The sequence below is a fragment of the Mesoplodon bidens genome (genome assembly GCF_964165515.1).
Source record: "Mesoplodon bidens genome assembly, chromosome: X".
Classification (NCBI taxonomy): Eukaryota; Metazoa; Chordata; class Mammalia; order Artiodactyla; family Ziphiidae; genus Mesoplodon; species Mesoplodon bidens.
The window spans coordinates 16,489,559-16,561,647 of record NC_138163.1 but is presented as its reverse complement, the minus strand read 5'-3'; positions in this window follow the sequence as shown (position 1 = coordinate 16,561,647).

Genomic DNA, 72,089 nt, shown 5'->3' with positions numbered 1-72,089 from the left:
TGGCTCCGAAGCTGCCCCCGTCCGCCACCTGTAGTCTCCGCCAGTGAAGGGGCTTCTAGTGTGTGGAAACCTTTCCTCCTTCAGGCTCCCTCCCACTGGTGCAGGTCCCATTCCTATTCTTTTGTCTCTACTTTTTCTTTTTTTCTTTTGCCCTACGCAGCTACGTGGGGAGTTTCTTGCCTTTTGGGAGGTCTGAGGTCTTCTGCCAGCGTTCAGTGGGTGTTCTATAGGAGCAGTTCCACGTGTAGATGTATTTCTGATGCTTCTGTGGGGAGGAAGGTGATCTCCACGTCTTACTCTTCCGACGTCTTGAAGTTCCCTCCAGTCTATTTTAGAACGTTTTCAACACCTCAAAAAGAAACCCTCGTATCTTGTAGCTGTGAATCCCCTATGCTCCCAACAACTTCTGCCTCAGCCTTAAGCAATTATTGATCTATTTTGTAGCTATAGATTTGCCTGTTCTGAGCATTTCATATGAATAGAATCACATAATATGTGGTCTTTTGTGACTGACTTCTTTCACTTAGCATAATGTTTTTAAGGTTCAGCCATATTGTAGCATATATTAGTTCTTCATTCCTTTTGATGTCTGAATAGTATTCTGTTGTATGGATTTGCCACATTTTGTTTGTCTACTGGTCAGTTGATGGGCATTTGGGTTGTTTCCATCTTTGGGTATTATGAATATTGCTGCTATGAATATTTATGTACAAGTTTTTGTATGGACATATATTTGCATTTATCTTGGGAATATACCTACAAGTGGGTCATACAGTAACACTGTTTCACCCTCTGAGAAACTACCAAACTTTTCCAAAGCAGGTATACCATTTTACATTCTCACTAACAGTGTATGATGGTTCTGATTTCTCTAAATCCCCACCAACAGTTATGATTATCTGACTTTTGGATTCTAGCCATCCGCATGGGTATGAAATGGTATCTTTCTGTGGTGTTCATTTGTGTTTTCCTGATGAATAATGATGTCAAGCGTCTCTAATGTGCTTGCTGGCCATTTGTATATCTTCCTTGCAGAAATGTCTATTTAGATCTTCTGCCCATTTTAAAAGTTGGGTTATTTACCTTCTTATCACAGGCATGTAAGAGTTCTTTATATATTCTGAATAAAAATCCCTTATCAGATACACGATTTACAAATATTTTCTCCCATTCTGTAGGTTGTTGTGCTATATTCTGTACATGAATTATTTGAGTTGATCTTTGCAACAGCTGTATGAGATATTATCCTTCTATTTTTTTTTTAGAGATCAGAAAACAGGCTCAGAGTGGTTAAGTACCTATCCTAACTCACAATGCTAGCATGGGATGGTTCCAGGATTTGCACTTAGATATCTATTGGAATTTCAGTTAAAGTCCTCCATCCTCTTGCCTTGATGCTCATATACACAGTTTGCATTTGATGAAAGAAATTGAATCTTAGGATTGTATTGCCCTGTCTATTCTTCACTTGTAGACATTCCAGTGGATAAACACTGAAAATGAAAACACTTTGGTAATACTCCTCAAATTGATCCTCTGGGGACCATGCTGATTCCCAGCAGGAAGGTGTAGCCACAGGGCTCCTGAGGTTGGTTGAATTGATGTTCTGAGTCTGGATTTATAAGCATGGGGAATTGTTCTTTTAAAAGACAATGACAAAGAGAACCCTTCTAATGTGAGCCAGATGCAGCCATGATTTTGAATAAATGTTTGCTGGCAACCATACTTAGGTGGGAACATCTGCCCACTGATGAGCTCCCTGGAGTTTTAGCAGGTGAATTTACGTAGGAAATACAACTCCAAGTACTTCCTCCTGAGGAGAGATGTTAGGCAAAAAGAAGCTTAATTTCCTTTCTTCCATTTTTTGTCCACCTGCCATTTAGGAAGCCTAAGTAAATACATTCCTGTCTTGGGAAAATACCACTTCCACTTGGCCTTCCATCTTCCCCAGCTTTGGCTTTGCATGTGCCCAGTAAGTGTTGGTGCTTGCATCTGGGCCACATCTGTGCAGGCACCTTGGGTTGTCCAAGAATAGTGCATGGCTCCATAAGCCTATAGTAGCAACCCTCTGACATTAGAATTTGCTGTTGATATTTTTCATACACACTCACACTCTTGAGCAAACACACTAGTTTCCTTTCAAGCCTACCCTCTTAGATGTCCTTACTAGTCTATCTTTGAAATGCTGGATCATCATACAGGATACATGATATTTAGAGGAAACAGGTTTCAGTGGTGTTTCTGGATTCTTCTTAGTTCTAGGTCAGCCTAGATTAAGCAATCTGTAGTCTGGAGGGCTTTACTCACCTCCCAATCTGCCGTGCAGTCACAAGGTCCATCTTGTCTTATCACTTTTACTTAAGTCACCACCCTGCAGACTATCCATCATTAACTAGACCCTTATTCACGTATTGCTCTGCACTTGACGGAATTGGACCCAACCCTCTCCCCAACTTCATGAGCGCTTCTTTCCTGCCCTCTGTAACTCATAGTCTATCATTAAGAAACTCCCCAGTAGCTTCAAGTTGTTCTCTCCGTGTTCCCTTAATCTCTGTTTTATGACTGGAATATGGCTGTGCCTTGAGGAAATCACTTCCCCTGCAGTCCTCTTGAGCAAACGTTAGTTTTCCTCACATACCCCAAGGAGTCGACTCACTGTCACTTTCAAACCATTTCTGCTCCTTTCTCTTTCAAAATTCAGAGCTCATTTGTAGTTCTTGCTATTAGATAATATCATGTGCTACGCCATCTATTTCTTTACCTTCATTCATTAGACACTTTCCTGAGTCTTCTTCTCCACTTTTAGTACTGCCACCATCTTGGCAACTTCAACATCTGTCATCTATGTGGATATTCATCCAGCACTTTTGGCTTTGCAAACCTTTCATGCCCTCAATTCCAATGGTATTTTTCTTCCATCATACTTAAGCCACTCACTCTAATGCTCATGCACTAGACATTGACATTCTCAAAAATTACAGCAACTCGACTTCCGGGTAAGATGGCGGAAGAGTAAGACACGGAGATCACCTTCCTCCCCACGGATACACCAGAAATACAGCTACACGTGGAACATCTCCTACAGAACTCCTACTGAATGCTGGCAGAAGACCCCAGACCTCCCAAAAGGCAAGAAACTCCCCACATACCTGGGTAGGGCAAAGCGGAGAGATTCCCGCACAGAGGATCGGTGCCGAGCGGCACTCTCCCGCCCGAGAGGCTTGTCTGCTCTCCCGCCAGGGCGGGCGGCGCTGGAAGCTGAGTCTCGGGCTTCGGTCAGAGCGCAGGGAAAGGACTGGGGCTGGCGGCGAGAACTCAGCCTGAAGTGGGCTAATGTGCCACAGCTAGTCGGCAGGGAGTCCGGGAAAACTCTGGAGCTGCCGTAGAGGCAAGAGACTTTTTCTTCCCTCTTGGTTTCCTGGTGCACGAGGAGAGGGGATTAAGAGCGCTGCTTAAAGGGGCTCCACAGACGGGCGTGAGTCACGACTGAAACCGCGGAGCCCAGTGACAGGCGTGGGACGCTGGGGCTGCTGCTGCCGCCGCCAAGAAGCCTGTGTGCGAGTGCAGGTCACTGTCCACACCGCCCTTCCGGGAGCCTGTGCAGCCCGCCACTGCCGGGGTCCCGGGATCCAGGGTCGCCTTCCCTGGGAGAACGCACGGCACGCCTCGGGCTGGTGCAACGTCACGCCGACCTCTGCCGCTGCAGGCTTGCCCCGCACTCCGTGCCCCTCCCTCCCGCCCGGCCTGAGTGAGCCAGTGTCCCCGAAGAGGCTGCTCCTTTAACCCTGTCCTGTCTGAGCGAAGAACAGATGCCCTCCGGTGACCTACACGCAGAGGCGGGGCCAAATCCAAAGCTGAGACCCAGGAGCTGTGAGAACAAAGAAGAGAAAGGGAAACCTCTCCCAGCAGCATCAGAAGCAGCGGATTAAAGCTCCACAATCAACTTGATGTACCCTGCATCTGTGGAATACATGAATAGACAACAAATCATCCCAAATTGAGGAGCCAGGAGTTAGTGCTGTGCCTCTGAGCTGGGAGAACCAACTTCAGGACACTGGTCCACAAGAGACCTCCCAGCTCCACATAATATCAAACGGCGAAAATCTTCCAGAGATCTCCATCTCAACACCAGCACCCAGCTTCACTCAACGACCAGTAAGCTACAGTGCTGGACACCCTATGCCAAACAACTAGCAAGACAGAAACACAACGCCACCCATTAGCAGAGAGGTGGCCTAAAATCATAAAAAGTCCGCAGACACCCCAAAACACACCACCAGACGTGGACTTGCCCACCAGAAAGACAAGATCCAGCCTCATTCACCAGAACACAGGCACTAGTACCTTCCACCAGGAAGCCTACACAACCCACTAAACCAACCTTAGCCACTGGGGACAGACACCAAAAACAATGGGAACTACGAACCTGCAGCCTGCAAAAAGGAGACCCCAAACACAGTAACATAAGCAAAATGAGAAGACAGAAAAACACACAGCAGGAGAAGGAACAAGATAAAAACCCACCAGACCTAACAAATGAAGACGTAATAGGCAGTCTACCTGAAAAAGAATTCAGAATAATGATGGTAAAGATGATCCAAGATTCTATTTCCCAGATCCAAAATCTTGGAAATAGAATAGACAAAATGCAAGAAACAGTTAACAAGGACCTAGAAGAACTAAAGATGAATCAAGCATCGATTAAAAACACAATACATGAAATAAAAAATACTCTAAATGGGATCAATAGCAGAATAACTGAAGCAGAAGAACGGATAAGTGAGGTGGAAGATAAAATAGTGGAAATAACTGCTGCAGAGCAAAATAAAGAAAAAAGAATGAAAAGAACAGAGGACAGTCTCAGAGACTTCTGGGACAACATTAAACGCACCAACATTCGAATTATAGGGGTTCCAGAAGAAGAAGAGAAAAAGAAAGGGACTGAGAAAATATTTGAAGAGATTATAGTTGAAAACTTCCCTAATATGGGAAAGGAAATAGTTAATCAAGTCCAGGAAGCACCGAGAGTCCCATACAGAATAAATCCAAGGAGAAATACGCCAAGACACATATTAATCAAACTGTCAAAAATTAAACACAAAGAAATCATATTAAAAGCAGCAAGGCAAAAACAACAAATAACACACAAGGGAATCCCCATCAGGATAACAGCTGATCTATCAGCAGAAACTCTACAAGCCAGAAGGGAGTGGCAGGACATAATTAAAGTGATGAAGGAGAAAAACCTGCAACCAAGATTACTCTACCCAGCAAGGATCTCATTCAGATTTGAAGGAGAAATTAAAACGTTTACAGACAAGCAAAAGCTGAGAGAGTTCAGCACCACCAAACCAGCTTTACAACAAAAGCTAAAGGAACTTCTCTAGGCAAGAAACACAACAGAAGGGAAAGACCTACAATAACGAACCCAAAACAATTAAGAAAATGGGAATAGGAACATACATATCGATAATTACCTTAAATGTAAATGGACTAAATGCTCCCACCAAAAGACACAGATTGGCTGAATGGATACAGAAACAAGACCCATATATATGCTGTCTACAAGAGACCCACTTCAGACCTAGAGACACATACAGACTGAAAGTAAGGGGATGGAAAAAGATATTCCATGCAAATGGAAACCAAAAGAAAGCTGGAGTAGCAATTCTCATATCAGACAAAATAGACTTTAAAATAAAGACTACTAGAAGAGACAAAGAAGGACACTACATAATGATCAAGGGATCGATCCAAGAAGAAGATATAACAATTGTAAATATTTATGCACCCAACATAGGAGCACCTCAATACATAAGGCAAATACTAACAGCCATAAAAGGAGAAATCGACAGTAACACAATCATAGTAGGGGACTTTAACACCCCACTTTCACCAATGGACAGATCTTCCAAAATGAAAATAAATAAGGAAACACAAGCTTTAAATGATACATTAAACAAGATGGACTTAATTGATATTTATAGGACATTCCATCCAAAAACAACAGAATACACATTTTTCTCAAGTGCTCATGGAACATTCTCCAGGATAGATCATATCTTGGGTCACAAATCAAGCCTTGGTAAATTTAAGAAAATTGAAATTGTATCAAGTGTCTTTTCTCACCACAATGCTATGAGACTAGATATCAATTACAGGAAAAGAGCTGTAAAAAGTACAAACACATGGAGGCTAAACAATACACTACTTAATAACGAAGTGATCACTGAAGAAATCAAAGAGGAAATTAAAAAATACCTAGAAACAAATGACAATGGAGACACGACGACCCAAAACCTATGGGATGCAGCAAAAGCAGTTCTAAGAGGGAAGTTTATAGCAATACAATCCCACCTTAAGAAACAGGAAACATCTCGAATAAACAACCTAACCTTGCACCTAAAGCAATTAGAGAAAGAAGAACTAAAACACCCCAAAGTTAGCAGAAGGAAAGAAATCATAAAAATCAGATCATAAATAAATGAAAAAGAAATGAAGGAAACGATAGCAAAGATCAATAAAACTAAAAGCTGGTTCTTTGAGAAGATAAACAAAATTGATAAACCATTAGCCAGGCTCATCAAGAAAAGAAGGGAGAAGACTCAAATCAATAGAATTAGAAATGAAAAAGGAGAAGTAACAACTGACACTGCAGAAATACAAAAGATCATGAGAGATTACTACAAGCAACTCTATGCCCATAAAATGGACAACCTGGAAGAGATGGACAATTTCTTAGAAATGCACAACCTGCCAAGACTGACTCAGGAAGAAATAGAAAATATGAATAGACCAATCACAAGCACTGAAATAGAAACTGTGATTAAAAATCTTCCATCAAACAAAAGCCCAGGACCAGATGGCTTCACAGGCGAATTCTATCAAACATTTAGAGAAGAGCTAACACCCATCCTTCTCAAACTCTTCCAAACAATATCAGAGGAAGGAACACTCCCAAACTCATTCTACAAGGCTACCATCACCTTGATACCAAAACCAGGCAAGGATGTCAGAAAGAAAGAAAACTACAGGCCAATATCACTGATGAACATAGATGCAAAAATCCTCAACAAAATACTAGCAAACAGAATCCAACAGCACATTAAAAGGATCATACACCATGATCAAGTGGGGTTTATTCCAGGAATGCAAGGATTCTTCAATATACGCAAATCAATCAATGTGATACACCATATTAACAAGTTGAAGGAGAAAAACCATATGATCATCTCAATAGATGCAGAGAAAGCTTTCGACAAAATTCAACACCCATTTATGATAAAAACCCTGCAGAAAGTAGGCATAGAGGGAACTTTCCTCAACATCATAAAGGCCATATATGACAAACCCACAGCCAACATTGTCCTCAATGGTGAAAAACTGAAACCATTTCCACTAAGATCAGGAACAAGACAAGGCTGCCCACTCTCACCACTCTTATTCAACATAGTTTTGGAAGTTTTAGCCACAGCAATCAGAGAAGAAAAGGAAATAAAAGGAATCCAAATTGGAAAAAAAGAAGTAAAGCTGTCACTGTTTGCAGATGACATGATACTATACATAGAGAATCCTAAAGATGCTACTGAAAAACTACTAGAACTAATCAATGAATTTGGTAAAGTAGCAGGATACAAAATTAATGTACAGAAATCTCTGGCATTCCTGTACACTAATGATGAAAAATCTGAAAATGAAATCAAGAAAACACTCCCATTTACCATTGCAACAAAAGGAATAAAATATCTAGGAATAAACCTACCTAAGGAGACAAAAGACCTGTATGCAGAAAATTATAAGACACTGATGAAAGAAATTAAAGATGATACAAATAGATGGAGAGATATACCATGCTCCTGGATTGGAAGAATCAATATTGTGAAAATGACTCTACTACCCAAAGCAATCTACAGATTCAATGCAATCCCTATCAAACTACCACTGGCATTTTTCACAGAACTAGAACAAAAAATTTCAAAATTTGTTTGGAAAAACAAAAGACCCCGAATAGCCAAAGAAATCTTGAGAACGAAAAACGGAGTTGGAGGAATCAGGCTCCCTGACTTTAGACTATACTACAAAGCTACAGTAATCAAGACAGTGTGGTACTGGCATAAAAACAGAAAGATAGATCAGTGGATCAGGATAGAAAGCCCAGAGATAAACCCACGCACATATGGCCAACTTATCTTTGATAAAGGAGGCAGGAATGTACAGTGGAGAAAGGACAGCCTCTTCAATAAGTGGTGCTGGGAAAACTGGACAGGGACATGTAAAAGTTTGAGATTAGATCATTCCCTAACACCATACACAAAAATAAGCTCAAAATGGATTAAAGACTTAAATGTAAGGCCAGAAACTATCAAACTCTTAGAGGAAAACATAGGTAGAACACTCTATGACATAAATCACAGCAAGAACCTTTTGGACCCACCTCCTAGAGAAATGGAAATAAAAACAAAGATAAACAAATGGGACCTAATGAAACTTCAAAGCTTTTGCACAGCAAAGGAAACCATAAACAAGACCAAAAGACAACCCTCAGAATGGGAGAAAATATTTGCAAATGAAGCAACTGACAAAGGATTAATCTCCAAAATTTATAAAGAGCTCATGCAGCTCAATAGCAAAAAAACAAACAACCCAATCCAAAAATGGGCAGAAGACTTAAATAGGCATTTCTCCAAAGAAGATATACAGACTGCCAACAAACAAATGAAAGAATGCTCAACATCATTAATCATTAGAGAAATGCAAATCAAAACTACAATGAGATATCATCTCACACCAGTCAGAATGGCCATCATCAAGAAATCTAGAAACAATAAATGCTGGAGAGGGTGTGGAGAAAAGGGAACACTTGCACTGCTGGTGGGAATGTGAATTGGTACAGCCACTATGGAGAACAGTATGGAGGTTCCTTAAAAAACTAAAAATAGAACTACCATATGACCCAGCAATCCCACTACTAGGCATATACCCTGAGAAAACCATAATTCCAAAAGAGACATGTACCAAAATGTTCATTGCAGCTCTATTCACAATAGCCTGGAGCTGGAAACAACCTAAGTGTCCATCATCGGATGAATGGATAAAGAAGATGTGGCACATATATACAATGGAATATTACTCAGCCATAAAAAGAAACGAAACTGAGCTATTTGTAATGAGGTGGATAGACCTAGAGTCTGTCATACAGAGTGAGGTAAGTCAGAAAGAGAAAGACAAATACCGTATGCTAACACATATATACGGAATTTAAAAAAAAAAAAGTCATTAAAGACCTAGGGGCAAAACGGGAATAAAGACACAGACCTACTTGAGAATGGACTTGAGGATATGGGGAGGGGGAAGGGTAAGCTGTGACAAAGCGAAAGAGAGGCATGGACATATATACACTACCAAATGTAAGGTAGATAGATAGTGGGAAGCAGCCACAGAGCACAGGGAGATCAGTTCGGTGCTTTGTGACCCCGTGGAGGGGTGGGATGGGGAGGGTGGGAGGGAGGGAGATGCATGAGGGAAGGGATGTGGGAACAGATGTATATGTATGACTGATTCACTTTGTTATAAAGCAGAAACTAATTAAAAAATTAAAAAAAATTACAGCAACTCTGAAATCCTGATTTTATAACATACATCTCTTGGGCTACAACTGATTATCCTTCCTAGCAAAATACCTCCATCACATGCAGGTATACACACCTATACACACCCAACTCTAAAAATTCTTCAATTTTGAACTCCAATCTGTGAATTCTACTACTTTTCAGCATCAGCCACATTTCTCTTTTCGCATTTCCTCATTGCTTACCAATTTATCATTAGTATCACTTACTTTCATCAACCTTCATGTCCCTACTCACTTTCCCACCCTAGTATTTCCCTGGCAAAACCACAACCCTTGTTAAATTTAGCTATCTACCTGCTTTGTTCCTATATACGAGTGATGGATGTTGCTGTAGAAATTTACAAGGCAAAGCTAACTGATCTCACCTTAAATTCTTGACCACATATCTTAAATGATCAATCATTCCATATTATACACCCATTTCCATTATACAAAATGAATCTCCAATACTTTATCTTCCCCTCAATTTCTCAAAACCCTACCCTCACTCTTGTTATTTTATGCCCTTATCTCATCCTTCACTGAGAAAACTGAAGAGTCAAGAGAAAATTCTTTTATATCTTCCCCACCAAATCTACCATCTTACCTGCATTTGTAATCATACCATAATCGTTTCCTTCTCCACCGTAGAATCTATAAATATTACTCATTCTCATGGAAAGCCAAGATTTCCACATTTGCTACCGATCCCATCTACTAGTGCTCTGAATACCCCTCTTGCTTTCTCAATATTTTTTCTTCTGCAATAATCCCTTTGGATTTTTATGTCGTCAGTTTCATTCAGTCATTTATATTGGCTAGATGCATTCTAGAATCTACCCTCTTAAAAATACACTGTCTTAATACCAAATCCCCCTCCAGGTATAGTCTCATATTTCTCCTCCCCTTAGCACCAAAACTCGCAAAAGAAATTGTCTATCCGCCCCTCACTTTCTGATCTCACATTTTCTCCTTAATACACATCCAGGTTTATATTAAAATATTTTCCACTCTTTCAATTTCCTTCTTATCAAATTTACCAATGACCTCTCTACTAACAAGTTCAATCGTCATTTGTCTGTCCCTATATTACCTGTAAAAGTAGTTAATAAAGTTGTCCATTTTTTACTTCTTGAAACGTTATCTGCCCTTTGCTTTTGTGTTGCTCAATTCACCTGTTTTTTTTTGTTGTTGTTGTTGCTGTTGTTCCCTCCTTTTCAACTCTTTTCATTATATACCTAGGAGTAGAGTTACTGGGTAATATGGCAAGTGTATGTTTAACTTGTTGAGTAACTGCCAAAATGTTTTCCACAGAACCTGTATCATTTTATGTTCCCACCAGACGTGTATGAGTGTTTCAATTTCTCTACATCCTTGTCAATACCTGTTATTTTCTTTTTAAAAATGTTATAGCCTTCCTAGTGGGTATGAAGTGGCATCTCATCGTGGTTTTGATTTGCATTTTCCTCACGACTAATGGTATTGAGCATATTTTCATATGTTTGTTGGCTATTTGTATATCTTCATTAGCACAATGTCTATTTAAGTCCTTTACCTGATTTTCAGTTGGGTTGTTTGTATTTTTGTTGTTGAGTTATAAGAGTTCTTTCTGTATTCTGGATACGACACTTTTATTAAATATATGATTTGCCAAGATCTCTCTTTGGTGTGCCTTTTTCCTTTCTTCATCGTATTTTTTTGTAGAAGAAAACATTTTAAAATTTTGATATAGTCCAATTTACTCTTTCTTTGTTGCTTGTGCTTTTTGTGTCATATCTAGGAAACCATTGCTTAACCAAGTTCTATATGCTTTTGATCCCCATAACTGACCAAAAAAGTTGAAACTCATTCATTCAACAGAAATATTCATGGCCACCTACTATGTGACAGGCTCTACTGTAAATACTGGGGAGAGTGATGAACAAGATGGTGGAGACAGAGATTGCTAGCTTATCTCCAACATTTAAGTTCTCCTCTTCTACCAGGTAGACTACATTTCTCATTTTCTCTTGTAGTTAGATGTGGCTATGTGAGATTTTCCAAGGAAATGTGAGCAGGAGTAATGCATACCCCTTTTGAGCCTGGCCCATAAATATTCCCATGTGCCCTCCTATATGCTCTTTTCTGCTTCTGCAATTGGAATGGAGATGTCCTGGCAGAAATGACAGAAACCACTCTTTTGCCACTTATCTCAATAGGGTTGTGACGAGGATTAAATATGTATATGGGTATTTAGCATAATTCCTACATAGAGTTAGTAGTCAATAAATGTTAGTTTCGGTAATTATTATTACAGTCTTTGGGTGCTACAGTAGTCACCCAGGATGGGAAACATGTTAGAAACCCCTCATAATTCAGCAGATAGTACAATGAAGTCTGCTCTTTTGTGACCAGTGTGTCAGACCTCCTGAGGCTAGCAGTCTTTTCTCTTTCTACACAGTTTCTCTGTGATGAACCAAGATAATTCTAAGCCACCTTAAATAATATTTAAAGGACCATATTTTGGGAAATACGAATCTAGTGAAACGTAGTTTAACTGAAAACAATATAAGTGTGGATATAATGGTTATGAGCATTCTAAACTGTGCTAAACACCTTGCATTTACACAACATTATTCTATAAAAGAGCCCTACCACTGCCTCTTCCCCTGCTTCCCTAGATCGGATAAGGAAGCTCAGGTACTCTCTCTTCTGTGGGCCAGGAGGAAGTTCAGGCTGTGCAAAACCTGACCTGTGTGTGGGAACACTCCAGCATCATCCCCTCACCACCATAAAAGCCAAGCCAGTCTCCTTCTTCTGCTCTCTCAAGCCATTCTTGAACCTGCTTGAGAGCCTGCCCTGCTCTCCCCAGAAAGCCTCCTTATGTAGTAAGGTTTTTCATACTCTCTAGGTGTATGTGTTATCAGTCTCGACATCCAAACCGAATTTGGGTTGAAGGGTCCATCCTGTCTCTGTGGTGTGATTACAACAACTGGTCCTGTGAGCAGGACATCAAGGTGCTATCCCTTACCACCTTGGGTCTTTCTTCTCTTGCTTTGGCTTTCTAACTGGCTCTGCTCTATGCTGGTGAACAGGCACTTGGGCTACTGCCTGCTGGCTAGCTTGTGCTTTGAACTTGCTTCTTTGTGCTGCATTTGTTAGTCCTACTGAGTGTCTGCTAAAGCTTTGACCAACATAAGTCAGTTTAGCCACTTGGCATATAGTGAAAGGATTCTTGGATTGGGACCTTCCTTAAAGCAGTCCTGAATCCTGTGTCTCAACCTGGACCTATTTGTGATTCTCAGGTTGAATCACGTGTTTCAATTGCAAACTAAGGTGCGACTGATACTAACCTCAAAGAAATGACTCTTACCTTGTGAACACTGGTTGTGTCTCAACCACATGTTGGCCCCCTTTCTATATAGAGCTCAGGAGAAAGACTGACAGTCTGTTCAACATACAGGTCCATTGGATGGTCACTCGTGTGGAGGAAGAGCCGTTAACTATGTGGGATGCTGAGGTCATACTTCTAAAAGTAAATGACTCACTAGTACCTTACAAAATGCTTCTGCTGCAGCCCCTGTGCCTCTGTCATAAATAAAAATGATCCTGATCCTCAGACCTCTAGAGAAAAACATTTGTGTCACCTCTGTGACAAAGCCAAGAGATTAGTTCAACCATTGCCACGGGGAAGTCCTTAACACTGATGGTACTGACTTGATTTGAGGTTCTCTGGAAGAAGAAACTTATAAAAACTTTTACCTATAAGAGCAATAACATCTGCAGACCTAATGTAAAAGACAAAACACAAGACCCCAAACTGTCAAAGTCTTCAAAAACAAGAAGTCTATAAAACTGTCACAGCCAAGAGGAGCCTAAGAAGTTATAACATGGAATGACTAAATTGAATGTAGAATCTTGGTTGGGATACTGGGACAGAAGAAGAATATTAGGTAAAAAATAAGGCAATCTGGGGCTTCCACGGTGGCACAGTGGTTGAGAATCTGCCTGATGATGCAGGGGACACGGGTTCGAGCCCTGATCTGGGAAGATCCCACATGCCGCAGAGCAACTAGGCCCGTGAGCCACAGCCGCTGAGCCTGCGCATCTGGAGCCTGTGCTCCGCAACAAGAGAGGCCGCGACAGTGAGAGGCCCGCCCATCACGATGAAGAGTGGCCGCTGCTTGCCACAACTAGGGAAAGCCCACGCACAGAAATGAAGACCCAACACAGCCAAAAATAAAAATAAATTAATTAAAAGAAGGCTCAACATTTTAAAAAAAAAGGAATTCTGATGAAGTACAGACTTTAGATAATAATACTGTTTCAGTGTTGGTTCACTAAGTTGAACAATTGTACCATATTAATATACAATGTTAAGAAGGGAAATTTGTTGTGGAGTGTATGAATATGATCTTCACAATTACTCTGTAAACCTAAAACTGTTCTAAAATAAAAAGTTTTTAAAAACCACACAATACCAGGTGATGAGATCTGGGAGACAACAGAATTAAACAGTGAAAGGGCGTGGCCATGTGGAATGGTTTGGAGGGAACACCTTCTCCCTAACATGTGCACCACAAGGATTGAACCAGAGAAGATGAGGAAGAGTGGAAGGTCAATTTGGGAAGGCTCTTTACTGGGTGTTGAGGAAGCACTCCCTTTCTCTAACCAGAGCACGTAGACTCCTCTGCACCCCTCCCCTCCCCCCACATATCTTCAAGGGTAGTGCTTTGTGATGTCACAGCCACCCCAGCGCTATCATTGGCTGACCAATCAAAGCTGATGGGTGTGGCTCTTCATTGTCCTGGCAGGGTATATACAGAGAGGCCAGGAGCCTTGGAGTAGAGCACACTGTTGCTACTGACATGGCAGAGGAAACTACAGTCCCCCAGGAGCCTAACCGTGATGCACGGACAAACACCGAGAGGTCAGAGCAACAAACACCGGGGGGCCAACGCAGAAGGGAGAGGATGAATTCTCCGCTCCAGGGCTATAAGATGGAGGAGGTCAGATTACCCGACTCATGTGCCTCCAATTCATCCCCCACCCAAGACTTACCCAGCCCTTCCCTGGCACAAACCCCTTCTCAATCCACACCCATTCTCTCAAAGTTCTCCTTCCCATCCTCTTTCCCCAAATCAATATCTTTCTGTATCACTTTGTTTTCCGACCAGATTCAGGAGGTGGTCGAGTTAAGAAAATCAGTCCGTCGTCAGAATTCGGGAAGAGGTTCTACACAGACGAAGTCAAAGATGCTAGCATTCTATTACTGGCGGAGTACAACAATGACTAAAGAGCCAGAGGAGGATGAAAACGTCCCAGAGGGCTCTTCCAGCAGTTCATAAAGTGCTGCCCTGGGTCTATCAGGTGACTGAGACCTTGCTGTCTCTGTTGTCTCTCCAGAGAAAGCACTTGAGACATGGTCACCTGTGTAGAGACCAAATAAAAAAGCCCTCAGCTATTGATGGACAAGCTGTTGTAGAAAGATGTGTGTGTATCTCTGTCTGTTCTTCGGTGATGGGGACTGAAGGAAGGCAGGAAGGGGCAGGCGTGTGAGAAGGGAGGGAGGTAGTATCCTGCCAGTTTGGGGCCCAGACCAGCCAGTCCATAGTTAGCCAGACACCGGGAATAAGGACTGGGTGAGGACTGAGCTCTGAAGACAGATTTCTTCCTGAACACTTTATCCTGCTGCTGAGGAGGAAATGGACTTGGTGTTTCCGTGTGTGTTTGGGAGGTCCCAGATGGGGAGAGGGGTGCTGTATGGGTGGTGGCAGTGTGTGTCATAATCTGATTCCACTTTTGATGTTTGACAATTGACAGTTTTGAAGCCTCATTAATTCCCCTTCCCCTTCTGGCCCACATCTGGCCACACTTTATGTTCATCCACTCCCAGCCAGGGAGTAGGTGAACATAAAATAGAAACAGATATGCCTAACCTGAACCATCCAAATTATTTCCCTGCCTAACTTTTCCATAGCCAAGACATCCATTACCCTAAAATATCCTCTAGTGCACGTGGAGAACCTGACCCAATAAGTAATCAAGTTAAGTCTCTGGCCCTTATGATCAGCTTGAAAACTATGGGACCCTATGGACCTTTCCCCCTAGTTAAAATAATACCTTTCACCTCAGTGTTTAAGAAAAGGTTCAATCTAAATGAAAGCACGGTTTTCACAGATTGAAACCCATTATATAAGACCTAGTTAGAGAAGGTGTGGTTATCCCCACTTCTGCTGCATTTAACAGCCAAGTTTTACTTGTTCTTAAACCCGGCAAAACAGGACCGGTGCCTCAGTGTGAATTCGTACCCTTGGCGTCATGGCCCCACCTATTGAAATGACTGATTCCACCCAATAATAAATAAGTAACTGGTAAATACTTTGCAGTTAGAGCAAAGTATTTGGCTAGCATGTTCTATTCAGTGCCTAGTTCAACAACCTCTCAGCTGCAGTTAACCTTCACCTTTAAAGGGACACAATACACCTTCACCTGGGTACTCAATGGGCTCAGTCTCCACGCCTGCCATCTCACATAGTCTTCACAGGCAATATTTTAACCAGCTCTAACTTTTTTCGGGTACACAGTTATGACATCACACTAATGACATCCTCCTTTGAGGAGATTCACATGAGACCCATAGTACAGGGCCCCACCACTTCAGTTAAGCTCCTGAAAATTATTTAGTAAGTTGAGGGCTGCTCCAGTCCTGACAGTGTCAAGAAACAGCTTTTAGTCTTCTTAGGACCCACATTGTTAAAACAAGCCCAACATGTTTTCGACATGTTTAGATTCTGGAGGCAACACTCCTCATTTACAAAGCTTTTTTTTTGTTCTGTAACTTGCAAATAGGCCCAACTTGAATGAGACCCCCTGTAAAAAGATACTAGAATCTGCCTGAATGGCCATAGAACAGGCATTCCTGTTACGAACCACCGGGATTCCTTCACTGTGGGAGCTTTAGCAACCTTCTCTCATATATCTTGGAGTCCCTCTACGATCAGTGATGGCCGTTAGTTGCAGGGGTTTTGATACAAGGAACTACCTTCCTTGGCCCAATGCTGTATGCCATTAGTGTAGCAATTGGTGGGTACATACTGGACTTTCCTGGAAATATAGACTATCTCAGGTCCTGAACCTGTGACCCTCAGTATACAGCTGCCCGTTAGGCCTTTGATCATGGAAACAGCACCCTGCAAGCCCAGCACAGCTAGTGAGGGCTCCTTGCTACAGGATGGAGCTGAACCTGGGCTCTCTGCATACCCTACTTTCAGGAGAGGGTAACGTCCCCTGTGCTGGGTCCCTTGCCGGATGCCACAGTGCTAGAGGAGGTCATCTCTTAGAACACTTGGATACCTGGGGAGCCCCTTAGGCTCAACACAGTGAATACCAAAGGGGGTTCATTCACTTAACCAATGGCATTGCCACTGTCACACTTAATGGAGCTTGCTTGACTCTTGCTGCTTTTCATCTCTTAATCAGAATGTTCCTGATAAAGGACAGGACACAGGATCAGCTCAGTTGGCCAAACTTTAGCCAGTTATCTGAGCACTTGGCCATGTCTTAGCCAACAATTGGCCTCATCTTCACATTTTTATAGATCTTTGGGCCACTGCCAGCGGTCTGACCATCTGTTCTGGCCAATGAAAACAATTCCTTCTCCAAGGTTGCCTCATTTGGGGTAAAGAACTCATAGAATCTCTTGCCTCACGGATACCCAAAATATAAATCAAGGTCACACATCTTCTGCACATATTAAAGCCACAATACAATGTCTCACCATAGCACTCTTTACCTTCTTTGAAGTTCTGCACATTGATAGAGAGACTAAGGCACTCATTTCACTTCTCAGAATATATAGTACTAGCTCTGGATAGTACTAGATATTCAATGGAATGTTCACCTTTCTTATTGGTCTCATGCTGCAGGTGCCATAATGGCTTACATAAACAAGTCCAAATTAAATTAAATAAACCACGCAATGTTTTAGTTATCAGACAAACACCATGGGTAAGTTGTCATTGAGACTGATCCCATTTTTTCAGTTTTATTGAGGTATAATGGATAAATAAAAATTGTATATACTTAAGGTGTAGAACTTGATGTTTCGATTATTTCTATATCTATTCCTATATCTATAGAATGAAAGAATCACAACCATCTAATTACCCAACACTTCACAGTTAGCAGTTTTTTCTTTTTTCTTTTTTTGGTCTAACGGCATTTTTGATGCATAACTCATTATGTGAGTAATAATCCTTTTCATACCTTCTTGGTATATGTGTGGCATCATTAGTCTTGACATTCAAACCAAATTTTGGGTGAGGGATGTACATTCCACTTCTGTGAGGTGACAACAAGCTCACATATCCATAAATATATATATATATGTAGATATACTCATAGGCATGTGAGTATGACACTTTAAAAAAGATACCAGTATTTCAGGAAAGAAATATGTCCTGAGTGCCTAGTACGTGTCAGATATTACTCTTGGTTCTGGAATTAGAGTGAAGAACATGAAATCAATAGTTCCTGTCCTCAAGTAACTTCTGTTTTCATGGGCAAAGGGGTCGTTCTTGTTCTTGGTGTGGGGAACCTTCTCTAAGGAGCTGATATTTGAATCAAGATCTGAATAATGAGGTCGAGTCAGCTGTGTGAAGACTTTGAAGAAGAGCATTTTAGGTAGACTAGCAAGTAGCAATGCCGTGAGGCCAGAACGAGAAGAGTGTGTTGAGGAAGAGCAGAAGGGTGAGTGACTGCAGTGCAGTCAGAGAGGGGCAGAGCGGAGATTGATGACCGAGACTGGAGAGGCTGGCAGAGAAGTGGTCACATAGGGAGTTGCAGGGTAAGAACTTGGATTTTATCTTACGTGCAGTGGAGGGCCACTGGATGGTTTGATAAAGGAAAGTGATGTCGTCTGATGTATGTTTTAGAAAGTTCACTGGATGTTGTGAACTGTGTAGGACCAGAGGGGTGACAGGCTGTTGGGACAATACCGGTGTGATATGATGATGGCTGGGACTAGGGTTTAGCAGGGGGAATATAACTAAGTGTCTAGTTGAGCAGTTGGGAGCATAAAATTTAAAGTCCGATCTCAATTTACAGCTTCACCACCTAAAAGCTATTTGACCTTGAGTACGTTTTTTAACTCCTGTAAGACTTAGTTTCCTCATCTGTAAAAAGGGAATGATAGTAACATGTATCTAGATCTTAGAGCCATGCTGGGATTAAATGAGGTAATTTATGTAAAACACCTGACATTATATTAGGCCAATAATAAGCATTTGATTAAATGGCTTCTGTTGTTATCATCTATGATATAAATACATACATGCATAATCCTTGCTTCTTTCTCCCCCACTCCCCAAAAGCTAGTGTGTCTTATGTTAACTGCTGCTAACCCATGAGTACTGAACCCTTGTGTTTTCCTTGAAGACACAGCATTTTAGGGCACCTTACGTCAATGGTCAAGCATTCTGGTACCTTGAGATACTTTATAATGTGTCTGTATATGGCTTATGATGAATTTATTCAGTAAGTGGCAGTAGTGTCTGATTTCTAACATTCTCTTCTTTCTACCTAATGAATCATTGCTTGAATACCTATCCCCTTTTCTCCAACCTCTTCCACAGGTCCTAAATGAACAGCAACCCATATTTCTTCCCCAACTGCAAACCTAATGTACTGAACTTAGTCAGATTGCTTTGACAGTTGCTTCCTTTCATTAAACGCAGCTTAGAGTTCTTCTTCCCTCAGAAAAACCTGCTTGCATGTTTCAAAGCAGGTTCTCATTTTATTAGTTCCTGATCAGGACTCTTCCAAAGTCTCTTGTTCCATTTGCCCATCTTCCACACATTACCATCATTTGAGACTATAAATAATAAACTCTTTACTTCCTCCTCCACATTCTTGATGAATGAAATAGGACTAGATGTTGATTCCTTCCTCTTTGAAGGGATTGCTTTCCCTTCCCCACCTAAGGCTGGTGAGTGATGAAAGCATCCTCAGTCTTTAAGGCTAAGCTCAAATGGTTCTTTCCCTCTGAAGCCTCTCTACCACCAATGCCTGCAGAGTTCATTGCCCCTATGGTCCTACAAATTCTTATATTAAAGCAATAGCCATATTGTATTAGAATGGTTCATTTATATGTTTGTCTTGTTTTAATATACAACAAGAAGGAGCATATTTCATTCACCTCTGTAATCCCAACCACTTTAACACACCTGACACAATGTCACGGTTGCTGCTCAATGTAGTTTGATGAACTGCTGGAGGACTGAACAATCAAATCATTCTGTAGATACTGGGTCATTTCCTTAACCTGCTCTATAATGTTTGCTTTAGAAAATGTTAAACTTAAAATCATGTAAAATTTTTATTTTGAAAAACTCAAAGTACAAGAAAGAAAGTTAAAAAAAAAAGAACCCTAAACACTAAAAACTCAAAACACTCTCTATGATATGCACACTTTCAGCAACTATCTCTTTGTACATGGCTTTACACATATGTAATTTACATGTGCATTTACATAAAGCAATTATATATAAATGTTGAGAATTATATATATATATATATATATATTCATATATATACATAAATATTGAGAAAGCCTGTACATCTATAGGATTTTTACACTTCATTAGCCACTCCTCCACTGGATAAGCAGTGTTAAAAGCCTGGTGTGAATCTTTGCATATCTTTGTCTATGTTCATAAATAAGGTAACATACATATGTATGCATAAAAACATATAGGGGCACTATTTTACTCTTTACTGCACGTAGTTTTTCTCACTTAGAAACATTTCAGAGAAATGTTTTCCACATCGTCTGGTATAGACTTAACACACTTTTTAAACTAGTTATGTAAAATGCAATGGTTTGAGTGAAAGACAACTTATTAAACCATTCCTCTATTGAGGACATTCAAGTTGATTCCAGTTTTTTGGCTACTAGAAAAAACGTTGCAATTAATCTGAATATATACGTAAAATTTATCTTGTTCATATTCACTGTTATATACCCGTGCTTTTATCTTCTATGGAAGAAGGCCCCGGAAATGGAATTGCTAAGTTAAAGTTTATGTAAATTCTTAATTTTAATAGGGGTTGCCAGATTGACTTCCAAATGGCTTTAATATACTGCACATTTCCCTCGGCAAATGTATGAGATAACATATTAACCTCCACAACACTCCAGCAATGTGTGATAACATGTTTAATGGTCTTAAAGTGATATTTCCTTGTTAATTTAATTTCAATATGCCTGATTGCTAGTAAAGTTGAGTAATTTCACTTGTTTATTGGCAAGGGGGTTTTCTGCCTCCTTGAACAGCCCTTTTTTACCCTTTTTAACCACTTTCAATTAGGGTGTTTGTCTTTTCTTATTAATGTGTAGGAAATTTTTTATATGTTGGATATTGAACCCTTTATCTGTTGTGTGTCTTACAAATATATGTTCCTCTATTATTTGTCTTCTGGTTTTATTTACCTTTACGTTTGCCATATGATTACATTTTAAGTTTTAAGCACTCAAATATGTCAGTCATTTCTCCAGAATGTCTAGGTTTTCCAGGTTGCACAGAAATTTTACTTGACTCCTAGATTATACATACGTTTTCCATAATATATATATTTTACTTCAACATTTTTATCTTTAGATCATACAGAACTTCATGTTGTGTGAGAGAGGAGTCCAAACTTATTTTATCCTTTTTAATACATATAAATAATAAATGTATGCAGTACTACTAAGAAGAAAATAGAGTCAAAAAACCAAACAAAGCCCACTTTATTTTGGATACAAATCCAGCCCTGAAACTTACTAGCTATTGCCCTGAGGAAGTCATTTAATTTATGTGAACCTCTTTCCCCATTTGTAAAAGGGAGATAATAATGTCAACATGACAGAAGTTTTATGAGAATTAATGTATGTCAAACACAGTGACTGGCATATAGAGTCAGAGGTCAACAAAGATAGCTATAATGACTGTTGTTTAACGCCCTCTGAAATGCTTTCACCTTGAACACGCTTAGGAATGCTGATAGGCCCCATCGTGTCTTGCTTCATGGCTCACTTTGATTTTGCATTTTTAATGGAGTTTTTATTATACAGTGCTCCTAAGGTAAAAAAAAAGTAAAGAAAAAGAAAAACATTACAGGAAGTTGGCCTCAAAGATATTATCAACCAGGTAGAGTGCTACTGAGGTGAACATTAGAGGACAGACTAAGGCGGCCTAGATCCACCTCACACAGAAATACATCCTTTCACAAAGGGAAAAGATCTGCTAGAAACTCCTGCTTCTAGAAAAATAAGACAAGGATGTTAATAAATGTGATGACTTGGGGGAAGGTGGCAAACATATTTGAGGCTCCGAATTTCCAGAGACTATTTGAGAGAACACTTTGCTCTATATGGCCCAGGGAAATTAACCAAAAGCTCCCTAACTTGGGTGTCCCTCATGCGCCAGATACCATCACTGACAGAACTGGAATTTATAGTCAATACTAAGTGCCCTTATACATCATTTTTCATTTCATAGGAAGGAGAAATAACTTTCCTAAGCAGTTAGGAAAGTTATTTATTTATTTATTTTGAACAAACACACTTTTTTTTTAACATCTTTACTGGAGTATGATTGCTTTACAATGGTGTATTAGTTTCTGCTCTATAAGAAAGTGAATCAGCTATACATATACGTATATACCCATATCCCCTCCCTCTTGCGTCTCCCTCCCTCCCACCCTCCCTATCCCACCCCTCTAGGTGGTCAAAAAGCACTGAGCTGATCTCCCTGTGCTATGGGGCTGCTTCCCACTAGCTATCTGTTGTACATTTGGTAGTGTATATATGTCCATGACACTCTCTCTCTTTGTCCCAGCTTACACTTCCCACTGCCCGTGTCCTCAAGTCCATTCTCTAGTAGGTCTGCGACTTTTTTTTTTTTTTTCCGTACGCGGGCCTCTCACTGTTGTGGCCTCTCCCGTTGTGGAGCACAGGTTCCGGACGCGCAGGCTCAGCGGCCATGGTTCACGGGCCCAGCCGCTCCGCGGCATGTGGGATCCTCCCAGAAAGGGGCACGAACCCGTGTTCCCTGCATCGGCAGGCGGATTCTCAACCAGTATGCCACCAGGGAAGCCCAGGTCTGCGTCTTTTTTCCCGTCTTGCCCCTAGGTTCCTCATGACCAATTTTTTTAAAAGATTCCATATATATGTGTTAGCATACCGTATTTGTTTTTCTCTTTCTGACTTACTGCACTCTGTATGACAGACTCTGGGTCCATCCACCTCACTACAAATAACTCAGTTTCGTTCCTTTTTATGGCTGAGTAATAGTCCATTGTATACATGTGCCACATCTTCTTTATCCATTCATCTGTTGATGGACACTTAGGTTGCTTCCAAGTCCTGGCTATTGTAAATAGAGCTGCAGTGAACATTGTGGTACATGACTCTTTTTGAATTATGGTTTTCTCAGGATATATGCCCCATAGTGGGATTGCTGGGTCATATGGTAGTTCTATTTTTAGTTTTTTAGGGAACCTCCATACTGTTCTCCTTAGTGACTCTATCAATTTACATTCCCACCAACAGTGTATGAGGGTTCCCTTTTCTCCACACCTTCTCTAAGAATTTGTCCATTTCTTCCAGGTTGTCCATTTATTGTTTGTAGATTTTTTGATGATGGCCATTCTGACCGGTGTGAGATGATACCGCATTGTAGTTTTGATTTGCATTTCTCTAATGATTAACGACGTTGAGCATTCTTTCATGTGTTTGTTGGCAATCTGTGTATCTTCTTTGGAAAAATGTCTATTTAGGTCTTCTGCCCATTTTTGGATTGGGTGGTTTGTGTTTTTGATATTGAGCTGCATGAGCTGCTTGTAAATTTTGGAGACTAATCCTTTGTCAGTTGCTTCGTTTGCAAATATTTTCTCCCATTCTGAGGGTTGTCTTTTCATCTTGTTTATGCTTTCCTTTGCTGTGCAAAAGCTTTTAAGTTTCACTTGGTCCCATTTGTTTATTTTTAGTTTTGTTTCCATTTCTTTAGGAGGTGGGTCAAACAAGATCTTACTGTGATTTATCTCAAAAGAGTTTTCTTCTTTTATTTCCTCTAAGAGTTTTAGTGTGTCTGGCCTTACATTAAGGTCTTTAATCCATTTTGAGTTTATTTTTGTGTATGGCATTAGGGAGTGTTCTAATTTCATTCTTTTCCATGTAGCTGTCCAGTTTTCCCAGCACCACTTATTGAAGAGGCTCTTTCCTCCATTGTATACTCTAGCCTCCTTTATCAAGATAAGGTGACCATGTGTACATGGGTTTATCTCTGGACGTTTTTGGATGGAACGTCCTATAAATATCAATTAAGTCCATCTTGTTTAATGTATCATTTAAAGCTTGTGTTTCCTTATTAGTTTTCATTTTGGATGATCTGTCCATTGTTGAAAGTGGGGTGTTAAAGTCGCCTACTATGATTGTGTTACTGTCGATTTCCCCTTTTATGGCTGTTAGTATTTGTCTTATGTATTGAGGTGCTCCTATGTTGGGTGCATAAATATTTACAAGTGTTATATCTTCTTCTTGGATCGATCCCTTGATCATTATGTAGTGTCCTGCTTTGTCCCTTGTAAGTCATTATTTTAAAGTCTATTTTGTCTGGTATGAGAATTGCTACTCCAGCTTTCTTTTGATTTTCATTTGCATGGAATATCTTTTTCCACCCTCTCACTTTCAGTCTGTATGTTTCCCTAGGTCTGAAGTGGGTCTCTTGTTGACAGCATATATACGGGTCTTGTTTTTGTATCCATTCAGCCAGTCTGTGTCTTTCGGTGGGAGCATTTAATACATTTACATTTAAGGTAATTATCGATATGTATGTTCCTATTACCATTTTCTTAATTGTTTTGCATTTGTTATTGTAAGTCTTTTCCTTCTCTTGTGTTTCCTGCCTGGAGAAGTTGGTTTAGCATTTGCTGTAAAGCTGGTTTGGTTCTGCTGAATTCTCTTAGCTTTTGCTTGTCTGTAAAGGTTTTAATTTCTCTGTCAAATCTGAATGAGATCCTTGCTGGGTAGAGTAATCTTGGTTGTAGGTTTTTCCCTTTCATCACGTTAAATATGTCCTGCCCCTCCCTTCTGGTTTGCAGAATTTCTGCTCAAAGATCAGCTGTTAACCTTATGGGGATTCCCTTCTATGTTATTTTTTGTTTTTCCCTTGCTGCTTTTAATATTTTTTCTTTGTATTTACTTTTTGATAGTTTGACTACTATGTGTCTTGGCGCGTTTCTCCTTGGATTTACCCTGTATGGGACTCTCTGTGCTTCCTGGACTTGATTAACTATTCCCTTTCCCATATTAGGGAAGTTTTCAACTATAATCTCTTCAAATATTTTCTCAGTCCCTTTCTTTTTCTCTTTTTCTTTGGGAACCCCTATAATTTGAATGTTGGTACGTTTAATCGTGTCCCAGAGGTCTCTGAGACTGTCCTCAATTCTTTTCATTCTTTTTTCTTTATTCTGCTCTCCAGTAGTTATTTCCAATATTTTATCTTCCAGGTCACTTATCCGTTCTTCTGCCTCATTTATTCTGCTATTGATCCCTTTTAGAGAATGTGTAATTTCATTTATTGTGTTGTTCATGATTGTTTGTTTGCTCTTTAGTTCTTCTAGGTCCTTGTGAAACTTTTCTTGTATTTTCTCCATTCTATTTCCAAGATTTTGGATCATCTTTACTATCATTATTCTGAATACTTTTTCAGGTAGACTGCCTATTTCCTCTTCATTTGTTAGGTCTGGTGCGTTTTTACCTTGCTCCTTCATCTGCTGTGTGTTTTTCTGTCTTTCCATTTTGCTTATCTTACTGTGTTTGGGGACTCCTTTTCACAGGCTGCAGGTTCGTAGTTCCCGTTGTTTTTGGTGTCTGTCCCCAGTGGCTAAGGTTGGTTCAGTGGGTTGTGTAGGCTTCCTGGTGGAGGGGACTAGTGCCTGTGTTCTGGTCAATGAGGCTGGATATTTTCTTTTTGGTAGGCAGGTCCAAGTCTGGTGGTGTGTTTTGGGGTGTCTGTGACCTTACTATGATTTTAGGCAGCCTCTCTGCTAATGGGTAGTGTTGGGTTCCTTTCTTGGTAGATGTTTGGTATAAGGTATCCAGGACCGTAGCTTGCTGGTCATTTAGTGGAGCTGGGTCTTAGTGTTGAGATGGAGATATCCGGGAGATTTTCACCGTTTGATATTACGTCGAGCTGGGAGGTCTGTGGTGGACCAATATCCTGAACTTGCCTCTGCCACATCAGAGGAATAGCCCTGACGCTTGGCTGGAGCACCAAGAGTCTGTCACGCACACGGCTCAGAATAAAAGGGAGAAAGAAGGAAAGAAAGAAAGAAAGAAAGAAAGAAAAATGTAAAATTAAATTAAACTAAATTATTAAAAAGTTATTAAAATAAAGAACAAAAATTTATTATTAAAATTTTTTAAGTAATTAAAAAAACGAGAAAGAAGAGAAAAACCAGACGAAGAAACAAATTCACCAATTATAACAAGCGCTGAAAACTATACTAAAAAAAAAACAAAAAACGGACAGACAGAACCCTAGGACAAACGTTAACTGCCAAACTATACAGGCAAAATCACACACAGAATCATACGCATACACACTCACAAAAAGAGAAAAAGGGAAAAAATGTATAAATAGCGTTGCTCCCAAAGTCCACCTCCTCCATTTGGGGTGATTCGTTGTCTATTCAGGTGTTCCACCGATGCAGGGTACATCAAGTTGATTGTGGAGATTTAATCCGCTGCTCCTGAGGCTGCTGGGCGAGATTTCCCTTTCTCTTCTTTGTTCGCACAGCTCCCGGGGTTCAGCTTTGGATTTGACACCGCCTCTGCGTGTAGGTCTCCTGAGAGCGTCTGTTCTTCGCTCAGACAGGACGGGGTTATAGGACCCGCTGCTTTGGGGGCTCTGGCTCACTCAGGCCGGGGGGAGGGAGGGGTACGGAGGCAGGGTGAGCCTGCAGTGACAGAGGCCGGCGTGACGTTGCACCAGCCCGAGGCACACCGTGCGTTCTCCCGGGGAAGTCGTCCCTGGATCACGGGACACTGGCAATGGCGGGCTGCACAGGTTCCCTGAAGGGAGTTCTGGATAGTGACCTGTGCTCGCACACAGGCTTCTTGGTGGCGGCAGCAGCAGCCTTAGCATCTCATGCCCATCTCTGGGGTCTGCGCTCCTAGCCACGCCTCGCGCCCGTCTCTGGAGCTCCTTTAGGCGGCACTCTGAATCCCCTCTGCTTGTGCACCAGGAAACACAGAGGGAAGAAAAAGTCTCTTGCCTTTGCGGCAGCTCCAGACTTTTCCTGGACTCCCTCCTGGCTAGACGTGGCGTACTAACCCCTTCAGGCTGTGTTCACACTGCCAGTCCTCTCCCTGCGCTCAGACCGAAGCCCAAGCCTCAGCTCCCAGCCCCCACCCGTCCCGGCAGGTGAGCAGACAAGCCTCTCGGGCTGGTGAGTACTGGTCGGCACCGATCCTCCGTGCGGGAATCTCTCCACTTTTCCCTCCGCACCCCTGTTTCTGCGCTCTCCTCCGTGGCTCCGAAGCTGCCCCCGTCCGCCACCTGTAGTCTCCGCCAGTGAAGGGGCTTCTAGTGTGTGGAAACCTTTCCTCCTTCAGGCTCCCTCCCACTGGTGCAGGTCCCGTTCCTATTCTTTTGTCTCTGCTTTTTCTTTTTTTCTTTTGCCCTACCCAGCTACGTGGGGAGTTTCTTGCCTTTTGGGAGGTCTGAGGTCTTCTGCCAGCGTTCAGTGGATGTTCTATAGGAGCAGTTCCACGTGTAGATGTATTTCTGATGCTTCTGTGGGGAGGAAGGTGATCTCCACGTCTTACTCTTCCGACATCTTGAAGTTCCCTCTAGTCTATTTTAGAACGTTTTCAACACCTCAAAAAGAAACCCTCGTATCTTGTAGCTGTGAATCCCCTATGCTCCCAACAACTTCTGCCTCAGCCTTAAGCAATTATTGATCTATTTTGTAGCTATAGATTTGCCTGTTCTGAGCATTTCATATGAATAGAATCACATAATATGTGGTCTTTTGTGACTGACTTCTTTCACTTAGCATAATGTTTTTAAGGTTCAGCCATATTGTAGCATATATTAGTTCTTCATTCCTTTTGATGTCTGAATAGTATTCTGTTGTATGGATTTGCCACATTTTGTTTGTCCACTGGTCAGTTGATGGGCATTTGGGTTGTTTCCATCTTTGGGTATTATGAATATTGCTGCTATGAATATTTATGTACAAGCTTTTGTATGGACATATATTTGCATTTATCTTGGGAATATACCTACAAGTGGGTCATACAGTAACACTGTTTCACCCTCTGAGAAACTACCAAACTTTTCCAAAGCAGGTATACCGTTTTACATTCTCACTAACAGTGTATGATGGTTTTGATTTCTCTAAATCCCCACCAACAGTTATGATTATCTGACTTTTGGATTCTAGCCATCCGAATGGGTATGAAATGGTATCTTTCTGTGGTTTTCATTTGTGTTTTCCTGATGAATAATGATGTCAAGCGTCTCTAATGTGCTTGCTGGCCATTTGTATATCTTCCTTGCAGAAATGTCTATTTAGATCTTCTGCCCAGTTTAAAAGTTGGGTTATTTACCTTCTTATCACAGGCATGTAAGAGTTCTTTATATATTCTGAATAAAAATCCCTTATCAGATACACGATTTACAAATATTTTCTCCCATTCTGTAGGTTGTTGTGCTATATTCTGTACATGAATTATTTGAGTTGATCTTTGCAACAGCTGTATGAGATATTATCCTTCTATTTTTTTATAGAGATCAGAAAACAGGCTCAGAGTGGTTAAGTACCTATCCTAACTCACAATGCTAGCATGGGATGGTTCCAGGATTTGCACTTAGATATCAATTGGAATTTCAGTTAAAGTCCTCCATCCTCTTGCCTTGATGCTCATATACACAGTTTGTATTTGATGAAAGAAATTGAATCTTAGGATTGTATTGCCCTGTCTATTCTTCACTCGTAGACATTCCAGTGGATAAACACTGAAAATGAAAACACTTTGGTAATACTCCTCAAATTGATTCTCTGGGGACCATGCTGATTCCCAGCAGGAAGGTGTAGCCACAGGGCTCCTGAGGTTGGTTGAATTGATGTTCTGAGTCTGGATTTATAAGCATGGGGAATTGTTCTTTTAAAAGACAATGACAAAGAGAACCCTTCTAATGTGAGCCAGATGCAGCCATGATTTTGAATAAATGTTTGCTGGTAACCATACTTAGGTGGGAACATCTGCCCACTGATGAGCTCCCTGGAGTTTTAGCAGGTGAATTTACATAGGAAATACAACTCCAAGTACTTCCTCCTGAGGAGAGATGTTAGGCAAAAAGAAGCTTAATTTCCTTTCTTCCATTTTTTGTCCACCTGCCATTTAGGAAGCCTAAGTAAATACATTCCTGTCTTGGGAAAATACCACTTCCACTTGGCCTTCCATCTTCCCCAGCTTTGGCTTTGCAGGTGCCCAGTAAGTGTTGGTGCTTGCATCTGGGCCACATCTGTGCAGGCACCTTGGGTTGTCCAAGAATAGTGCATGGCTCCATAAGCCTATAGTAGCAACCCTCTGACATTAGAATTTGCTGTTGATATTTTTCATACACACTCACACTCTTGAGCAAACACACTAGTTTCCTTTCAAGCCTACCCTCTTAGATGTCCTTACTAGTCTATCTTTGCAATGCTGGATCATCATACAGGATACATGATATTTAGAGGAAACAGGTTTCAGTGGTGTTTCTGGATTCTTCTTAGTTCTAGGTCAGCCTAGATTAAGCAATCTGTAGTCTGGAGGGCTTTACTCACCTCCCAATCTGCCGTGCAGTCACAAGGTCCATCTTGTCTTATCACTTTTACTTAAGTCACCACCCTGCAGATTATCCATCATTAACTAGACCCTTATTCACGTATTGCTCTGCACTTGACGGAATTGGACCCAACCCTCTCCCCAACTTCATGAGCGCTTCTTTCCTGCCCTCTGTAACTCATAGTCTATCATTAAGAAACTCCCCAGTAGCTTCAAGTTGTTCTCTCCGTGTTCCCTTAATCTCTGTTTTATGACTGGAATATGGCTGTGCCTTGAGGAAATCACTTCCCCTGCAGTCCTCTTGAGCAAACGTTAGTTTTCCTCACATACCCCAAGGAGTCGACTCACTGTCACTTTCAAACCATTTCTGCTCCTTTCTCTTTCAAAATTCAGAGCTCATTTGTAGTTCTTGCTATTAGATAATATCATGTGCTACGCCATCTATTTCTTTACCTTCATTCATTAGACACTTTCCTGAGTCTTCTTCTCCACTTTTAGTACTGCCACCATCTTGGCAACTTCAACATCTGTCATCTATGTGGATATTCATCCAGCATTTTTGGCTTTGCAAACCTTTCATGCCCTCAATTCCAATGGTATTTTTCTTCCATCATACTTAAGCCACTCACTCTAATGCTCATGCACTAGACATTGACATTCTCAAAAATTACAGCAACTCTGAAATCCTGATTTTATAACATACATCTCTTGGGCTACAACTGATTATCCTTCCTAGCAAAATACCTCCCTCACGTGCAGGTATACACACCTTCACACACGCAACTCTAAAATTTCTTCAATTTTGAACTCCAATCTGTGAATTCTACTACTTTTCAGCATCAGCCACATTTCTCTTTTCGCATTTCCTCATTGCTTACCAATTTATCATTAGTATCACTTACTTTCATCAACCTTCATCTCCCTACTCACTTTCCCACCATAGTACTTCCCTGGCAAAACCACAACCCTTGTTAAATTTAGCTATCTACCTGCTTTGTTCCTATATACAAGTGATGGATGTTGCTGTAGAACTTTACAAGACAAAGCTAACTGATCTCACCTTAAATTCTTGACCACATATCTTAAATGATCAATACTTCCATATTATACACCCATTTCCATTATACAAAATGAATATCCAATACTTTATCTTCCCCTCAATTTCTCAAAACCCTACCCTCACTCTTGTTATTTTATGCCCTTAGCTCATCCTTCACTGAGAAAACTGAAGAGTCAAGAGAAAATTCTTTTATATCTTCCCCACCAAATCTAACATCTTACCTGCATTTGTAATCATACCATAATCATTTCCTTCTCCACTGTAGAATCTGTAAATATTACTCATTCTCATGGAAAGCCAAGATTTCCACATTTGCTACCGATCCCATCTACTAGTGCTCTGAATACCCCTCTTGCTTTCTCAATATTTTTTCTTCTGCAATTATCCCTTTGGATTTTTATGTCGTCAGTTTCATTCAGTCATTTATATTGGCTAGATGCATTCTAGAATCTACCCTCTTAAAAATACACTCTCTTAATACCAAATCCCCCTCCAGCTATAGTCCCATATTTCTCCTCCCCTTAGCACCAAAACTCGCAAAAGAAATTGTCTATCCGCCCCTCACTTTCTGATCTCACATTTTCTCCTTAATACACATCCAGGTTTATAGTAAAATATTTTCCACTCTTTCAATTTCCTTCTTATCAAATATACCAATGACCTCTCTACTAACAAGTTCAATCGTCATTTGTCTGTCCCTATATTACCTGTAAAAGTATTTAATAAAGTTGACCATTTTTTACTTCTTGAAACATTATCTGCCCTTTGCTTTTGTGTTGCTCAATTCACCTGTTCTTTTTTGTTGTTGTTGTTTCTGTTGTTCCCTCCTTTTCAACTCTTTTCATTATATACCTAGGAGTAGAGTTACTGGGTAATATGGCAAGTCTATGTTTAACTTGTTGAGTAACTGCCAAAATGTTTTCCACAGAACCTGTATCATTTTATGTTCCCACCAGACGTGTATGAGTGTTTCACTTTCTCTACATCCTTGTCAATACTTGTTATTTTCTTTTTAAAAAAGTTATAGCCTTCCTAGTGGGTTTGAAGTGGCATCTCATCGTGGTTTTGATTTGCATTTCCCTCACGACTAATGGTATTGAGCATATTTTCATATGTTTGTTGGCTATTTGTATATCTTCATTAGCACAATGTCTATTTAAGTCCTTTACCTGATTTTCAGTTGGGTTGTTTGTATTTTTGTTGTTGAGTTGTAAGAGTTCTTTCTGTATTCTGGATACTACACTTTTATTAAATATATGATTTGTCAGGATCTCTCTTTGGTGTGCCTTTTTGCTTTCTTCATGGTATTTTTTTGCAGAAGAAATCATTTTAAAATTTTGATATAGTCCAATTTATTCTTTCTTTGTTGCTTGTGCTTTTTGTGTCATATCTAGGAAACCATTGCTTAACCAAGTTCTATATGCTTTTGATCCCCATAACTGACCAAAAACGTTGAAACCCATTCATTCAACAGAAATATTCATGGCCACCTACTATGTGCCAGGCTCTACTGTAAATACTGGGGAGAGTGATGAACAAGATGGTGGAGACAGAGATTGTTAGCTTATCTCCAACATTTAAGTTCTCCTCTTCTACCAGCTAGACTACATTTCTCATTTTCTCTTGTAGTTAGATGTGGCTATGTGAGTTTTTCCCAAGGAAATGTGAGCAGGAGTAATGCATACCCCTTTTGAGCCTGCCCCATAAATATTCCCATGTGCCCTCCTATATGCCCTTTTCTGCTTCTGCAATTGGAATGGAGATGTCCTGGCAGAAATGACAGAAACCACTCTTTTGCCACATATCTCAATAGGGTTGTGACGAGGATTAAATATGTATATGGGTATTTAGCATAATTCCTACATAGAGTTAGTAGTCAATAAATGTTAGTTTCTGTAATTATTATTACAGTCTTTGGGTGCTACAGTAGTCACCCAGGATGGGAAACATGTTAGAAACCCCTCATAATTCAGCAGATAGTACAATGAAGTCTGCTCTTTTGTGACCAGTGTGTCAGACCTCCTGAGGCTAGCAGTCTTTTCTCTTTCTACACAGTTTCTCTGTGATGAACCAAGATAATTCTAAGCCACCTTAAATAATATTTAAAGGACCATAATTTGGGAAATACTAATCTAGTGAAACGTAGTTTAACTGAAAACAATATAAGTGTGGTTATAATGGTTATGAGAATTCTAAACTGTGCTAAACACCTTGCATTTACACAACATTATTCTATAAAAGAGCCCTACCACTGCCTCTTCCCCTGCTTCCCTAGATCGGATAAGAAAGCTCAGGTACTCTCTCTTCTGTGGGCCAGGAGGAAGTTCAGGCTGTGCAAAACCTGACCTGTGTGTGGGAACACTCCAGCGTCATCCCCTCACCACCATAAAAGCCAAGCCAGTCTCCTTCTTCTGCTCTCTCAAGCCATTCTTGAACCTGCTTGAGAGCCTGCCCTGCTCTCCCCAGAAAGCCTCCTTATGTAGTAAGGTTTTTCATACTCTCTAGGTGTCTGTGTTATCAGTCTCGACATCCAAACCGAATTTGGGTTGAAGGGTCCATCCTGTCTCTGTGGTGTGATTACAACAACTGGTCCTGTGAGCAGGACATCAAGGTGCTATCCCTTACCACCGGGGGTCTTTCTTCTCTTGCTTTGGCTTTCTAACTGGCTCTGCTCTATGCTGGTGAACAGGCACTTGGGCTACTGCCTGCTGGCTAGCTTGTGCTTTGAACTTGCTTCTTTGTGCTGCATTTGTTAGTCCTACTGAGTGTCTGCTAAAGCTTTGACCAACATAAGTCAGTTTAGCCACTTGGCATATAGTGAAAGGATTCTTGGATTGGGACCTTCCTTAAAGCAGTCCTGAATCCTGTGTCTCAACCTGGACCTATTTTTGATTCTCAGGTTGAATCACGTGTTTCAATTCCAAACTAAGGTGCGACTGTTACTAACCTCAAAGAAATGACTCTTACCTTGTGAACACTGGTTGTGTCTCAACCACATGTTGGCCCCCTTTCTATATAGAGCTCAGGAGAAAGACTGACAGTCTGTTCAATATACAGGTCCATTGGATGGTCACTCGTGTGGAGGAAGAGCCGTTAACTATGTGGGATGCTGAGGTCATACTTCTAAAAGTAAATGACTCACTAGTACCTTACAAAATGCTTCTGCTGCTGCCCCTGTGCCTCTGTCATAAATAAAAATGATCCTGATCCTCAGACCTCTAGAGAAAAACATTTGTGTCACCTCTGTGACAAAGCCAAGAGATTAGTTCAACCATTGCCACGGGGAAGTCCATAACACTGATGGTACTGACTTGATTTGAGGTTCTCTGGAAGAAGAAACTTATAAAAACTTTTACCTATAAGAGCAATAACATCTGCAGACCTAATGTAAAAGACAAAACACAAGACCCCAAACTGTCAAAGTCTTCAAAAACAAGAAGTCTAAAAAACTGTCACAGCCAAGAGGAGCCTAAGAAGTTATAACAAGGAATGACTAAATTGAATGTAGAATCTTGGTTGGGATCCTGGGACAGAAGAAGAATATTAGGTAAAAAATAAGGCAATCTGGGGCTTCCACGGTGGCACAGAGGTTGAGAATCTGCCTGATGATGCAGGGGACACGGGTTCGAGCCCTGATCTGGGAAGATCCCATATGCCGCAGAGCAACTAGGCCCGTGAGCCACAGCCGCTGAGCCTGCGCATCTGGAGCCTGTGCTCCGCAACAAGAGAGGCCGCGACAGTGAGAGGCCCGCCCATCACGATGAAGAGTGGCCCCTGCTTGCCACATCTAGGGAAAGCCCACACACAGAAACGAAGACCCAACACAGCCAAAAATAAAAATAAATTAATTAAAAGAAGGCTCAACATTTAAAAAAAAAGGAATTCTGATGAAGTACAGACTTTAGTTAATAATACTGTTTCAGTGTTGGTTCACTAAGTTGAACAATTGTACCATACTAATGTACAATGTTAAGAAGGGAAATTTGTTGTGGAGTGTATGAATATGATCTTCACAATTACTCTGTAAACATAAAACTGTTCTAAAATAAAAAGTTTTTAAAAACCACACAATACCAGGTGATGAGATCTGGGAGACAACAGAATTTAACACTGAATGGGGGTGGCCATGTGGAATGGTTTGGAGGGAACACCTTCTCCCTAACATGTGCACCACAAGGATTGAACCAGAGAAGATGAGGAAGAGTGGAAGGTCAATTTGGGAAGGCTCTTTACTGGGTGTTGAGGAAGCACTCCCTTTCTCTAACCAGAGCACGTAGACTCCTCTGCACCCCTCCCCTCCCCCCACGTATCTTCAAGGGTAGTGCTTTGTGATGTCACAGCCACCCCAGCGCTACCATTGGCTGACCAATCAAAGCTGATGGGTGTGGCTCTTCATTGTCCTGGCAGGGTATATATAGAGAGGCCAGGAGCCTTGGAGTAGAGCACACTGTTGCTACTCACATGGCAGAGGAAACTACAGTCCCCCAGGAGCCTAACCGTGATGCACGGACAAACACCGAGAGGTCAGAGCAACAAACACCGGGGGGCCAACGCAGAAGGGAGAGGGTGAATTCTCCACTCCAGGGCTATAAGATGGAAGAGGTCAGATTACCCGACTCACGTGCCTCCTCTTCATCCCCCACCCAAGACTTACCCAGCCCTTCCCTGGCACAAACCCCTTCTCAATCCACACCCATTCTCTCAAAGTTCTCCTTCCCATCCTCTTTCCCCAAATCAATATCTTTCTGTATCACTTTGTTTTCCGACCAGTTTCAGGAGGTGGTCGAGTTAACAAAATCAGTCCGTCGTCAGAATTCGGGAAGAGGTTCTACACAGAAGAAGTCAAAGATGCTAGCATTCTATTACTGGCGGAGTACAACAATGACTAAAGAGCCAGAGGAGGATGAAAACGTCCCAGAGGGCTCTTCCAGCAGTTCATAAAGTGCTGCCCTGGGTCTATCAGGTGACTGAGACCTTGCTGTCTCTGTTGTCTCTCCAGAGAAAGCACTGGAGACATGGTCACCTGTGTAGAGACCAAATAAAAAAGCCCTCAGCTATTGATGTACAAGCTGTTGTAGAAAGATGTGTGTGTATCTCTGTCTGTTCTTCGGTGATGGGGACTGAAGGAAGGCAGGAAGGGGCAGGCGTGTGAGAAGGGAGGGAGGTAGTATCCTGCCAGTTTGGGGCCCAGACCAGCCAGTCCATAGTTAGCCAGACACCGGGAATAAGGACTGGGTGAGGACTGAGCTCTGAAGACAGATTTCTTCCTGAACACTTTATCCTGCTGTTGAGGAGGAAATGGACTTGGTGTTTCCGTGTGTGTTTGGGAGGTCCCAGATGGGGAGAGGGGTGCTGTATGGGTGGTGGCAGTGTGTGTCATAATCTGATTCCACTTTTGATGTTTGACAATGGACAGTTTTGAAGCCTCATTAATTCCCCTTCCCCTTCTGGCCCACATCTGGCCACACTTTATGTTCATCCACTCCCAGCCAGGGAGTAGGTGAACATAAAATAGAAACAGATATGCGTAACCTGAACCATCCGAATTCTTTCCGTGCCTAACTTTTCCATAGCCAAGACATCCATTACCCTAAAATATCCTCTAGTGCACGTGGAGAACCTGACCCAATAAGTAATCAAGTTAAGTCTCTGGCCCTTGTAATCAGCTTGAAAACTATGGGACCCTATGGACCTTTCCCCCTAGTTAAAATAATACCTTTCACCTCAGTGTTTAAGAAAAGGTTCAATCTAAATGAAAGCACGGTTTTCACAGATTGAAACCCATTATATAAGACCTATTTAGAGAAGGTGTGGTTATCCCCACTTCTGCTGCATTTAACAGCCAAGTTTTACTTGTTCTTAAACCCGGCAAAACAGGACCGGTGCCTCAGTGTGAATTCGTACCCTTGGCGTCATGGCCCCACCTATTGAAATGACTGATTCCACCCAATAATAAATAAGTAACTGGTAAATACTTTGCAGTTAGAGCAAAGTATTTGGCTAGCATGTTCTATTCAGTGCCTAGTTCAACAACCTCTCAGCTGCAGTTAACCTTCACCTTTAAAGGGACACAATACACCTTCACCTGGGTACTCAATGGGCTCAGTCTCCACGCCTGCCATCTCACATAGTCTTCACAGGCAATATTTTAACCAGCTCTAACTTTTTTCGGGTACACAGTTATGACATCACACTAATGACATCCTCCTTTGAGGAGATTCACATGAGACCCATAGTACAGGGCCCCACCACTTCAGTTAAGCTCCTGAAAATTATTTAGTAAGTTGAGGGCTGCTCCAGTCCTGACAGTGTCAAGAAACAGCTTTTAGTCTTCTTAGGACCCACATTGTTAAAACAAGCCCAACATGTTTTCGACATGTTTAGATTCTGGAGGCAACACTCCTCATTTACAAAGCATTTTTTTTTGTTCTGTAACTTGCAAATAGGCCCAACTTGAATGAGACCCCCTGTAAAAAGATACTAGAATCTGCCTGAATGGCCATAGAACAGGCATTCCTGTTACGGCCCCCCGGGATTCCTTCACTGTGGGAGCTTTAGCAACCTTCTCTCATATATCTTGGAGTCCCTCTACCATCAGTGATGGCCGTTAGTTGCATGGGCTTCTGATACAAGGAACTACCTTCCTTGGCCCAATGCTGTATGCCATTAGTGTAGCAATTGGTGGGTGCATACTGGACTTTCCTGGAAATATAGACTATCTCAGGTCCTGAACCTGTGACCCTCAGTATACAGCTGCCCGTTAGGCCTTTGATCATGGAAACAGCATCCTGCAAGCCCAGCACAGCTAGTGAGGCCTCCTTGCTACAGGATGGAGCTGAACCTGGGCTCTCTGCATACCCTACTTTCAGGAGAGGGTAACGTCCCCTGTGCTGGGTCCCTTGCCGGATGCCACAGTGCTAGAGGAGGTCATCTCTTAGAACACTTGGATACCTGGGGAGCCCCTTAGGCTCAACACAGTGAATACCAAAGGGGGTTCATTCACTTAACCAATGGCATTGCCACTGTCACACTTAATGGAGCTTGCTTGACTCTTGCTGCTTTTCATCTCTTCATCAGAATGTTCCTGATAAAGGACAGGACACAGGATCAGCTCAGTTGGCCAAACTGTAGCCAGTTATCTTAGCACTTGGCCATGTCTTAGCCAACAATTGGCCTCATCTTCACATTTTTATAGATCTTTGGGCCACTGCCAGCGGTCTCACCATCTGTTCTGGCCAATGAAAACAATTCCTTCTCCAAGGTTGCCTCATTTGGGGTAAAGAACTCATAGAATCTCTTGCCTCACGGATACCCAAAATATAAATCAAGGTCACACATCTTCTGCACATATTAAAGCCACAATACAATGTCTCACCATAGCACTCTTTACCTTCTTTGAAGTTCTGCACATTGATAGAGAGACTAAGGCACTCATTTCACTTCTCAGAATATATAGTACTAGCTCTTGATAGTACTAGATATTCAATGGAACGTTCACCTTTCTTATTGGTCTCATGCTGCAGGTGCCATAATGGCTTACATAAACAAGTCCAAATTAAATTAAATAAACCACGCAATGTTTTAGTTATCAGACAAACACCATGGGTAAGTTGTCATTGAGACTGATCCCATTTTTTCAGTTTTATTGAGGTATAATGGATAAATAAATATTGTATATACTTAAGGTGTAGAACTTGATGTTTCAATTATTTCTATATCTATACCTATATCTATAGAATGAAAGAATCACAACCATCTAATTACCAAACACTTCACAGTTACCAGTTTTTTCTTTTTTCTTTTTTTGGTCTAACTGCATTTTTGATGCATAACTCATTATGTGATTAATAATCCTTTTCATACCTTCTTGGTATATGTGTGGCATCATTAGTCTTGACATTCAAACCAAATTTTGGGTGAGGGATGTACATTCCACTTCTGTGAGGTGACAACAAGCTCACATATCCATAAATATATATATATATATATATGTAGATATACTCATAGGCATATGAGTATGACACTTTAAAAAAGATACCAGTATTTCAGGAAACACATATATCCTGAGTGCCTAGTAGGTGTCAGATATTACTCTTGGTTCTGGAATTAGAGTGAAGAACATGAAATCAATAGTTCCTGTCCTCAAGTAACTTCTGTTTTCATGGGCAAAGGGGTCGTTCTTGTTGTTGTTGTGGGGAACCTTCTCTAAGGAGCTGATATTTGAATCAAGATCTGAATAATGAGGTCGAGTCAGCTGTTTGAAGACTTTGAAGAAGAGCATTTTAGGTAGACTAGCAAGTAGCAATGCCGTGAGGCCAGAACGAGAACAGTGTGTTGAGGAAGAGCAGAAGGGTGAGTGACTGGAGTGCAGTCAGAGAGGGGCAGAGCGGTGATTGATGACCGAGACTGGAGAGGCTGGCAGAGAAGTGGTCACATAGGGACCTGCAGGGTAAGAACTTGGATTTTATCTTACGTGCAGTGGAGGGCCACTGGATGGTTTGATAAAGGATAGTGATGTCGTCTGATGTATGTTTTAGAAAGTTCACTGGATGTTGTGAACTGTGTAGGACCAGAGGGCTGACAGGCTGTTGGGACAATACAGGTGTGATATGATGATGGCTGGGACTAGGGTTTAGCAGGGGGAATATAACTTAGTGTCTAGTTGAGCAGTTGGGAGCATAGGATTTAAAGTCCGATCTCAATGTACAGCTTCACCACCTAAAAGCTATTTGACCTTGAGTACGTTTTTTAACTCCTGTAAGACTTAGTTTCCTCATCTGTAAAAAGGGAATGATAGTAACATGTATCTAGATCTTAGAGCCATGCTGGGATTAAATGAGGTAATTTATGTAAAACACCTGACATTATATTAGGCCAATAATAAGCATTTGATTAAATGGCTTCTGTTGTTATCATCTATGATATTAATACATACATGCATAATCCTTGCTTCTTTCTCCCCCACTCCCCAAAAGCTAGTGTGTCTTATGTTAACTGCTGCTAACCCATGAGTACTGAACCCTTGTGTTTTCCTTGAAGACACAGTATTTTGGGGCACCTTACCTCAATGGTCAAGCATTCTGGTACCTTGAGATACTTTATAATGTGTCTGTATATGGCTTATGATGAATTTATTCAGTAAGTGGCAGTAGTGTCTGATTTCTAACATTCTCTTCTTTCTACCTAATGAATCATTGCTTGAATACCTATCCCCTTTTCTCCAACCTCTTCCACAGGTCCTAAATGAACAGCAACCCATATTTCTTCCCCAACTGCAAACCTAATGTACTGAACTTAGTCAGATTGCTTTGACAGTTGCTTCCTTTCATTAAACGCAGCTTAGAGTTCTTCTTCCCTCAGAAAAACCTGCTTGCATGTTTCAAAGCAGGTTCTCATTTTATTAGTTCCTGATCAGGACTCTTCCAAAGTCTCTTGTTCCATTTGCCCATCTTCCACACATTACCATCATTTGAGACTATAAATAATAAACTGTTTACTTCCTCCTCCACATTCTTGATGAATGAAATAGGACTAGATGTTGATTCCTTCCTCTTTGAAGGGATTGCTTTCCCTTCCCCACCTAAGGCTGGTGAGTGATGAAAGCATCCTCAGTCTTTAAGGCTAAGCTCAAATGGTTCTTTCCCTCTGAAGCCTCTCTACCACCAATGCCTGCAGAGTTCATTGCCCCTATGGTCCTACAAATTCTTATATTAAAGCAATAGCCATATTGTATTAGAATCGTTCATTTATATGTTTGTCTTGTTGTAATATACAACAAGAAGAAGCATATTTCATTCATCTCTGTAATCCCAACCACTTTAACACACCTGACACAATGTCACGGTTGCTGCTCAATGTAGTTTGATGAACTGCTGGAGGACTGAACAATCAAATCATTCTGTAGATACTGGGTCATTTCCTTAACCTGCTCTATAATGTTGGCTTTAGAAAATGTTAAACTTAAAATCATGTAAAATTTTTATTTTGAAAAACTCAAAGTACAAGAAAGAAAGTTAAAAAAAAGAACCCTAAACACTAAAAACTCAAAACACTCTCTATGATATGCACACTTTCAGCAACTATCTCTTTGTACATGGCTTTACACATATGTAATTTACATGTGCATTTACATAAAGCAATTATATATAAATGTTGAGAATTATATATGTATATATATATTCATACATATACATAAATATTGAGAAAGCCTGTACATCTATAGGATTTTTACACTTCATTAGCCACTCCTCCACTGGATAAGCAGTGTTAAAAGCCTGGTGTGAATCTTTGCATATCTTTGTCTATGTTCATAAATAAGGTAACATACATATGTATGCATAAAAACATATAGGGGCACTATTTTACTCTTTACTGCACGTAGTTTTTCTCACTTAGAAACATTTCAGAGAAATGTTTTCCACATCGTCTGGTATAGACTTAACACACTTTTTAAACTAGTTATGTAAAATGCAATGGTTTGAGTGAAAGACAACTTATTAAACCATTCCTCTATTGAGGACATTCAAGTTGATTCCAGTTTTTTGGCTACTAGAAAAAACGTTGCAATTAATCTGAATATATACGTATAATTTATTTTGTTCATATTCACTGTTATATACCCGTGCTTTTATCTTCTATGGAAGAAGGCCCCGGAAATGGAATTGCTAAGTTAAAGTTTTTGTAAATTCTTAATTTTAATAGGGGTTGCCAGATTGACTTCCAAATGGCTTTAATATACTGCACATTTCCCTCGGCAAATGTATGAGATAACATATTAACCTCCACAACACTCCAGCAATTTGTGATAACATGTTTAATGGTCTTAAAGTGATATTTCTTTGTTAATTTAATTTCAATATGCCTGATTGCTAGTAAAGTTGAGTAATTTCACTTGTTTATTGGCAAGGGGGTTTTCTGCCTCCTTGAACAGCCCTTTTTACCCTTTTTAACCACTTTCAATTAGTGTGTTTGTCTTTTCTTATTAATGTGTAGGAAATTTTTTATATGTTGGATATTGAACCCTTTATCTGTCGTGTGTCTTACAAATATATGTTCCTCTATTATTTGTCTTCTGGTTTTATTTACCTTTACATTTGCCATATGATTACATTTTAAGTTTTAAGCACTCAAATATGTCAGTCATTTCTCCAGAGTGTCTAGGTTTTCCAGCTTGCACAGAAATTTTTCTTGACTCCTAGATTATACATACGTTTTCCATAATATATATATTTTACTTCAACATTTTTATCTTTAGATCATACAGAACTTCATGTTGTGTGAGAGAGGAGTCCAAACTTATTTTATCCTTTTTAATACATATAAATAATAAATGTATGCAGTACTAATAAGAAGAAAATAGAGTCAAAAAACCAAAAAAATCCCACTTTATTTTGGATACAAATCCAGCCCTGAAACTTACTAGCTGTTGCCCTGAGAAAGTCATTTAATTTATGTGAACCTCTTTCCCCATTTGTAAAAGGGAGATAGTAAAGTCAACATGACAGAAGTTTTATGAGAATTAATGTATGTCAAACACAGTGACTGGCATATAGAGTCAGAGGTCAACAAAGATAGCTATAATGACTGTTGTTTAACTCCCTCTGAAATGCTTTCACCTTGAACACGCTTAGGAATGCTGATAGGCCCCATCGTGTCTTGCTTCATGGCTCACTTTGGTTTTGCATCTTTAATGGAGTTTTTATTATACAGTGCTCCTAAGGTAAAAAAAAAGAAAAGAAAAAGAAAAACATTGCAGGAAGTTGGCCTCAAACATATTATCAACCAGGTAGAGTGCTACTGAGTGAACATTAGAGGACAGACTAAGGTGGCCTAGATCCACCTCACACAGAAATACATCCTTTCACAAAGGGAAAAGATCTGCTAGAAGCTCCTGCTTCTAGAAAAATAAGACAAGGATGTTAATAAATGTGATGACTTGGGGGAAGGTGGCAAACATATTTGAGGCTCCGAATTTCCAGAGAGTATTTGAGAGAACACTTTGCTCTATATGGCCCAGGGAAATTAACCAAAAGCTCCCTAACTTGGGTGCCCCTCATGCGCCAGATACCATCACTGACAGAACTGGAATTTATAGTCAATACTAAGTGCCCTTATAGATCATTTTTCATTTCATAGGAAGGAGAAATAACTTTCCTAAGGAGTTAGGAAAGTTATTTATTTATTTATTTTGAACAAACACACATTTTTTTTAACATCTTTACTGGAGTATGATTGCTTTACAATGGTCTATTAGTTTCTGCTCTATAACAAAGTGAATCAGCTATACATATACGTATATACCCTTATGCCCACCCTCTTGCGTCTCCCTCCCTCCCACCCTCCCTATCCCACCCCTCTAGGTGGTCAAAAAGCACTGAGCTGATCTCCCTGTGCTATGGGGCTGCTTCCCACTAGCTATCTGTTTTACATTTGGTAGTGTATATATGTCCATGCCACTCTCTCACTTTGTCCCAGCTTACCCTTCCCCCTCCCCATGTCCTCAAGTCCATTCTCTAGTAGGTCTGCGACATTTTTTATTTTTTTTCGGTACACGGGCTTCTCACTGTTGTGGCCTCTCCCGTTGTGGAGCACAGGTTCGAGACGCGCAGGCTCAGTGGCCATGGCTCACGGGCCCAGCCTCTCCGTGGCATGTGGGATCCTCCCAGACCGGGGCACGAACCCGTGTCCCCTGCATCGACAGGCGGATTCTCAACCAGTACACCACCAGGGAAGCCCAGGTCTGCGTCTTTTTTCCCGTCTTGCCCATAGGTTCCTCATGACCATTTTTTTTAAAGATTCCATATATATGTGTTAGCATACGGTATTAGTTTTTCTCTTTCTGACTTACTTCACTCTGTATGACAGACTCTGGGTCCATCCACCTCACTACAAATAACTCAGTTTCGTTCCTTTTTATGGCTGAGTAATAGTCCATTGTATACATGTGCCACATCTTCTTTATCCATTCATCTGTTGATGGACACTTAGGTTCCTTCCAAGTCCTGGCTATTGTAAATAGAGCTGCAATGAACATTGTGGTACATGACTCGTTTGGAATTATGGTTTTCTCAGGATATATGCCCCATAGTGGGATTGCTGGGTCATATGGTAGTTCTATTTTTAGTTTTTTAGGGAACCTCCATACTGTTCTCCTTAGTGACTGTATCAATTTACATTCCCACCAACAGTGTATGAGGGTTCCCTTTTCTCCACACCTTCTCTAAGAATTTGTGCATTTCTTCCAGGTTGTCCATTTATTGTTTGTAGATTTTTTGATGATGGCCATTCTGACCGGTGTGAGATGATACCGCATTGTAGTTTTGATTTGCATTTCTCTAATGATTAACAACGTTGAGCATTCTTTCATGTGTTTGTTGGCAGTTTGTGTATCTCTTTGGAAAAATGTCTATTTAGGTCTTCTGCCCATTTTTGGATTGGGTGGTTTGTGTTTTTGATATTGAGCTGCATGAGCTCCTTGTAAATTTTGGAGACTAATCCTTTGTCAGTTGCTTCGTTTGCAAATATTTTCTCCCATTCTGAGGGGTGTCTTTTCATCTTGTGTATGGTTTCCTTTGCTGTGCAAAAGCTTTTAAGTTTCACTCGGTCCCATTTGTTTATTTTTAGTTTTGTTTCCATTTCTTTAGGAGGTGGGTCAAACAAGATCTTACTGTGATTTATCTCAAAAGAGTGTTCTTCTTTTATTTCCTCTAAGAGTTTTAGTGTGTCTGGCCTTACATTAAGGTCTTTAATCCATTTTGAGTTTATTTTTTTGTATGGCATTAGGGAGTGTTCTAATTTCATTCTTTTCCATGTAGCTGTACAGTTTTCCCAGCACCACTTATTAAAGAGGCTGTCTTTCCTCCATTGTATACTCTAGCCTACTTTATCAAGATAAGGTGACCATGTGTACATGGGTTTATCTCTGGACGTTTTTGGATGGAACGTCCTATAAATATCAATTAAGTCCATCTTGTTTAATGTATCATTTAAAGCTTGTGTTTCCTTATTTTTTTTTCATTTTGGATGATCTGTCCATTGTTGAAAGTGGGGTGTTAAAGTCGCCTACTAGGATTGTGTTACTGTCGATTTCCCCTTTTATGGCTGTTAGTATTTGTCTTATGTATTGAGGTGCTCCTATGTTGGGTGCATAAATATTTACAAGTGTTATATCTTCTTCTTGGATCGATCCCTTGATCATTATGTAGTGTCCTGCTTTGTCCCTTGTAAGTCATTATTTTAAAGTCTATTTTGTCTGATATGAGAATTGCTACTCCAGCTTTCTTTTGATTTTCATTTGCATGGAATATCTTTTTCCATCCCCTCACTTTCAGTCTGTATGTTTCCCTAGGTCTGAAGTGGGTCTCTTGTTGACAGCATATATACGGGTCTTGTTTTTGTATCCATTCAGCCAGTCTGTGTCTTTTGGTGGGAGCATTTAATGCATTTACATTTAAGGTAATTATCGATATGTATGCTCCTATTACCATTTTCTTAATTGTTTTGCATTTCTTATTGTAAGTCTTTTCCTTCTCTTGTGTTTCCTGCCTGGAGAAGTTGGTTTAGCATTTGCTGTAAAGCTGGTTTGGTTCTGCTGAATTCTCTTAGCTTTTGCTTGTCTGTAAAGGTTTTAATTTCTCTGTCAAATCTGAATGAGATCCTTGCTGGGTAGAGTAATCTTGGTTGTAGGTTTTTCCCTTTCATCACGTTAAATATGTCCTGCCCCTCCCTTCTGGTTTGCAGAATTTCTGCTCAAAGATCAGTTGTTAACCTTATGGGGATTCCCTTCTATGTTATTTGTTGTTTTTCCATTGCTGCTTTTAATATTTTTTCTTTGTATTTACTTTTTGATAGTTTGACTACTATGTGTCTTGGCGTGTTTCTCCTTGGATTTATCCTGTATGGGACTCTCTGTGCTTCCTGGACTTGATTAACTATTCCCTTTCCCATATTAGGGAAGTTTTCAACTATAATCTCTTCAAATATTTTCTCAGTCCCTTTCTTTTTCTCTTTTTCTTTGGGAACCCCTATAATTTGAATGTTGGTACGTTTAATCGTGTCCCAGAGGTCTCTGAGACTGTCCTCAATTCTTTTCATTCTTTTTTCTTTATTCTGCTCTCCAGTAGTTATTCCCACTATTTTATCTTCCAGGTCACTTATCCGTTCTTCTGCCTCATTTATTCTGCTATTGATCCCTTCTAGAGGATATGTAATTTCATTTATTGTGTTGTTCATGATTGTTTGTTTGCTCTTTAGTTCTTCTAGGTCCTTGTGAAACTTTTCTTGTATTTTCTCCATTCTATTTCCAAGATTTTGGATCATCTTTACTATCATTATTCTGAATACTTTTTCAGGTAGACTGCCTATTTCCTCTTCATTTGTTAGGTCTGGTGCGTTTTTACCTTGCTCCTTCATCTGCTGTGTGTTTTTCTGTCTTTTCATTTTGCTTATATTACTGTGTTTGGTGTCTCCTTTTCACAGGCTGCAGGTTCGTAGTTCCCGTTGTTTTTGGTGTCTGTCCCCAGTGGCTAAGGTTGGTTCAGTGGGTTGTGTAGGCTTCCTGGTGGAGGGGACCAGTGCCTGTGTTCTGGTCAATGAGGCTGGATCTTATCTTTTTGGTAGGCAGGTCCAAGTCTGGTGGTGTGTTTTGGTGTGTCTGTGACCTTACTATGATTTTAGGCAGCCTCTCTGCTAATGGGTGGAGTTGTGTTCCTTTCTTGGTAGTTGTTTGGCATAAGGTATCCAGCACCGTAGCTTGCTGGTCATTTAGTGGAGCTGGGTCTTGGTGTTGAGATGGAGATCTCTGGGAGATTTTCACTGTTTGATATTACGTGGAGCTGGGAGGTCTGTGGTGGACCAATATCCTGAACTTGCCTCTGCCACATCAGAGGAACAGCCCTGACGCTTGGCTGGAACACCAAGAGTCTGTCACGCACACGGCTCAGAATAAAAGGGAGAAAGAAAGAAAGAAAGAAAGAAAGAAAGAAAGAAAGAAAGAAAGAAAGAAAAATGTAAAATTAAATTAAATTAAATTATTAAAGAGTTATTAAAATAAAGAACAAAAATTTATTATTAAAATTTTTTAAGTAATTAAAAAAACGAGAAAGAAGAGAAAAACCAGACGAAGAAACAAATTCACCAATGATAACAAGCGCTGAAAACTATACTAAAAAAAGACAAAAAATGGACAGACAGAACCCTAGGACAAACGGTAAGTGCCAAACTAACTATACAGACAAAATCACACACCGAAGCATACGCATACACACTCACAAAAAGAGAAAAAGGGAAAAAAGGTATAAATAGCGTTGCTCCCAAAGTCCACCTCCTCCATTTGGGATGATTCGTTGTCTATTCTGGTGTTCCACCGATGCAGGGTACATCAAGTTGATTGTGGAGATTTAATCCTCTGCTCCTGAGGCTGCTGGGCGAGATTTCCCTTTCTCTTCTTTGTTTGCACAGCTCCCGGGGTTCAGCTTTGTATTTGAACCCGCCTCTGCGTGTAGGTCTCCTGAGAGCGTCTGTTCTTCGCTCAGACAGGATGGGGTTATAGGAGCCGCTGCTTTGGGGGCTCTGGCTCGCTCAGGCCGTGGGGAGGGTGGGGTACGGTGGCAGGGTGAGCCTGCAGTGACAGAGGCCGTCGTGACGTTGCACCAGCCCGAGGCACGCCGTGCGTTCTCCCGGGGAAGTCGTCCCTGGATCACGGGACACTGGCAGTGGCGGGCTGCACAGGCTCCCTGAAGGGAGGTGTGGATAGTGACCTGTTCTCGCACACAGGCTTCTTGGTGGCGGCAGCAGCAGCCTTAGCATCTCATGCCCATCTCTGGGGTCTGCGCTCCTAGCCGCGCCTCGCGCCCGTCTCTGGAGCTCCTTTAGGCGGCGCTCTGAATCCCCTCTGCTCGTGCACCAGGAAACACAGAGGGAAGAAAAAGTCTCTTGCCTTTGCGGCAGCTCCAGACTTTTCCTGGACTCCCTCCTGGCTAGACGTGGCGTACTAACCCCTTCAGGCTGTGTTCACACTGCCAGTCCTCTCCCTGTGCTCAGACCGAAGCCCAAGCCTCAGCTCGTAGCCCCCACCCATCCCGGCAGGTGAGCAGACAAGCCTCTCGGGCTGGTGAGTACTGGTCGGCACCGATCCTCCGTGCGGGAATCTCTCCGCTTTGCCCTCCGCACCCCTGTTGCTGCGCTCTCCTCCATCGCTCCGAAGCTGCCCCCGTCCGCCACCTGTTGTCTCCGCCAGTGAAGGGGCTTCTAGTGTGTGGAAACCTTTCCTCCTTTAGGCTCCCTCCCACTGGTGCAGGTCCCGTTCCTATTCTTTTGTCTCTGCTTTTTCTTTTTTTCTTTTGCCCTACCCAGCTACGTGGGGAGTTTCTTGCCTTTTGGGAGGTCTGAGGTCTTCTGCCAGCGTTCAGTGGGTGTTCTATAGGAGCAGTTCCACGTGTAGATGTATTTCTGATGCTTCTGTGGGGAGGAAGGTGATCTCCACGTCTTACTCTTCCGACGTCTTGAAGTTCCCTCCAGTCTATTTTAGAACGTTTTCAACACCTCAAAAAGAAACCCTCGTATCTTGTAGCTGTGAATCCCCTATGCTCCCAACAACTTCTGCCTCAGCCTTAAGCAATTATTGATCTATTTTGTATCAATAGATTTGCCTGTTCTGAGCATTTCATATGAATAGAATCACATAATATGTGGTCTTTTGTGACTGACTTCTTTCACTTAGCATAATGTTTTTAAGGTTCAGCCATATTGTAGCATATATTAGTTCTTCATTCCTTTTGATGTCTGAATAGTATTCTGTTGTATGGATTTGCCACATTTTGTTTGTCCACTGGTCAGTTGTTGGGCATTTGGGTTGTTTCCATCTTTGGGTATTATGAATATTGCTGCTATGAATATTTATGTACAAGTTTTTGTATGGACATATATTTGCATTTATCTTGGGAATATACCTACAAGTGGGTCATACAGTAACACTGTTTCACCCTCTGAGAAACTACCAAACTTTTCCAAAGCAGGTATACCATTTTACATTCTCACTAACAGTGTATGATGGTTCTGATTTCTCTAAATCACCACCAACAGTTATGATTATCTGACTTTTGGATTCTAGCCATCCGCATGGGTATGAAATGGTATCTTTCTGTGGTATTCATTTGTGTTGTCCTGATGAATAATGATGTCAAGCGTCTCTAATGTGCTTGCTGGCCATTTGTATATCTTCCTTGCAGAAATGTCTATTTAGATCTTCTGCCCATTTTAAAAGTTGGGTTATTTACCTTCTTATCACAGGCATGTAAGAGTTCTTTATATATTCTGAATAAAAATCCCTTATCAGATACACGATTTACAAATATTTTCTCCCATTCTGTAGGTTGTTGTGCTATATTCTGTACATGAATTATTTGAGTTGATCTTTGCAACAGCTGTATGAGATATTATCCTTCTATTTTTTTTTTAGAGATCAGAAAACAGGCTCAGAGTGGTTAAGTACCTATCCTAACTCACAATGCTAGCATGGGATGGTTCCAGGATTTGCACTTAGATATCTATTGGAATTTCAGTTAAAGTCCTCCATCCTCTTGCCTTGATGCTCATATACACAGTTTGTATTTGATGAAAGAAATTGAATCTTAGGATTGTATTGCCCTGTCTATTCTTCACTCGTAGACATTCCAGTGGATAAACACTGAAAATGAAAACACTTTGGTAATACTCCTCAAATTGATTCTCTGGGGACCATGCTGATTCCCAGCAGGAAGGTGTAGCCACAGGGCTCCTGAGGTTGGTTGAATTGATGTTCTGAGTCTGGATTTATAAGCATGGGGAATTGTTCTTTTAAAAGACAATGACAAAGAGAACCCTTCTAATGTGAGCCAGATGCAGCCATGATTTTGAATAAATGTTTGCTGGTAACAATACTTAGGTGGGAACATCTGCCCATTGATGAGCTCCCTGGAGTTTTAGCAGGTGAATTTACGTAGGAAATACAACTCCAAGTACTTCCTCCTGAGGAGAGATGTTAGGCAAAAAGAAGCTTAATTTCCTTTCTTCCATTTTTTGTCCACCTGCCATTTAGGAAGCCTAAGTAAATACATTCCTGTCTTGGGAAAATACCACTTCCACTTGGCCTTCCATCTTCCCCAGCTTTGGCTTTGCAGGTGCCCAGTAAGTGTTGGTGCTTGCCTCTGGGCCACATCTGTGCAGGCACCTTGGGTTGTCCAAGAATAGTGCATGGCTCCATAAGCCTATAGTAGCAACCCTCTGACATTAGAATTTGCTGTTGATATTTTTCATACACACTCACACTCTTGAGCAAACACACTAGTTTCCTTTCAAGCCTACCCTCTTAGATGTCCTTACTAGTCTATCTTTGAAATGCTGGATCATCATACAGGATACATGATATTTAGAGGAAACAGGTTTCAGTGGTGTTTCTGGATTCTTCTTAGTTCTAGGTCAGCCTAGATTAAGCAATCTGTAGTCTGAAGGACTTTACTCACCTTCCAATCTGCCGTGCAGTCACAAGGTCCATCTTGTCTTATCACTTTTACTTAAGTCACCACCCTGCAGATTATCCATCATTAACTAGACCCTTATTCACGTATTGCTCTGCACTTGACGGAATTGGACCCAACCCTCTCCCCAACTTCATGAGCGCTTCTTTCCTGCCCTCTGTAACTCATAGTCTATCATTAAGAAACTCCCCAGTAGCTTCAAGTTGTTCTCTCCGTGTTCCCTTAATCTCTGTTTTATGACTGGAATATGGCTGTGCCTTGAGGAAATCACTTCCCCTGCAGTCCTCTTGAGCAAACGTTAGTTTTCCTCACATACCCCAAGGAGTCGACTCACTGTCACTTTCAAACCATTTCTGCTCCTTTCTCTTTCAAAATTCAGAGCTCATTTGTAGTTCTTGCTATTAGATAATATCATGTGCTACGCCATCTATTTCTTTACCTTCATTCATTAGACACTTTCCTGAGTCTTCTTCTCCACTTTTAGTACTGCCACCATCTTGGCAACTTCAACATCTGTCATCTATGTGGATATTCATCCAGCATTTTTGGCTTTGCAAACCTTTCATGCCCTCAATTCCAATGGTATTTTTCTTCCATCATACTTAAGCCACTCACTCTAATGCTCATGCACTAGACATTGACATTCTCAAAAATTACAGCAACTCTGAAATCCTGATTTTATAACATACATCACTTGGGCTACAACTGATTATCCTTCCTAGCAAAATACCTCCCTCACGTGCAGGTATACAAACCTACACACACCCAACTCTAAAAATTCTTCAATTTTGAACTCCAATCTGTGAATTCTACTACTTTTCAGCATCAGCCACATTTCTCTTTTCGCATTTCCTCATTGCTTACCAATTTATCATGAGTATCACTTACTTTCATCAACCTTCATCTCTCTACTCACTTTCCCACCCTAGTACTTCCCTGGCAAAACCACAACCCTTGTTAAATTTAGCTATCTACCTGCTTTGTTCCTATATACAAGTGATGGATGTTGCTGTAGAACTTTACAAGACAAAGCTAACTGATCTCACCTTAAATTCTTGACCACATATCTTAAATGATCAATCCTTCCATATTATACACCCATTTCCATTATACAAAATGAATATCCAATACTTTATCTTCCCCTCAATTTCTCAAAACCCTACCCTCACTCTTGTTATTTTATGCCCTTATCTCATCCTTCACTGAGAAAACTGAAGAGTCAAGAGAAAATTCTTTTATATCTTCCCCACCAAATCTACCATCTTAACTGCATTTGTAATCATACCATAATCGTTTCCTTCTCCACTGTAGAATCTCTAAATATTACTCATTCTCATGGAAAGCCATGATTTCCACATTTGCTACCGATCCCATCTACTAGTGCTCTGAATACCCCTCTTGCTTTCTCAATATTTTTTCTTCTGAAATTATCCCTTTGGATTTTTATGTCGTCAGTTTCATTCAGTCATTTATATTGGCTAGATGCATTCTAGAATCTACCCTCTTAAAAATACACTCTCTTAATACCAAATCCCCCTCCAGCTATAGTCCCATATTTCTCCTCCCTTTAGCACAAAAACTCGCAAAAGAAATTGTCTATCCGCCCCTCACTTTCTGATCTCACATTTTCTCCTTAATACACATCCAGGTTTATATTAAAATATTTTCCACTCTTTCAATTTCCTTCTTATCAAATTTACCAATGACCTCTCTACTAACAAGTTCAATCGTCATTTGTCTGTCCCTATATTACCTGTAAAAGTATTTAATAAAGTTGACCATTTTTTACTTCTTGAAATATTATCTGCCCTTTGCTTTAGTGTTGCTCTATTCACCTGTTTTTTTTTTTGTTGTTGTTGTTGCTGTTGTTCCCTCCTTTTCAACTCTTTTCATTATATACCTAGGAGTAGAGTTACTGGGTAATATGGCAAGTCTATGTTTAACTTGTTGAGTAACTGCCAAAATGTTTTCCACAGAACCTGTATCATTTTATGTTCCCACCAGACGTGTATGAGTGTTTCACTTTCTCTACATCCTTGTCAATACCTGTTATTTTCTTTTTAAAAAAGTTATAGCCTTCCTAGTGGGTTTGAAGTGGCATCACATCGTGGTTTTGATTTGCATTTCCCTAACGACTAATGGTATTGAGCATATTTTCATATGTTTGTTGGCTATTTGTATATCTTCATTAGCACAATGTCTATTTAAGTCCTTTACCTGATTTTCAGTTGGGTTGTTTGTATTTTTGTTGTTGAGTTCTAAGAGTTCTTTCTGTATTCTGGATACTACACTTTTATTAAATATATGATTTGCCAGGATCTCTCTTTGGTGTGCCTTTTTCCTTTCTTCATGGTATTTTTTTGCAGAAGAAAACATTTTAAAATTTTGATATAGTCCAATTTACTCTTTCTTTGTTGCTTGTGCTTTTTGTGTCATATCTAGGACACCATTGCTTATCCAAGTTCTATATGCTTTTGATCCCCATAACTGACCAAAAAAGTTGAAACCCATTCATTCAACAGAAATATTCATGGCCACCTACTATGTGCCAGGCTCTACTGTAAATACTGGGGAGAGTGATGAACAAGATGGTGGAGACAGAGATTGCTAGCTTATCTCCAACATTTAAGTTCTCCTCTTCTACCAGGTAGACTACATTTCTCATTTTCTCTTGTAGTTAGATGTGGCTATGTGAGTTTTTCCCAAGGAAATGTGAGCAGGAGTAATGCATACCCCTTTTGAGCCTGGCCCATAAATATTCCCATGTGCCCTCCTATATGCTCTTTTCTGCTTCTGCAATTGGAATGGAGATGTCCTGGCAGAAATGACAGAAACCACTCTTTTGCCACTTATCTCAATAGGGTTGTGATGAGGATTAAATATGTATATGGGTATTTAGCATAATTCCTACATAGAGTTAGTAGTCAATAAATGTTAGTTTCGGTAATTATTATTACAGTCTTTGGGTGCTACAGTAGTCACCCAGGATGGGAAACATGTTAGAAACCCCTCATAATTCAGCAGATAGTACAATGAAGTCTGCTCTTTTGTGACCAGTGTGTCAGACCTCCTGAGGCTAGCAGTCTTTTCTCTTTCTACACAGTTTCTCTGTGATGAACCAAGATAATTCTAAGCCACCTTAAATAATATTTAAAGGACCATAATTTGGGAAATACTAATCTAGTGAAACGTAGTTTAACTGAAAACAATATAAGTGTGGTTATAATGGTTATGAGAATTCTAAACTGTGCTAAACACCTTGCATTTACACAACATTATTCTATAAAAGAGCCCTACCACTGCCTCTTCCCCTGCTTCCCTAGATCGGATAAGAAAGCTCAGGTACTCTCTCTTCTGTGGGCCAGGAGGAAGTTCAGGCTGTGCAAAACCTGACCTGTGTGTGGGAACACTCCAGCGTCATCCCCTCACCACCATAAAAGCCAAGCCAGTCTCCTTCTTCTGCTCTCTCAAGCCATTCTTGAACCTGCTTGAGAGCCTGCCCTGCTCTCCCCAGAAAGCCTCCTTATGTAGTAAGGTTTTTCATACTCTCTAGGTGTATGTGTTATCAGTCTCGACATCCAAACCGAATTTGGGTTGAAGGGTCCATCCTGTCTCTGTGGTGTGATTCCAACAACTGGTCCTGTGAGCAGGACATCAAGGTGCTATCCCTTACCACCGGGGGTCTTTCTTCTCTTGCTTTGGCTTTCTAACTGGCTCTGCTCTATGCTGTTGAACAGGCACTTGGGCTACTGCTTGCTGGCTAGCTTGGGCTTTGAACTTGCTTCTTTGTGCTGCATTTGTTAGTCCTACTGAGTGTCTGCTAAAGCTTTGACCAACATAAGTCAGTTTAGCCACTTGGCATATAGTGAAAGGATTATTGGATTGGGACCTTCCTTAAAGCAGTCCTGAATCCTGTGTCTCAACCTGGACCTATTTGTGATTCTCAGGTTGAATCACGTGTTTCAATTCCAAACTAAGGTGCGACTGATACTAACCTCAAAGAAATGACTCTTACCTTGTGAACACTGGTTGTGTCTCAACCACATGTTGGCCCCCTTTCTATATAGAGCTCAGGAGAAAGACTGACAGTCTGTTCAATATACAGGTCCATTGGATGGTCACTCGTGTGGAGGAAGAGCCGTTAACTATGTGGGATGCTGAGGTCATACTTCTAAAAGTAAATGACTCACTAGTACCTTACAAAATGCTTCTGCTGCTGCCCCTGTGCCTCTGTCATAAATAAAAATGATCCTGATCCTCAGACCTCTAGAGAAAAACATTTGTGTCACCTCTGTGACAAATCCAAGCGATTAGTTCAACCATTGCCACGGGGAAGTCCATAACACTGATGGTACTGACTTGATTTGAGGTTCTCTGGAAGAAGAAACTTATAAAAACTTTTACCTATAAGAGCAATAACATCTGCAGACCTAATGTAAAAGACAAAACACAAGACCCCAAACTGTCAAAGTCTTCAAAAACAAGAAGTCTATCAAACTGTCATAGCCAAGAGGAGCCTAAGAAGTTATAACAAGGAATGACTAAATTGAATGTAGAATCTTGGTTGGGATCCTGGGACAGAAGAAGAATATTAGGTAAAAAATAAGGCAATCTGGGGCTTCCACGGTGGCACAGAGGTTGAGAATCTGCCTGATGATGCAGGGGACACGGGTTCGAGCCCTGATCTGGGAAGATCCCATATGCCACAGAGCAACTAGGCCCGTGAGCCACAGCCGCTGAGCCTGCGCATCTGGAGCCTGTGCTCCGCAACAAGAGAGGCCGCGACAGTGAGAGGCCCGCCCATCACGATGAAGAGTGGCCCCTGCTTGCCACATCTAGGGAAAGCCCACACACAGAAACGAAGACCCAACACAGCCAAAAATAAAAATAAATTAATTAAAAGAAGGCTCAACATTTAAAAAAAAAGGAATTCTGATGAAGTACAGACTTTAGTTAATAATACTGTTTCAGTGTTGGTTCACTAAGTTGAACAATGGTACCATACTAATGTACAATGTTAAGAAGGGAAATTTGTTGTGGAGTGTATGAATATGATCTTCACAATTACTCTGTAAACATAAAACTGTTCTAAAATAAAAAGATTTTAAAAACCACACAATACCAGGTGATGAGATCTGGGAGACAACAGAATTTAATACTGAATGGGGGTGGCCATGTGGAATGGTTTGGAGGGAACACCTTCTCCCTAACATGTGCACCACAAGGATTGAACCAGAGAAGATGAGGAAGAGTGGAAGGTCAATTTGGGAAGGCTCTTTACTGGGTGTTGAGGAAGCACTCCCTTTCTCTAACCAGAGCACGTAGACTCCTCTGCACCCCTCCCCTCCCCCCACGTATCTTCAAGGGTAGTGCTTTGTGATGTCACAGCCACCCCAGCGCTACCATTGGCTGACCAATCAAAGCTGATGGGTGTGGCTCTTCATTGTCCTGGCAGGGTATATATAGAGAGGCCAGGAGCCTTGGAGTAGAGCACACTGTTGCTACTCACATGGCAGAGGAAACTACAGTCCCCCAGGAGCCTAACCGTGATGCACGGACAAACACCGAGAGGTCAGTGCAACAAACACCGGGGGGCCAACGCAGAAGGGAGAGGGTGAATTCTCCACTCCAGGGCTATAAGATGGAAGAGGTCAGATTACCCGACTCACGTGCCTCCTCTTCATCCCCCACCCAAGACTTACCCAGCCCTTCCCTGGCACAAACCCCTTCTCAATCCACACCCATTCTCTCAAAGTTCTCCTTCCCATCCTCTTTCCCCAAATCAATATCTTTCTGTATCACTTTGTTTTCCGACCAGTTTCAGGAGGTGGTCGAGTTAACAAAATCAGTCCGTCGTCAGAATTCGGGAAGAGGTTCTACACAGAAGAAGTCAAAGATGCTAGCATTCTATTACTGGCGGAGTACAACAATGACTAAAGAGCCAGAGGAGGATGAAAACGTCCCAGAGGGCTCTTCCAGCAGTTCATAAAGTGCTGCCCTGGGTCTATCAGGTGACTGAGACCTTGCTGTCTCTGTTGTCTCTCCAGAGAAAGCACTGGAGACATGGTCACCTGTGTAGAGACCAAATAAAAAAGCCCTCAGCTATTGATGTACAAGCTGTTGTAGAAAGATGTGTGTGTATCTCTGTCTGTTCTTCGGTGATGGGGACTGAAGGAAGGCAGGAAGGGGCAGGCGTGTGAGAAGGGAGGGAGGTAGTATCCTGCCAGTTTGGGGCCCAGACCAGCCAGTCCATAGTTAGCCAGACACCGGGAATAAGGACTGGGTGAGGACTGAGCTCTGAAGACAGATTTCTTCCTGAACACTTTATCCTGCTGCTGAGGAGGAAATGGACTTGGTGTTTCCGTGTGTGTTTGGGAGGTCCCAGATGGGGAGAGGGGTGCTGTATGGGTGGTGGCAGTGTGTGTCATAATCTGATTCCACTTTTGATGTTTGACAATGGACAGTTTTGAAGCCTCATTAATTCCCCTTCCCCTTCTGGCCCACATCTGGCCACACTTTATGTTCATCCACTCCCAGCCAGGGAGTAGGTGAACATAAAATAGAAACAGATATGCCTAACCTGAACCATCCAAATTATTTCCGTGCCTAACTTTTCCATAGCCAAGACATCCATTACCCTAAAATATCCTCTAGTGCATGTGGAGAACCTGACCCAATAAGTAATCAAGTTAAGTCTCTGGCCCTTATAATCAGCTTGAAAACTATGGGACCCTATGGACCTTTCCCCCTAGTTAAAATAATACCTTTCACCTCAATGTTTAAGAAAAGGTTCAATCTAAATGAAAGCACGGTTTTCACAGATTGAAACCCATTATATAAGACCTATTTAGAGAAGGTGTGGTTATCCCCACTTCTGCTGCATTTAACAGCCAAGTTTTACTTGTTCTTAAACCCGGGAAAACAGGACCGGTGCCTCAGTGTGAATTCGTACCCTTGGCGTCATGGCCCCACCTATTGAAATGACTGATTCCACCCAATAATAAATAAGTAACTAGTAAATACTTTGCAGTTAGAGCAAAGTATTTGGCTAGCATGTTCTATTCAGTGCCTAGTTCAACAACCTCTCAGCTGCAGTTAACCTTCACCTTTAAAGGGACACAATACACCTTCACCTGGGTACTCAATGGGCTCAGTCTCCACGCCTGCCATCTCACATAGTCTTCACAGGCAATATTTTAACCAGCTCTAACTTTTTTCGGGTACACAGTTATGACATCACACTAATGACATCCTCCTTTGAGGAGATTCACATGAGACACATAGTACAGGGCCCCACCACTTCAGTTAAGCTCCTGAAAATTATTTAGTAAGTTGAGGGCTGCTCCAGTCCTGACAGTGTCAAGAAACAGCTTTTAGTCTTCTTAGGACCCACATTGTTAAAACAAGCCCAACATGTTTTCGACATGTTTAGATTCTGGAGGCAACACTCCTCATTTACAAAGCTTTTTTTTTTGTTCTGTAACTTGCAAATACGCCCAACTTGAATGAGACCCCCTGTAAAAAGATACTAGAATCTGCCTGAATGGCCAAAGAACAGGCATTCCTGTTACGGCCCTCCGGGATTCCTTCACTCTGGGAGCTTTAGCAACCTTCTCTCATATATCTTGGTGTCCCTCTACCATCACTGATGGCCGTTAGTTGCATGGGCTTCTGATACAAGGAACTACCTTCCTTGGCCCAATGCTGTATGCCATTAGTGTAGCAATTGGTGGGTACATACTGGACTTTCCTGGAAATATAGACTATCTCAGGTCCTGAACTTGTGACCCTCAGTATACAGCTGCCCGTTAGGCCTTTGATCATGGAAACAGCATCCTGCAAGCCCAGCATAGCTAGTGAGGCCTCCTTGCTACAGGATGGAGCTGAACCTGGGCTCTCTGCATACCCTACTTTCAGGAGAGGGTAACGTCCCCTGTGCTGGGTCCCTTGCCGGATGCCACAGTGCTAGAGGAGGTCATCTCTTAGAACACTTGGATACCTGGGGAGCCCCTTAGGCTCAACACAGTGAATACCAAAGGGGGTTCATTCACTTAACCAATGGCATTGCCACTGTCACACTTAATGGAGCTTGCTTGACTCTTGCTGCTTTTCATCTCTTCATCAGAATGTTCCTGATAAAGGACAGGACACAGGATCAGCTCAGTTGGCCAAACTTTAGCCAGTTATCTGAGCACTTGGCCATGTCATAGCCAACAATTGGCCTCATCTTCACATTTTTATAGATCTTTGGGCCACTGCCAGTGGTCTGACCATCTGTTCTGGCCAATGAAAACAATTCCTTCTCCAAGGTTGCCTCATTTGGGGTAAAGAACTCATAGAATCTCTTGCCTCACGGATACCCAAAATATAAATCAAGGTCACACATCTCCTGCACATATTAAAGCCACAATACAGTGTCTCACCATAGCACTCTTTACCTTCTTTGAAGTTCTGCACATTGATAGAGAGACTAAGGCACTCATTTCACTTCTCAGAATATATAGTACTAGCTCTTGATAGTACTAGATATTCAATGGAACGTTCAACTTTCTTATTGGTCTCATGCTGCAGGTGCCATAATGGCTTACATAAACAAGTCCAAATTAAATTAAATAAACCACGCAATGTTTTAGTTATCAGACAAACACCATGGGTAAGTTGTCATTGAGACTGATCCCATTTTTTCAGTTTTATTGAGGTATAATGGATAAATAAAAATTGTATATACTTAAGGTGTAGAACTTGATGTTTCGATTATTTCTATATCTATTCCTATATCTATAGAATGAAAGAATCACAACCATCTAATTACCCATCACTTCACAGTTACCAGTTTTTTCTTTTTTCTTTTTTTGGTCTAACTGCATTTTTGATGCATAACTCATTATGTGATTAATAATCCTTTTCATACCTTCTTGGTATATGTGTGGCATCATTAGTCTTGACATTCAAACCAAATTTTGGGTGAGGGATGTACATTCCACTTCTGTGAGGTGACAACAAGCTCACATATCCATAAATATATATATATATATGTAGATATACTCATAGGCATATGAGTATGACACTTTAAAAAAGACACCAGTATTTCAGGAAACAAATATATTCTGAGTGCCTAGTAGGTGTCAGATATTACTCTTGGTTCTGGAATTAGAGTGAAGAACATGAAATCAATAGTTCCTGTCCTCAAGTAACTTCTGTTTTCATGGGCAAAGGGGTCGTTCTTGTTGTTGGTGTGGGGAACCTTCTCTAAGGAGCTGATATTTGAATCAAGATCTGAATAATGAGGTCGAGTCAGCTGTGTGAAGACTTTGAAGAAGAGCATTTTAGGTAGACTAGCAAGTAGCAATGCCGTGAGGCCAGAACGAGAACAGTGCGTTGAGGAAGAGCAGAAGGGTGAGTGACTGGAGTGCAGTCAGAGAGGGGCAGAGCGGAGATTGATGACCGAGACTGGAGAGGCTGGCAGAGAAGTGGTCACATAGGGAGTTGCAGGGTAAGAACTTGGATTTTATCTTACGTGCAGTGGAGGGCCACTGGATGGTTTGATAAAGGAAAGTGATGTCGTCTGATGTATGTTTTAGAAAGTTCACTGGATGTTGTGAACTGTGTAGGACCAGAGGGGTGACAGGCTGCTGGGACAATACAGGTGTGATATGATGATGGCTGGGACTAGGGTTTAGCAGGGGGAATATAACTTAGTGTCTAGTTGAGCAGTTGGGAGCATAGGATTTAAAGTCCGATCTCAATTTACAGCTTCACCACCTAAAAGCTATTTGATCTTGAGTACGTTTTTTAACTCCTGTAAGACTTAGATTCCTCATCTGTAAAAAGGGAATGATAGTAACATGTATCTAGATCTTAGAGCCATGCTGGGATTAAATGAGGTAATTTATGTAAAACACCTGACATTATATTAGGCCAATAATAAGCATTTGATTAAATGGCTTCTGTTGTTATCATCTATGATATAAATACATACATGCATAATCCTTGCTTCTTTCTCCCCCACTCCCCAAAAGCTAGTGTGTCTTATGTTAACTGCTGCTAACCCATGAGTACTGAACCCTTGTGTTTTCCTTGAAGACACAGTATTTTGGGGCACCTTACCTCAATGGTCAAGCATTCTGGTTCCTTTAGATACTTTATAATGTGTCTGTATATGGCTTATGATGAATTTATTCAGTAAGTGGCAGTAGTGTCTGATTTCTAACATTCTCTTCTTTCTACCTAATGAATCATTGCTTGAATACCTATCCCCTTTTCTCCAACCTCTTCCACAGGTCCTAAATGAACAGCAACCCTTATTTCTTCCCCAACTGCAAACCTAATGTACTGAACTTAGTCAGATTGCTTTGACAGTTGCTTCCTTTCATTAAACGCAGCTTAGAGTTCTTCTTCCCTCAGAAAAACCTGCTTGCATGTTTCAAAGCAGGTTCTCATTTTATTAGTTCCTGATCAGGACTCTTCCAAAGTCTCTTGTTCCATTTGCCCATCTTCCACACATTACCATCATTTGAGACTATAAATAATAAACTGTTTACTTCCTCCTCCACATTCTTGATGAATGAAATAGGACTAGATGTTGATTCCTTCCTCTTTGAAGGGATTGCTTTCCCTTCCCCACCTAAGGCTGGTGAGTGATGAAAGCATCCTCAGTCTTTAAGGCTAAGCTCAAATGGTTCTTTCCCTCTGAAGCCTCTCTACCACCAATGCCTGCAGAGTTCATTGCCCCTATGGTCCTACAAATTCTTATATTAAAGCAATAGCCATATTGTATTAGAATAGTTCATTTATATGTTTGTCTTGTTGTAATATACAACAAGAAGGAGCATATTTCATTCATCTCTGTAATCCCAACCACTTTAACACACCTGACACAATGTCACGGTTGCTGCTCAATGTAGTTTGATGAACTGCTGGAGGACTGAACAATCAAATCATTCTGTAGATACTGGATCATTTCCTTAACCTGCTCTATAATGTTTGCTTTAGAAAATGTTAAACTTAAAATCATGTAAAATTTTTATTTTGAAAAACTCAAAGTACAAGAAAGAAAGTTAAAAAAAAAGAACCCTAAACACTAAAAACTCAAAACACTCTCTATGATATGCACACTTTCAGCAACTATCTCTTTGTACATGGCTTTACACATATGTAATTTACATGTGCATTTACATAAAGCAATTATATATAAATGTTGAGAATTATATATATATATATACATACATATACATAAATATTGAGAAAGCCTGTACATCTATAGGATTTTTACACTTCATTAGCCACTCCTCGACTGGATAAGCAGTGTTAAAAGCCTGGTGTGAATCTTTGCATATCTTTGTCTATGTTCATAAATAAGGTAACATACATATGTATGCATAAAAACATATAGGGGCACTATTTTACTCGTTACTGCACGTAGTTTTTCTCACTTAGAAACATTTCAGAGAAATGTTTTCCACATCGTCTGGTATAGACTTAACACACTTTTTAAACTAGTTATGTAAAATGCAATGGTTTGAGTGAAAGACAACTTATTAAACAATTCCTCTATTGAGGAAATTCAAGTTGATTCCAGTTTTTTGGCTACTAGAAAAAACGTTGCAATTAATCTGAATATATACGTAAAATTTATTTTGTTCATATTCACTGTTATATACCCGTGCTTTTATCTTCTATGGAAGAAGGCCCCGGAAATGGAATTGCTAAGTTAAAGTTTATGTAAATTCTTAATTTTAATAGGGGTTGCCAGATTGACTTCCAAATGGCTTTAATATACTGCACATTACCCTCGGCAAATGTATGAGATAACATATTAACCTCCACAAAACTCCAGCAATGTGTGATAACATGTTTAATGGTTTTAAAGTGATATTTCCTTGTTAATTTAATTTCAATACGCCTGATTGCTAGTAAAGTTGAGTAATTTCACTTGTTTATTGGCAAGGGGGTTTTCTGCCTCCTTGAACAGCCCTTTTTACCCTTTTTAACCACTTTCAATTAGGGTGTTTGTCTTTTCTTATTAATGTGTGGGAAATTTTTTATATGTTGGATATTGAACCCTTTATCTGTCATGTGTCTTACAAATATATGTTCCTGTATTATTTGTCTTCTGGTTTTATTTACCTTTACGTTTGCCATATGATTACATTTTAAGTTTTAAGCACTCAAATATGTCAGTCATTTCTCTAGAGTGTCTAGGTTTTCCAGCTTGCACAGAAATTTTTCTTGACTCCTAGATTATGCATACGTTTTCCATAATATATATATTTTACTTCAACATTTTTATCTTTAGATCATACAGAACTTCATTTTGTGTGAGAGAAGAGTCCAAACTTATTTTATCCTTTTTAATACATATAAATAATAAATGTATGCCGTACTACTAAGAAGAAAATAGAGTCAAAAAACCAAACAAAGCCCACTTTATTTTGGATACAAATCCAGCCCTGAAACTTACTAGCTGTTGCCCTGAGAAAGTCATTTAATTTATGTGAACCTCTTTCCCCATTTGTAAAAGGGAGATAATAATGTCAACATGACAGAAGTTTTATGAGAATTAATGTATGTCAAACACAGTGACTGGCATATAGATTCAGAGGTCAACAAAGATAGCTATAATGACTGTTGTTTAACTCCCTCTGAAATGCTTTCACCTTGAACACGCTTAGGAATGCTGATAGGCCCCATCGTGTCTTGCTTCATGGCTCACTTTGGTTTTGCATCTTTAATGGAGTTTTTATTATACAGTGCTCCTAAGGTAAAAAAAAGAAAAGAAAAAGAAAAACATTACAGGAAGTTGGCCTCAAAGATATTATCAACCAGGTAAAGTGCTACTGAGGTGAACATTAGAGGACAGACTAAGGCGGCCTAGATCCACCTCACACAGAAATACATCCTTTCACAAAGGGAAAAGATCTGCTAGAAACTCCTGCTTCTAGAAAAATAAGACAAGGATGTTAATAAATATGATGACTTGGGGGAAGGTGGCAAACATATTTGAGGCTCCGAATTTCCAGAGAGTATTTGAGAGAACACTTTGCTCTATATGGCCCAGGGAAATTAACCAAAAGCTCCCTAACTTGGGTGCCCCTCATGCGCCAGATACCATCACTGTCAGAACTGGAATTTATAGTCAATACTAAGTGCCCTTACAGATCATTTTTCATTTCATAGGAAGGCGAAATAACTTTCCTAAGCAGTTAGGAAAGTTATTTATTTATTTATTTTGAACAAACACACTTTTTTTTTTAACATCTTTACTGGAGTATGATTGCTTTACAATGGTGTATTAGTTTCTGCTCTATAACAAAGTGAATCAGCTATACATATACGTATATACCCATATCCCCTCCCTCTTGTGCCTCCCTCCCTCCCACCCTCCCTATCCCACCCCTCTAGGTGCTCAAAAAGCACTGAGCTGATCTCCCTGTGCTATGTGGCTGCTTCCCTCTAGCTATCTGTTTTACATTTGGTAGTGTATATATGTCCATGCCACTCTCTCACTTTGTCCCAGCTTACCCTTCCCCCTTCCCGTGTCCTCAAGTCCATTCTCTAGTAGGTCTGCGACTTTTTTTTTTTTTTTTTCGGCACGCGGGCCTCTCACTGTTGTGGCCTCTCCCGTTGTGGAGCACAGGTTCTGGACGCGCAGGCTCAGTGGCCATGGCTCACGGGCCCAGCCGCTCCGCGGCATGTGTGATCCTCCCAAACCTGGGCACGAACCCGTGTCCCCTGCATCGTCAGGCGGATTCTCAACCAGTATGCCACCAGGGAAGACCAGGTCTGCGTCTTTTTTCCCGTCTTGCACCTAGGTTCCTCATGACCATTTTTTTTTAAAGATTCCATATATATGTGTTAGCATACGGTATTTGTTTTTCTCTTTCTGACTTACTTCACTCTGTATGACAGACTCTGGGTCCATCCACCTCGCTACAAATAACTCAGTTTCCTTCCTTTTTATAGCTGAGTAATAGTCCATTGTATACATGTGCCACATCTTCTTTATCCATTCATCTGTTGATGGACACTTAGGTTCCTTCCAAGTCCTGGCTATTGTAAATAGAGCTGCAATGAACATTGTGGTACATGACTCTTTTTGAATTATGGTTTTCTCAGGATATATGCCCCATAGTGGGATTGCTGGGTCATATGGTAGTTCTATTTTTAGTTTTTTAGGGAACCTCCATACTGTTCTCCTTAGTGAATGTATCAATTTACATTCCCACCAACAGTGTATGAGGGTTCCCTTTTCTCCACACCTTCTCTAAGAATTTGTCCATTTCTTCCAGGTTGTCCATTTATTGTTTGTAGATTTTTTGATGATGGCCATTCTGACCGGTGTGAGATGATACCGCATTGTAGTTTTGATTTGCATTTCTCTAATGATTAATGACGTTGAGCATTCTTTCATGTGTTTGTTGGCAATCTGTGTATCTTCTTTGGAAAAATGTCTATTTAGGTCTTCTGCCCATTTTTGGATTGGGTGGTTTGTTTTTTTGATATTGAGCTGCATGAGCTGCTTGTACATTTTGGAGACTAATCCTTTGTCAGTTGCTTCGTTTGCAAATATTTTCTCCCATTCTGAGGGTTGTCTTTTCATCTTGTTTATGGTTTCCTTTGCTGTGCAAAAGCTTTTAAGTTTCACTCAGTCCCATTTGTGTATTTTTAGTTTTGTTTCCATTTCTTTAGGAGGTGGGTCAAACAAGATCTTACTGTGATTTATCTCAAAAGAGTGTTCTTCTTTTATTTCCTCTAAGAGTTTTAGTGTGTCTGGCCTTACATTAAGGTCTTTAATCCATTTTGAGTATATTTTTGTGTATGGCATTAGGGAGTGTTCTAATTTCATTCTTTTTCATGTAGCTGTCCAGTTTTCCCAGCACCACTTATTGAAGAGGCTGTCTTTCCTCCATTGTATACTCTAGCCTCCTTTATCAAGATAAGGTGACCATGTGTACATGGGTTTATCTCTGGATGTTTTTGGATGGAACGTCCTATAAATATCAATTAAGTCCATCTTGTTTAATGTATCATTTAAAGCTTGTGTTTCCTTATTATTTTTCATTTTGGATGATCTGTCCATTGTTGAAAGTGGGGTGTTAAAGTCGCCTACTATGATTGTGTTACTGTCGATTTCCCCTTTTATGGCTGTTAGTATTTGTCTTATGTATTGAGGTGCTCCTATGTTGGGTGCATAAATATTTACAAGTGTTATATCTTCTTCTTGGATCGATCCCTTGATCATTATGTAGTGTCCTGCTTTGTCCCTTGTAAGTCATTATTTTAAAGTCTATTTTGTCTGATATGAGAATTGCTACTCCAGCTTTCTTTTGATTTTCATTTGCATGGAATATCTTTTTCCATCCCCTCACTTTCAGTCTGTATGTTTCCCTAGGTCTGAAGTGGGTCTCTTGTTGACAGCATATATACGGGTCTTGTTTTTGTATCCATTCAGCCAGTCTGTGTCTTTTGGTGGGAGCATTTAATCCATTTACATTTAAGGTAATTATCGATATGTATGCTCCTATTAACATTTTCTTAATTGTTTTGCATTTGTTATTGTAAGTCTTTGCCTTCTCTTGTGTTTCCTGCCTGGAGAAGTTGCTTTAGATTTTGCTGTAAAGCTGGTTTGGTTCTGCTGAATTCTCTTAGCTTTTGCTTGTCTGTAAAGGTTTTAATTTCTCTGTCAAATCTGAATGAGATCCTTGCTGGGTAGAGTAATCTTGGTTGTAGGTTTTTCCCTTTCATCACGTTAAATATGTCCTGCCCCTCCCTTCTGGTTTGCAGAATTTCTGCTCAAAGATCAGTTGTTAACCTTATGGGGATTCCCTTCTATGTTATTTGTTGTTTTTCCCTTGCTGCTTTTAATATTTTTTCTTTGTATTTACTTTTTGATAGTTTGACTACTATGTGTCTTGGCGTGTTTCTCCTTGGATTTATCCTGTATGGGACTCTCTGTGCTTCCTGGACTTGATTAACTATTCCCTTTCCCATATTAGGGAAGTTTTCAACTATAATCTCTTCAAATATTTTCTCAGTCCCTTTCTTTTTCTCTTTTTCTTTGGGAACCCCTATAATTTGAATGTTGGTACGTTTAATCGTGTCCCAGAGGTCTCTGAGACTGTCCTCAATTCTTTTCATTCTTTTTTCTTTATTCTGCTCTCCAGTAGTTATTCCCACTATTTTATCTTCCAGGTCACTTATCCGTTCTTCTGCCTCATTTATTCTGCTATTGATCCCTTCTAGAGAATGTGTAATTTCATTTATTGTGTTGTTCATGATTGTTTGTTTGCTCTTTAGTTCTCCTAGGTCCTTGTGAAACTTTTCTTGTATTTTCTCCATTCTATTTCCAAGATTTTGGATCATCTTTACTATCATTATTCTGAATTCTTTTTCAGGTAGACTGCCTATTTCCTCTTCATTTGTTAGGTCTGGTGCGTTTTTACCTTGCTCCTTCATCTGCTGTGTGTTTTTCTGTCTTTCCATTTTGCTTATCTTACTGTGTTTGGGGTCTCCTTTTCACAGGCTGCAGGTTCGTAGTTCCCGTTGTTTTTGCTGTCTGTCCCCAGTGGCTAAGGTTGGTTCAGTGGGTTGTGTAGGCTTCCTGGTGGAGGGGACTAGTGCCTGTGTTCTGGTCAATGAGGCTGGATGTTTTCTTATTGGTAGGCAGGTCCATGTCTGGTGTTGTGTTTTGGGGTGTCTGTGACCTTACTATGATTTTAGGCAGCCTCTCTGCTAAAGGGTGGAGTTGTGTTCCTTTCTTGGTTGTTGTTTGGCATAAGGTATCCAGCACCGTAGCTTGCTGGTCATTTAGTGGAGCTTGGTCTTGGTGTTGAGATGGAGATCTCTGGGAGATTTTCACCGTTTGATATTACGTGGAGCTGGGAGGTCTGTGGTGGACCAATATCCTTAACTTGCCTCTGACACATCAGAGGAACAGCCCTGACGCTTGGCTGGAGCACCAAAAGTCTGTCAAGCACACGGCTCAGAGTAAAAGGGAGAAAGAAAGAAAGAAAGAAAGAAAGAAAGAAAGAAAGAAAGAAAGAAAGAAAGAAAGAAAGAAAAATGTAAAATTAAATTAAATTAAATTATTTAAGAGTTATTAAAATAAAGAACAAAAATTTATTATTAAAATTTTTTAAGTAATTAAAAAAACGAGAAAGTAGAGAAAAACCAGACGAAGAAACACATTCACCAATGATAACAAGCGCTGAAAACTATACTAAAAAAAAAACAAAAAACGGACAGACAGAACCCTAGGACAAACGGTAAGTGCCAAACTATACAGACAAAATCACACACAGAAACATATGCATACACACTCACAAAAAGAGAAAAAGGGAAAAAATGTATAAATAGCGTTGCTCCCAAAGTCCACCTCCTCCATTTGGGATGATTCGTTGTCTATTCAGGTGTTCCACCGATGCAGGGTACATCAAGTTGATTGTGGAGATTTAATCCGCTGCTCCTAAGGCTGCTGGGCGAGATTTCCCTTTCTCTTCTTTGTTCGCACAGCTCCCGGGGTTCAGCTGTGGATTTGACCCCGCCTCTGCGTGTAGGTCTCCTGAGAGCGTCTGTTCTTCGCTCAGACAGGACGGGGTTATAGGAGCCGCTGCTTTGGGGGCTCTGGCTCACTCAGGCCGGGGGGAGGGAGGGGTACGGAGGCAGGGTGAGCCTGCAGTGACAGAGGCCGGCGTGACGTTGCACCAGCCCGAGGCACGCCGTGCGTTCTCCCGGGGAAGTCGTCCCTGGATCACGGGACACTGGCAGTGGCGGGCAGCACAGGCTCCCTGAAGGGAGGTGTGGATAGTGACCTGTGCTCGCACACAGGCTTCTTGGTGGCGGCAGCAGGAGCCTTAGCATCTCATGCCCATCTCTGGGGTCTGCGCTCCTAGCCGCGCCTCGCGCCCGTCTCTGGAGCTCCTTTAGGCGGCGCTCTGAATCCCCTCTCCTCGTGCACCAGGAAACACAGAGGGAAGAAAAAGTCTCTTGCCTTTGCGGCAGCTCCAGACTTTTCCTGGATTCCCTCCTGGCTAGACGTGGCGTACTAACCCCTTCAGGCTGTGTTCACACTGCCAGGCCTCTCCCTGCGCTCAGACCGAAGCCCAAGCCTCAGCTCCCAGCCCCCACCCGTCCCGGCAGGTGAGCAGACAAGCCTCGCGGGCTGGTGAGTACTGGTCGGCACCGATCCTCCATGCGGGAATCTCTCCGCTTTGCCCTCCGCACCCCTGTTGCTGCGCTCTCCTCCGTGGCTCCGAAGCTGCCCCCGTCCGCCACCTGTAGTCTCCGCCAGTGAAGGGGCTTCTAGTGTGTGGAAAGCTTTCCTCCTTCAGGCTCCCTCCCACTGGTGCAGGTCCCGTTCCTATTCTTTTGTCTCTGCTTTTTCTTTTTTTCTTTTGCCCTACCCAGCTACGTGGGGAGTTTCTAGCCTTTTGGGGGGTCTGAGGTCTTCTGCCAGCGTTCAGTGGGTGTTCTATAGGAGCAGTTCCACGTGTAGATGTATTTCTGATGCTTCTGTGGGGAGGATGGTGATCTCCACGTCTTACTCTTCCGACGTCTTGAAGTTCCCTCCAGTCTATTTTAGAACGTTTTCAACACCTCAAAAAGAAACCCTCGTATCTTGCAGCTGTGTATACCCTATGGTCCCAACAACTTCTGCCTCAGCCTTAAGCAATTATTGATCTATTTTGTATCTATAGATTTGCCTGTTCTGAGCATTTCATATGAATAGAATCACATAATATGTGTTCTTTTGTGACTGACTTCTTTCGCTTAGCATAATGTTTTTAAGGTTCAGCCATATTGTAGCATATATTAGTTCTTCATTCCTTTTGATGTCTGAATAGTATTCTGTTGTATGGATTTGCCACATTTTGTTTGTCCACTGGTCAGTTGATGGGCATTTGGGTTGTTTCCATCTTTGGGTATTATGAATATTGCTGCTATGAATATTTATGTACAAGTTTTTGTATGGACATATATTTGCATTTATCTTGGGAATATACCTACAAGTGGGTCATACAGTAACACTGTTTCACCCTCTGAGAAACTACCAAACTTTTCCAAAGCAGGTATACCATTTTACATTCTCACTAACAGTGTATGATGGTTCTGATTTCTCTAAATCCCCACCAACTGTTATGATTATCTGACTTTTGGATTCTAGGCATCCGCATGGGTATGAAAGGGTATCTTTCTGTGGTTTTCATTTGTGTTTTCCTGATGAATAATGATGTCAAGCGTCTCTAATGTGCTTGCTGGCCATTTGTATATCTTCCTTGCAGAAATGTCTATTTAGATCTTCTGCCCATTTTAAAAGTTGGGTTATTTACCTTCTTATCACAGGCATGTAAGAGTTCTTTATATATTCTGAATAAAAATCCCTTATCTGATACACGATTTACAAATATTTTCTCCCATTCTGTAGGTTGTTGTGCTATATTCTGTACATGAATTATTTGAGTTGATCTTTGCAAAAGCTGTATGAGATATTATCCTTCTATTTTTTTTTTAGAGATCAGAAAACAGGCTCAGAGTGGTTAAGTACCTATCCTAACTCACAATGCTAGCATGGGATGGTTCCAGGATTTGCACTTAGATATCTATTGGAATTTCAGTTAAAGTCCTCCATCCTCTTGCCTTGATGCTCATATACACAGTTTGTATTTGATGAAAGAAATTGAATCTTAGGATTGTATTGCCCTGTCTATTCTTCACTCGTAGACATTCCAGTGGATAAACACTGAAAATGAAAACACTTTGGTAATACTCCTCAAATTGATTCTCTGGGGACCATGCTGATTCCCAGCAGGAAGGTGTAGCCACAGGGCTCCTGAGGTTGGTTGAATTGATGTTCTGAGTCTGGATTTATAAGCATGGGGAATTGTTCTTTTAAAAGACAATGACAAAGAGAACCCTTCTAATGTGAGCCAGATGCAGCCATGATTTTGAATAAATGTTTGCTGGTAACCATACTTAGGTGAGAACATCTGCCCACTGATGAGCTCCCTGGAGTTTTAGCAGGGGAATTTACGTAGGAAATACAACTCCAAGTACTTCCTCCTGAGGAGAGATGTTAGGCAAAAAGAAGCTTAATTTCCTTTCTTCCATTTTTTGTCCACCTGCCATTTAGGAAGCCTAAGTAAATACATTCCTGTCTTGGGAAAATACCACTTCCACTTGGCCTTCCATCTTCCCCAGCTTTGGCTTTGCAGGTGCCCAGTAAGTGTTGGTGCTTGCATCTGGGCCACATCTGTGCAGGCACCTTGGGTTGTCCAAGAATAGTGCATGGCTCCATAAGCCTATAGTAGCAACCCTCTGACATTAGAATTTGCTGTTGATATTTTTCATACACACTCACACTCTTGAGCAAACACACTAGTTTCCTTTCAAGCCTACCCTCTTAGATGTCCTTACTAGTCTATCTTTGAAATGCTGGATCATCATACAGGATACATGATATTTAGAGGAAACAGGTTTCAGTGGTGTTTCTGGATTCTTCTTAGTTCTAGGTCAGCCTAGATTAAGCAATCTGTAGTCTGGAGGGCTTTACTCACCTCCCAATCTGCCGTGCAGTCACAAGGTCCATCTTGTCTTATCACTTTTACTTAAGTCACCACCCTGCAGATTATCCATCATTAACTAGACCCTTATTCACGTATTGCTCTGCACTTGACGGAATTGGACCCAACCCTCTCCCCAACTTCATGAGCGCTTCTTTCCTGCCCTCTGTAACTCATAGTCTATCATTAAGAAACTCCCCAGTAGCTTCAAGTTGTTCTCTCCGTGTTCCCTTAATCTCTGTTTTATGACTGGAATATGGCTGTGCCTTGAGGAAATCACTTCCCCTGCAGTCCTCTTGAGCAAACGTTAGTTTTCCTCACATACCCCAAGGAGTCGACTCACTGTCACTTTCAAACCATTTCTGCTCCTTTCTCTTTCAAAATTCAGAGCTCATTTGTAGTTCTTGCTATTAGATAATATCATGTGCTACGCCATCTATTTCTTTACCTTCATTCATTAGACACTTTCCAGAGTCTTCTTCTCCACTTTTAGTACTGCCACCATCTTGGCAACTTCAACATCTGTCATCTATGTGGATATTCATCCAGCATTTTTGGCTTTGCAAACCTTTCATGCCCTCAATTCCAATGGTATTTTTCTTCCATCATACTTAAGCCACTCACTCTAATGCTCATGCACTAGAAATTGACATTCTCAAAAATTACAGCAACTCTGAAATCCTGATTTTATAACATACATCTCTTGGGCTACAACTGATTATCCTTCCTAGCAAAATACCTCCCTCACGTGCAGGTATACACACCTTCACACACCCAACTCTAAATATTCTTCAATTTTGAACTCCAATCTGTGAATTCTACTACTTTTCAGCATCAGCCACATTTCTCTTTTCGCATTTCCTCATTGCTTACCAATTTATCATGAGTATCACTTACTTTCATCAACCTTCATCTCCCTACTCACTTTCCCACCCTAGTACTTCCCTGGCAAAACCACAACCCTTGTTAAATTTAGCTATCTACCTGCTTTGTTCCTATATACAAGTGATGGATGTTGCTGTAGAAATTTACAAGACAAAGCTAACTGATCACACCTTAAATTCTTGACCACATATCTTAAATGATCAATCCTTCCATATTATACACCCATTTCCATTACACAAAATGAATATCCAATACTTTATCTTCCCCTCAATTTCTCAAAACCCTACCCTCACTCTTGTTATTTTATGCCCTTATCTCATCCTTCACTGAGAAAACTGAAGAGTCAAGAGAAAATTCTTTTATATTTCCCCACCAAATCTACCATCTTACCTGCATTTGTAATCATACCATAATCGTTTCCTTCTCCACTGTAGAATCTATAAATATTACTCATTCTCATGGAAAGCCAAGATTTCCACATTTGCTACCGATCCCATCTACTAGTGCTCTGAATACCCCTCTTGCTTTCTCAATATTTTTTCTTCTGCAATTATCCCTTTGGATTTTTATGTCGTCAGGTTCATTCAGTCATTTATAT